General features: G+C 37.0%; 2 long non-coding RNA genes across 3 annotated transcripts; both read left to right on the top strand.

The window, feature by feature from the left end:
- The first annotated feature begins 1,744 nt into the window (after positions 1-1,744).
- Positions 1,745-3,810, top strand: LOC102555213 (uncharacterized). The gene is made up of 3 exons (XR_362564.5): positions 1,745-1,947; positions 2,036-2,150; positions 3,585-3,810. It is a non-coding gene; the product is annotated as an uncharacterized LOC102555213 (long non-coding RNA).
- Positions 3,811-22,922: 19,112 nt separating this feature from the next.
- Positions 22,923-64,577, top strand: LOC120099269 (uncharacterized). 2 transcript variants are annotated; one of them, XR_005498343.2, is made up of 6 exons: positions 22,923-23,040; positions 55,721-55,909; positions 57,653-57,788; positions 62,243-62,333; positions 63,588-63,670; positions 64,288-64,577. It is a non-coding gene; the product is annotated as an uncharacterized LOC120099269 (long non-coding RNA). The 2 variants fall into 2 exon arrangements; XR_005498344.2 differs by lacking the exon at positions 62,243-62,333.
- Positions 64,578-72,089: the final 7,512 nt, after the last annotated feature.

Raw genomic sequence — 72,089 nt, 5'->3', positions numbered from 1 at the left:
CATGCTATTATAGTGTACCAAAAAGGACTTACCTAGTAACACTGGTGTGCTTTCTTTGAAAGAGTTTCACTGTGTATTCATACTGGCCTGGATTTTTTAATTAATTTATATATTTTTATTTACGTTTCAAATGTTGTTCCCTTTCCTGGTTTCTCAGACATAAGCCCACTATCCTGCCCCCTCCCCTTCCCCTTCTTCTATAAGGTGTTTCCCTCCCAATCAATCACCCCTTCCTACCCCCCAACATTCCCCTACACTGGGGACTAACCTTGGCAGTAACAAGTGCTTCTCCTTCCACTGGCCGCCAACAAGGCAATCCTCTGCTACATATGAAGCTGGAGCAATGGGTCAGTCCATGTTTAGTCTTTGGATAGTGGTTAAGTCCCTTGGAGCTCTGTTTGGTTGGCATTGTTGTTCTTATGGGGTTTCAAGCCCCATTCAGCTCTTTCAATCCTTTCTCTAATTCCTGGAACATAGGTCCCTTTCTCAGTTGAGTGGTTTGATGCTAGCATTTGCCTCTGTATTTGACATGCTCTGGCTGTGTCTCTCAGGAGACATCTATATCTGGTTCCTTTCATCACGCACTTCTTAGCTTCATCAATCTTATCTAGTTTTGTGGGCTGTATGTGTATGGGCCACATGTGAGGTAGGTTCTGATTGGCCATTCCTCCAGTTTCTGCTCCAAAATTTGCCTCCATATCTCCTACTATGAATATTTTTGTTCCCCCATTTAAGAAGAAGTGAAGCATCTGCACTTGGGTCATCCTTCTCCTTGAGCTTCATGTGGTCTGTGGATTGTATCTTGGGTAATTCAAGCTTTTGGACTAATATTCACTTACCAGTGAGTGCATACCATGTGTGCTTTTCTGTGGTTGGGTTACCTCACTCAGCATGATATTTTCTAGTTCAATCCATTTGCCTATAAATTTCATGAAGTCATTTTTTGATAACTAAGTAGTACACCATTGTGTAGATATACATTTTCTGTATCCATTCTTCTGTTGAAAGGCATTTGCATTCTTTTCAGCTTCTGGCTATTATAAATAAGACTGCTATGAACATAGTGGAGCATGTGGTGTTGTATGTTGGAGCATCTTTTAGGTATATGCCCAGGAGTGGTATACCTGGGTCCTTAGGTAGCGCAATGTCCAATTTTCTGAGGAAACTCCAGACTGATTTCCAGAGTGGTTTTACCAGTTTGCAATTCCCACCAACAGTGGCCTGGAATTTGTAATACTGCTTTATCCTATCCCATAAGAGGGCCCTATTTTGTAGAGGCTGGAGAGAATAGGAACTCTGGAGGATCTAGAAGAGCTAGGTAAAACTGTCTATTTTCCAAATAAGGAGTTCCCTATACTTTAGTTGAAGGGAAGCAGATGAGGAGGATCGACAAAGTCAGACCAAGGAAATGAACAAGGAGGAGCAGATGATCAGTATACAGAAACTCTTGACTACAAAACTTCCTTCTGTTAGTTTACTGGTGCTTAAGTGGAACAATGGTGCAACAGTGGAGGAGTTGGTGAGCAGAGCTGGGAAAGTTTAAAATTTTGTCATATGCTGATGAACTAAAGAAATTTACTCTACAGAGAATGAAGGAAATTCAAGCATGATTGGCTTATTGGTTCTTATTGCTAGTCAATCATACTTTCAGCACTTCCCCTAAGGGGGTACTATGATGTCACAACCCAGAATTTGATCTTGTCATGAAGCACTCTCAAGACAAATTACAGTTCTCACTCTTGTTTCTTCCCAGGAAGATGAAATGGAGAAAGACTAAAAGCAAATGATAAAGGAAGCTTTTGCTGGGGATGATATCATCAAAGAGTTCCTAAAAGAGAAGAGAAAAACTATCCAGGCCAATAAGCCAAAGGACATGGATCCGACTTTGCCTGGCTGGGGATAGTGGGACAGCATGAACCTGAAGCCCGGAACCAAGAAAAGACACAGGTAGACGTGGGAAAATCCTGTAAAAAGAGCACAGTTCATCAGCTTTCCCTGAAGTGTGTCAACCTTTTGACTAAAATATTTCTTTCAGTATTTGGCTTTCAAGATTTCTTATTAAGGACCCTGAAGATCCTCCAAGAAAAGATAAGAATTTGCCCAATGTGCTTGTTAGTGAGAAGTACAACATTAACATTACAGCACACCAGGTAAGGTTTAGAGAGCTCTCTACTTGTCTGATCTCCATCGCTAGCTTCCCTTGAAAGAACTATTTTAGCATCAGTGGTGAGAGGGATGTGTGATGTTTACCTTCTTGATTGGCTTACTTTTGTATATTTAAGACAGGATGTGCTCCAGATGTCCTTGAACTCCAAATTCTCTGTGGTGGGCAGGACCCACACCTCCAATCACTAATTTCAGCACCCCTTTTTAGTATATGTGTCACCATACCTGACTGGGATGCCTGATGACCACCAACAGACCAAATTTGTCTTTTCCACTGAGAGTAGCAAAGCCAGGCAGGCTGTCCTTTTCTAACTACTGACCAGGTTTAGTCTGAAGAGAGTATCATTCCAGCAGTAAAGAAGCCCTCAAGTCACAGATTCAGGTTAAATTGCTTTAAATGAGTCTTGCCAAAGTAAAACTTAACCACTCTGCAGTAGGTTTGTACTTGTAGACAAGGTAACATTCAAACAGAGACCAGTAGGACTGAGCCATGTCTCAAGAAAAGTGATAAAAAATCAGTGTCTATGCACAAAAATGAGTGGATTTTAAGTAGAATCATTTGTTAATAAGCAAGGGATGAGTTAGCAAAGGTGGCAGCAAGTGGATCTCTGGTCTACATAATGAGATCTAGGACAGCCAGAACTATATAGTAAGGCCCTGTCTCAAAAAGTAATAATAATACTAGTAATCAAGGGATGTTTGCTTATAGCAGGACACTAAACCATAATGCTGGTCCCATAGATATCACACAGGAAATATCAGGCACTGTTGGGTACAGTCACATAAAGTGGAAAGGTTAGAAAATAGGCAGAAGATCCAAATAGAAATTGGGCTACTCTATGGCTGAACATGTGACCCAAGTGACATTGAACTCCATAACCTGTATGTTCCTTTACATCCTGATGTTTGTCCCTCGTGAGTATGATATTGACATGAATTATACTTGCCCAGGTAAAAGAGGAATCAACTATTTAATGAGTACAGAACAGAGATGAGGGATGCTACTGGAGCTCTGAATATTTTCTAACATGTAGAAGTATAAACGTCACTTTTATTTACTCACAAGAAGGGTAAAATGTGAGCTGTTACCCAAGCTTTATGGAAACATGACTTGGGCTTAACCCAGAATATTTTAATCAAGCTATCCCTAGGCATAGGACTGGAAGGGTCTAGCTTGCAAATAATCTAATCTTCTGTTAGCCCAGACCTTAAAGGCTTCAGCTTTCAGCCTCCGTCTGCTAACCTAGATCCAGAATGTTTAAGCCCCTGAGACTTATTGCAGAATAAATTCAATTATTCTAAAGTTTTCTGAACTCTGGCTGGTTGGTTCAACACAGCTTTTTTGGCTCAAACTTCTCTCAAACCTGACTAATTCAAATTGGCTTCTCTTTGGCTTCTGACTGAATTGCTCTGCTTAGAAAAACTCACGGAATTACAAACTGAACTGTACTGACAGCACTGAGTTCAGGAACTGAACAGAACTAAAGGAACTCAACTGAACTCAATTGATTCCTACAGAACTGCACTGAAAGCAACTGCATTCAACTGAAGGCAAGTTTACTTCTCTCACTGGACTGCTCTTAATAGTCTCTCTTGTCTATTCTCATGAGAATTGTGCATATGCTATCTCTGACTCATTCTGTAAAATCTATCTCTGTCACTCAATTATACATCATTGCTTGGGATTAAAGGTGTATACTAAGAACATGTCCATATTCCAGCCAGAGGGATTGAAGGTGTATATTCCATGAGATTGACTAAAGGTGTGTCAATCCAGATAGAGTATACAGACACAGAAGGTCTTTAGATGTGATGCTTTACCAGAGTAGCAATAATGCCATATTAAAATCCTTCTATTTGAAAGACTTTGGCTTCAGTTACTAGCACTACTTAAATGTGGATATGACCAATACCTATAATTTCAACACTCCAGAAGTAGAAAAAGGGAAAACAGAACTTCAAAGCCTCCTTTGGCTACACAATGTTCCAGCTTAGGATACGTGAGACTCTATTAAAACACACACACACACACACACACACACACACACACACACACACACACACACACACACGAGAGAGAGAGAGAGAGAGAGAGAGAGAGAGAGAGAGAGAGAGAGAGAGAGAGAAAATTTGGCTATATTCTATTTCATTTCAGTTGACAACCCAACCATTATAAAAAATTGCAACTGTGAGAATACATAATTTGGTTATTGGGCATAAAAGAGAGTTAAAAAGAGTGGGACAGGTGAGAAAGCTCATTGCATAAAGGGGATTGCATAAAGCATGACAGCCTGAGTTTTCTACTTGGGGACCCCAGGCTTGTATATTTGGATGTTTGGTCTCCATTTGCAATATTATTTAGAAAGGATTTTGTGGTATGGCTTTGCTGAAGGGAGGGTATCATTGGGAGTGGGCTTTGAGGTTTCAAATATCAATGTCAGGCACACTCTTTTTCTTCCTGCTGCCATATTCCCCTCCATGATGGTTATAGATTCACACTCTGAAAATGTAAGCAAACTCCAGATTAAATGCCTTATTTAATAATACATTTTACTCATAGTTTTTCTTGACAGCAATAGAACAACTAAGACACCTTGTTAATATGTTATTGCCAGCTCAAACTTTGAAATTGCATTCCAAGAATCTCTGTTCATATTCTAGCCCACAATTCGACTTCTTACTCCTCTCTCTCCAACAAAGTATTTACTGTAGATCTGTTTAGCCACGAACTCACTTTGAAACTGAGGATGCTTTGAATACCTACCTGCTCCTCCTATCTCCTCTTCCTGAGCACTTGAATTATAAATGTAAAACTAGTACCTTGTTTATGTAGTTCTGGGGATTGAACTCAGAGCAATGTGCATCCCAGATACTAACAAGTGAACTACATCTCCCCAGGTCCCCTGGCCTCTAACATCCCTTAATGAGCAAGATATTATTTGTTCCCATGAACAATGCGTGCCAAACTAAGAAGAGGAAACTTAAAACTGAACTCAGTTTTTCATGTCCTAAACAAAAACGCAGCCTGTTTCTTTCAGTACTAGCATGACCATCAGGTAGTACTCAGTTTCTTTTGAATGTTCCATTAATTTTCTACAAAGAATACCAACTGGAAATTTTTTCAGTTTTTCTGATTATGTTTAGTTTTTTAAATATCTAGCAATTGGGGCATTGTTTACAGATCAGAAGGTAGGACCCTGGTGGAGTGAACAAGGGGCATGAGCTTGCTTACACTGGTGTTTATTTGTGGAAATCACTTCCTTTGTCTACATACTTGTTGGTGCCAAGGGGGATGACTGATACTGTCTGCATGGGCTAAACAGCTCTGCTTGCTCAGATGCCTCAACGGGATAAAGTTGAGCAAGGGGACCTGGAAGCATCCAGGATTCAGAAGCATATCTTTAGCTTCCTAAAGACATCAAAATTAATGAAGTAAAAAAAAAGAATTAAGAAGTGGAGTAGGGAGAAAAGATGTCAAAATTCAGAGATATATAAATATTCCACATTAATGGGTTATAATTTTAAACAATGATCCAAATTAAATTCAAATCCTTTTGAAGTACTTCTTGTCTAGTATTTATATTTTTGTGAAAATTTACAAAATATTATGTATCTATTCTTTACCTACCAATTTACTTATCTGTCTGAGTTGTGGAAATTTAACCCTAGATAAGTAACACATAAATTCTACCATTTTGCTGCATCCCCAGATCTCCAAATATTTCTTGTGATTCAAAGGAAAGTAAATTCCTCAGAGTTAAGAATCCTAAGTTAAGGATCATAGGGCTGTGTACTTTTTATTTATTTACTCATTTGATAGTTTATTTGATTGTTTGTTCTTTTTTACATATATTTCTTTACTTACATTTGAAATGATATTCCCTTTCACAGTTTCCTAATCATAGGACTCCATTCCTTCCCCGTCCCCCATACGGAGGTTCCAACAAACCACCCCCTTTACAGCACCCCCTATATTCCCCTGCACTGGGGGTCCACCCTTGGCAGGAAAAGGGGCTTCCCCTTCCACTGGTGCCCCAACAAGTCTATTCTCTGCTACATATGCAGTTGAAGCCCTGGGTCGTTCCATGTATATAGTCTTTCAGTAATGGTTTAGTCCCTGGAACTCTAGTTGGTTGCCATTGTTCTTATGGGTTTGCAAGCTCCTTCAGCTCTTTCAATCCTTCCTCTAATTCAACCAAAGGGCATCCTGTTCTCAATTGAGTGGTTTGTTGCTAGCATTGACCTCTATATTGGACATGGTCTGGATGTGCCTCTCAGGAGAAATCTATATCCGTTCCCTTTCAGCATGCACTTTTTAGCTTCATCAATCTTATCTAATTTTGGTGGCTGTATATATATGGGCCACATGGGCCACATATGGGGCAGGCTCTGAATGGCCATTCCTTCAGTTGCTACTCTAAACTTTGCTTCCATATCCCCTCCTATGGATATTTTTCTCCATTAAAGAAGGAATGGGAGCATCCACATTTTGGTCACCTTCTTCCTGAGCTTCCTGTGGTCTATGGATTGCATCTTGGGTAATTTGAGCTTTTGCACTAGTATCCACTTAACAATGAGTACATACCAAGTGTCTTTTTCTGTGATTAGGTTACCCCACTCAGGATGATATTTCCTAGTTCATAACATTTGCCTATGTATTTCAAGAAGTCATTGTTTTTGATAGCTGAGTAGTACCCCATTGTGTAGATGTATCACATTGTTTTAATCTATTCATCTGTTGAAGGGCATCTGGGTTGGTTCCAGCTTCTTGCTATTATAAATATAGCTGCTAGGAACATAGTGGAACATGTGTCTTTGTTGTATGTTGGGGCATCTTTTGGGTATATGTCCAAGAGTGGTATAGCTGGATCCTCAAGTAGTTCAATGTCTAATTTTCTGAGGAACCTCCAGACTGATTTCCAGAATGGTTGTACCAGTCTGCAGTCTCACCAACAATGGAGGAGTGTTCCTCTTTCTCCACATCCTCACCAGCATCTGCTGTCACCAGAGTTTTTGATCTTAGCCGTTCTCACTGGTGTGAGGTAGAATCTCAAGGTTGTTTTGATTTGCATTTCCCTGATGACTAAGGATGTTGAAGATGTCTTTATGTGGTTTTGGCCATTCAATATTTCTCAGCTGAGAATTCGTTGCTTAGCTCTGTACCCTATTATTATAGGGTTATTTGACTCTCTGAAGTCTAACTTCTTGAGTTCTTTGTATGTTTTGGATATTATCAGTTGTAAGATTTATAAAGATCTTTTCCCAATCCGTTGGTTGCCGTTTTGTCATAATGACACCATATTTTGCCTTACAGAAACTTTACAGTTTAGAACATAAGCCATTGTTGTTTTGTTCAGGAAAATTTCCCCAGTGCCTATGTGTTCAAGACTCTTCACCATTTTTTCTTCTACTAGTGTGAGTGCATCTGGTTTGATGTGGAGGTCCTTGACCCACTTGGACTTTAACTTTGTACATGGTGATAAGAATGGATTGCTTTGCATTCTTCTACATGCTGACCTCCAGTTGAACCAGCACCAGTTGTTGAAAATGCTATCTTTCTTCCATTGGATAGTTTTAACACCTTTGTCAAAGATCAAGTGAACATAGTTGTTTGGATTAATTCTTGAGTCTTCAATTCTGTTCCACTCATTTATCTGCCTATCTTTCTACAAATAACATGCAGTTTTTATGGCTATTGCTCTGTTATACTGCTTGAAGTCAGGGATGGTGATTCCCGCAAAAGTTCTTACATTGCTGAGTATAGTTTTCGCTATCCTGGGTTTTTTGTTATTGCAAATGAAATTGCAAATTGTTCTTTCCATCTCTATAAAGAGTTGAGTAGAAATTTTGATTGGGATTGCACTGAATCTGTAGATTGTTTTTGGCAAAATGGCCATTTTTACTATATTAATCCTGTCAATCCATGAGCATGAGAGATCTTTCCATCTTCTGAGATCGTCCTCAATTTCTTTCTTCAGAGACTTGAAAGTCTTGTCATATGGATATTTCACTTGCTTGGTTAAAGTCACACCAAGATATTTCTTACTATTTGGGACTATTGTGAAGGGTGTCATTTCCCTATTTTCTTTCTCATCCTGTTTATCCTTTAAGTAGAGGAAGGCTAGTGGTTTATTTGAGTTACTTTTATACCCTGACACTTTGTTGAAGTTGTTTATCAGGTTAAGGTGTTCTCTGGTGGAACTTTTGGTGTCACTTGAGTATACTATCATATCATCTGCAAATAGTGATATTTTCATTTCTTCCCTTCCAAATTGTATCCCACTGACCTCCTTTTGTTTTCTAATTGCTATGGCTAGGAATTTGAGTACTATATTGAGAAAGTAGGGAGAGAGTGGCCAGTTTTGTCTAGTCCCTGATTTTAGTGGGATTGCTTCAAGTTTGTCTCCATTTAGTTTGATGTTAGCTACTGGTTTGCTGTATATTGCTTTTACTATGTACAGATATGGACCTTGAATTCCTGATCTTTCCAGGACTTTTATCATGAAGGGGTGCTGAATTTTGTCAAATGCTTTCTCAGCATCTAATCAAATGACCATGTGGTTCTTATCTTTGAGTTTGTTTATATAATGGATTGTGTTGATGGATTTCCGTATATTAAACCATCCCTGCATCCCTGGGATGAAGTCTACTTGATCATGGTGGATGATTGTTTTGATGTGTTCTTGGATTCAGTTTGCAAGAATTTTATTGAGTATTTTTCTATCAATATTATTAAGGGAAACTAGTCTGAAGCTCTCTTTCTTTGTTGGGTCTTTGTGTGGTTTCAGTGTAAGAGTCTTTGTGGCTTCATTGAAGGAATTTTATAGGACTCCATCCATTTCCATTTTGTGGAAAAGTATGGACAGTATTGGTATGAGCTCTTCTATGAAGGTCTGATAGAATTCTCCACTAAACCCATCTGGTCCTGGGCTCTTTACATTTGGGAGACTTTTAATAACTGCTTCAATTTCTTTATGAGTTATGGGGTTGTTTATATAGTTTATTTGTTCCTGATTTAACTTTGATATGTGGTATCTGTCTAGAAAATTGTCCATTTCCTCCAGATTTTCCAGTTTTGTTAAATATAGGCTTTTTTAGTAGGATCTATTAACTTTTCCTAGAAAAATGTACAAACATACAATATTCTATATCCAGTGTCAATTTCAGATGCATTTAGATTTCCTGAAATTATATCTATGACATCTCCAAGCTCCAATCCCCAATGTCATATGGAAATTTTTGTCAAACTAGTAGCCCTCCAAATCAGTTTCAAAGATCCTAGACTTCAAGATAGCTAGTCCCAAGCTATGTATATTCATTATAAAAGCAAAGATTTCAATGAACATTGACATATCTAATATTCCACAATGAAGTACTGGGTTATTTCTATTTATATAAATTTCAAACTAGGGTTAAGAACTTACATTTTATTAATCTTCAAACAACACAAGTAGTTTTGCACTGTTATTATGTCTATTTTATCAGCAAAGAAATAGTTATAATGAAGCAAATGTGGTCCTGGAAACACAATCTGTATATGGGAATGTGTCCACATATATTGTTTAAGGATAATAATCTTACTTCTTTAGTTCTCAGGGTCATATCATTACTTTAAAAATGCCAGACTACGAGACCCGGTGAGAGAGAGACCCAACCGCCTGGTCAGGTGGGCACTCCTGAGGCTGCAGAGCGGAAGAGACCACCAACACTGCTCACCCCTGCCCACATCCCTGGCCCAAGAGGAAACTGTATAAGGCCTCTGGGCTCCCGTGGGGGAGGGCCCAGGAGCGGCAGGACCCCTGCCAGAGACACTGCCGGACCCTGAAGGAAACAGACCGGAAAAACAGTTCTCTGCACCCAAATCCCGTGGGAGGGAGAGCTAAACCTTCAGAGAGGCAGACAAGCCTGGGAAACCAGAAGAGACTGCTCCCTGCACACACATCTCGGGCGCCAGAGGAAAAAGCCAAAGACCATCTGGAACCCTGGTGCACTGAAGCTCCCGGAAGGGGCGGCACAGGTCTTCCTGGTTGCTACCGCTACAGAGAGCCCCTGGGCAGCACCCCACGAGCGAACCTGAGCCTCGGGACCACAGATAAGACCAAATTTTCTGCTGCAAGAAAGCTGCCTGGTGAACTCAAGACACAGGCCCACAGGAACAGCTGAAGACCTGTAGAGAGGAAAAACTACACGCCCGAAAGCAGAACACTCTGTCCCCATAACTGACTGAAAGAGAGGAAAACAGGTCTACAGCACTCCTGACACACAGGCTTATAGGACAGTCTAGCCACTGTCAGAAATAGAAGAACAAAGTAACACTAGAGATAATCTGATGGCGAGAGGAAAGCGCAGGAACACAAGCAACAGAAACCAAGACTACATGCCATCATCGGAGCCCAATTCTCCCACCAAAACAAACATGGAATATCCAAACACATCAGAAAAGCAAGATCTAGTTTCAAAATCATATTTGATCATGATGCTGGAGGACTTCAAGAAAGACATGAACACACTTAGGGAAACACAGGAAAACATTAATAAACAAGTAGAAGCCTACAGAGAGGAATCGCAAAAATCCCTGAAAGAATTCCAGGAAAACACAATCAAACAGTTGAAGGAATTAAAAATGGAAATAGAAGCAATCAAGAAAGAACACATGGAAACAACCCTGGATATAGAAAACCAAAAGAAGAGACAAGGAGCTGTAGATACAAGCTTCACCAACAGAATACAAGAGATGGAAGAGAGAATCTCAGGAGCAGAAGATTCCATAGAAATCATTGACTCAACTGTCAAAGATAATGTAAAGCGGAAAAAGCTACTGGTCCAAAACATACAGGAAATCCAGGACTCAATGAGAAGATCAAACCTAAGGATAATAGGTATAGAAGAGAGTGAAGACTCCCAGCTCAAAGGACCAGTACATATCTTCAACAAAATCATAGAAGAAAACTTCCCTAACCTAAAAAAAGAGATACCCATAGACATACAAGAAGCCTACAGAACTCCAAATAGATTGGACCAGAAAAGAAACACCTCCCGTCACATAATTGTCAGAACACCAAACGCACAAAATAAAGAAAGAATATTAAAAGCAGTAAGGGATAAAGGTCAAGTAACATATAAAGGGAGACTTATCAGAATCACACCAGACTTCTCGCCAGAAACTATGAAGGCCAGAAGATCCTGGACTGATGTTATACAGACCCTAAGAGAACACAAATGCCAGCCCAGGTTACTGTATCCAGCAAAACTCTCAATTAACATAGATGGAGAAACCAAGGTATTCCATGACAAAACCAAATTTACACAATATCTTTCTACAAATCCAGCACTATAAAGGATAATAAATGGTAAAGCCCAACATAAGGAGGCAAGCTATACCCTAGAAGAAGCAAGAAACTAATCGTCTTGGCAACAAAACAAAGAGAATGAAAGCACACAAACATAACCTCACATCCAAATATGAATATAACGGGAAGCAATAATCACTATTCCTTAATATCTCTCAATATCAATGGCCTCAACTCCCCAATAAAAAGACATAGATTAACAAACTGGATACGCAACGAGGACCCTGCATTCTGCTGCCTACAGGAAACACACCTCAGAGACAAAGACAGACACTACCTCAGAGTGAAAGGCTGGAAAACAACTTTCCAAGCAAATGGTCAGAGGAAGCAAGCTGGAGTAGCCATTCTAATATCAAATAAAATCAATTTTCAATTAAAAATCATAAAAAAAGATAAGGAAGGACACTTCATATTCATAAAAGGAAAAATCAACCAAGATGAACTCTCAATCCTAAATATCTATGCCCCAAATACAAGTGCACCTACATACATAAAAGAAACCTTACTAAAGCTCAAAACACACATTGCACCTCACACAATAATAGTGGGAGATTTCAACACCCCCCTCTCATCAATGGACAGATCATGGAAACAGAAATTAAACCGTGATGTCGACAGACATGAGCCAAATGGACTTAACGGATATTTATAGAACATTCTATACTAAAGCAAAAGGATATACCTTCTTCTCAGCTCCTCATGGTACTTTCTCCAAAATTGACCATATAATTGGTCAAAAAACGGGCCTCAACAGGTACAGAAAGATAGAAATAATCCCATGCGTGCTATCGGACCACCAAGGCCTAAAACTGGTCTTCAATAACAATAAGGGAAGAATGCCCACATATACGTGGAAATTGACCAATGCTCTACTCAATGATAACCTGGTCAAGGAAGAAATAAAGAAAGAAATTAAAAACTTTTTAGAATTTAATGAAAATGAAGATACAACATACTCAAACTTATGGGACACAATTAAAGCTGTGCTAAGAGGAAAACTCATAGCGCTGAGTGCCTGCAGAAAGAAACAGGAAAGAGCATATGTCAGCAGCTTGACAGCACACCTAAAAGCTCTAGAACAAAAAGAAGCAAATACACCCAGGAGGAGTAGAAGGCAGGAAATAATCAAACTCAGAGCTGAAATCAACCAAGTAGAAACAAAAAGGACCATAGAAAGAATCAACAGAACCAAAAGTTGGTTCTTTGAGAAAATCAACAAGATAGATAAACCCTTAGCCAGACTAACGAGAGGACACAGAGAGTGCGTCCAAATTAACAAAATCAGAAATGAAAAGGGAGACATAACTACAGATTCGGAGGAAATTCAAAAAATCATCAAATCTTACATTAAAAACTATATTCAACAAAATTTGAAAATCTTCAGGAAATGGACAATTTCCTAGAGAGATACCAGGTATCGAAGTTAAATCAGGAACAGATAAACCAGTTAACAACCCCATAACTCCTAAGGAAATAGAAGCAGTCATTAAAGGTCTCCCAACCAAAAAGAGCCCAGGTCCAGACGGGTTTAGTGCAGAATTCTATCAAACCTTCATAGAAGACCTCATACCAATATTATCCAAACTATTCCACAAAATTGAAACAGATGGAGCCCTACCGAATTCCTTCTACGAAGCCACAATTACTCTTATACCTAAACCACACAAAGACACAACAAAGAAAGAGAACTTCAGACCAATTTCCCTTATGAATATCGATGCAAAAATACTCAATAAAATTCTGGCAAACCGAATTCAAGAGCACATCAAAACAATCATCCACCATGATCAAGTAGGCTTCATCCCAGGCATGCAGGGATGGTTTAATATACAGAAAACCATCAACGTGATCCATTATATAAACAAACTGAAAAAACAGAACCACATGATCATTTCATTAGATGCTGAGAAAGCATTTGACAAAATTCAACACCCCTTCATGATAAAAGTCCTGGAAAGAATAGGAATTCAGGGCCCATACCTAAACATAGTAAAAGCCATATACAGCAAACCAGTTGCTAACATTAAACTAAATGGAGAGAAACTTGAAGCAATCCCACTAAAATCAGGGACTAGACAAGGCTGCCCACTCTCTCCCTACTTATTCAATATAGTTCTTGAAGTTCTAGCCAGAGCAATCAGACAACAAAAGGAGATCAAGGGGATACAGATAGGAAAAGAAGAGGTCAAAATATCACTATTTGCAGATGACATGATAGTACATTTAAGTGATCCCAAAAGTTCCACCAGAGAACTACTAAAGCTGATAAACAACTTCAGCAAAGTGGCTGGGTATAAAATTAACTCAAATAAATCAGTTGCCTTCCTCTATACAAAAGAGAAACAAGCCGAGAAAGAAATTAGGGAAACGACACCCTTCATAATAGACCCAAATAATATAAAGTACCTCGGTGTGACTTTAACCAAGCAAGTAAAAGATCTGTACAATAAGAACTTCAAGACACTGAGGAAAGAAATTGAAGAAGACCTCAGAAGATGGAAAGACTCCCATGCTCATGGATTGGCAGGATTAATATAGTAAAAATGGCCATTTAACCAAAAGCAATCTACAGATTCAATGCAATCCCCATCAAAATACCAATCCAATTCTTCAAAGAGTTAGACAGAACAATTTGCAAATTCATCTGGAATAACAAAAAACCCAGGATAGATAAAAGTATCCTCAACAATAAAAGGACTTCAGGGGGAATCACTATCCCTGAACTCAAGCAGTATTACAGAGCAATAGTGATAAAAACTGCATGGTATTGGTACAGAGACAGACAGATAGACCAATGGAATAGAATTGAAAACCCAGAAATGGACCCACACACCTATGGTCACTTGATTTTTGACAAAGGAGCCAAAACCATCCATTGGAAAAAAGATAGCCTTTTCAGCAAATGGTGCTGGTTCAACTGGAGGGCAACATGTAGAAGAATGCAGATTGATCCATGCTTATCACCCTGTACAAAGCTTAAGTCCAAGTGGATCAAGGACCTCCACATCAAACCAGACACACTCAAACTAATAGAAGAAAAACTAGGGAAGCATCTGGAACACATGGGCACTGGAAAAAATTTCCTGAACAAAACACCAATGGCTTATGCTCTAAGATCAAGAATCGACAAATGGGATCTCATAAAACTGCAAAGCTTCTGTAAGGCAAAGGACACTGTGGTTAGGACAAAACGGCAACCAACAGATTGGGAAAAGATCTTTACCAATCCTACAACAGATAGAGGCCTTATATCCAAAATATACAAAGAACTCAAGAAGTTAGACCGCAGGGAAACAAATAACCCTATTAAAAAATGGGGTTCAGAGCTAAACAAAGAATTCACAGCTGAGGAATGCCGAATGGCTGAGAAACACCTAAAGAAATGTTCAACATCTTTAGTCATAAGGGAAATGCAAATCAAAACAACCCTGAGATTTCACCTCACACCAGTGCGATTGGCTAAGAACAAAAACTCAGGTGACAGCAGATGCTGGCGAGGATGTGGAGAAAGAGGAACACTCCTCCATTGTTGGTGGGGTTGCAGACTGGTAAAACCATTCTGGAAATCAGTCTGGAGGTTCCTCAGAAAATTGGACATTGAACTGCCTGAGGATCCAGCTATACCTCTCGTGGGCATATACCCAAAAGATGCCTCAACATATAAAAGAGACACGTGATCCACTATGTTCATCGCAGCCTTATTTATAATAGCCAGAAAATGGAAAGAACCCAGATGCCCTTCAACAGAGGAATGGATACAGAAAATGTGGTACATCTACACAATGGAATATTACTCAGCTATCAAAAACAACGAGTTTATGAAATTCGTAGGCAAATGTTTGGAACTGGAAAATATCATCCTGAGTGAGCTAACCCAATCACAGAAAGACATACATGGTATGCACTCATTGATAAGTGGCTATTAGCCCAAATGCTTGAATTACCCTAGATCCCTAGAACAAACGAAACTCAAGACGGATGATCAAAATGTGAATGCTTCACTCCTTCTTTAAATAAGGAAAAAGAATACCCTTGGCAGGGAAGGGAGAGGCAAAGATTAAAACAGAGACTGAAGGAACACCCATTCAGAGCCTGCCCCACATGTGGCCCATACATATACAGCCACCCAATTAGACAAGATGGATGAAGCAAAGACGTGCAGACCAACAGGAGCCGGATGTAGATCTCTCCTGAGAGACACAGCCAGAATACAGCAAATACAGAGGCGAATGCCAGCAGCAAACCACTGAACTGAGAATAGGTCCCCTATTGAAGGAATCAGAGAAAGAACTGGAAGAGCTTGAAGGGGCTCGAGACCCCAAAAGTACAACAATGCCAAGCAACCAGAGCTTCCAGCGACTAAGCCACTACCTAAAGACTATACATGGACTGACCCTGGACTCTGACCCCATAGGTAGCAATGAATATCCTAGTAAGAGCACCAGTGGAAGGGGAAGCCCTGGGTCCTGCTAAGACTGAACCCCCAGTGAACTAGTCTATGGGGGGAGGGCGGCAATGGGGGGAGGGTTGGGAGGGGAACACCCATAAGGAAGGGGAGGGGGGAGGGGGATGTTTGCCCGGAAACCGGGAAAGGGAATAACACTCGAAATGTATATAAGAAATACTCAAGTTAATAATAAAAATAAAGTGAAAAGGAAAAAAAAATAGAAGGGAAGGGGTTAGGTCTGAATATCAGAGGAATCAAAAAAAATTCCATTTAAAAATGAAAGTGTAAATGATAAATTGCATATGATACAACCTGAAAAGGTAGTTTTATGGTAAGAATCAACCGATTCATAAGGCAATTCAATCTTACTGTTATAATAGCTAATAAAAGTTATGTCTCAGTTTTAACAGATTCTCTAAAAAAAAAAAAAAAAGAGTGATGTCGACAGACTAAGAGAGTCATGAGCCAAATGGACTTAACGGATATTTATAGAACATTCTATCCTAAAGCAAAAGGATATACCTTCTTCTCAGCTCCTCATGGTACTTTCTCCAAAATTGACCATATAATTGGTCAAAAAATGGGCCTCAACAGGTACAGAAAGATAGAAATAATCCCATGCGTGCTATCGGACCACCACGGCCTAAAACTGGTCTTCAATAACAATAAGGGAAGAAACCCCACATATACGTGGAAATTGAAAAATGCTCTACTCAATGATAACCTGGTCAAGGAAAAAATAAAGAAAGAAATTAAAAACTTTTTAGAATTTAATGAAAATGAAGATACAACATACTCAAACTTATGGGACACAATGAAAGCTGTGCTAAGAGGAAAACTCATAGCGCTGAGTGCCTGCAGAAAGAAACAGGAAAGAGCATATGTCAGCAGCTTGACAGCACACCTAAAAGCTCTAGAACAAAAAGAAGCAAATACACCCAGGAGGAGTAGAAGGCAGGAAATAATCAAACTCAGAGCTGAAATCAACCAAGTAGAAACAAAAAGGACCATAGAAAGAATCAACAGAACCAAAAGTTGGTTCTTTGAGAAAATCAACAAGATAGATAAACCCTTAGCCAAACTAACGAGAGGACACAGAGAGTGCGTCCAAATTAACAAGATCAGAAATGAAAAGGGAGACATAACTACAGATTCAGAGGAAATTCAAGAAATCATCAGATCTTACTATAAAAAACTATATTCAACAAAACTTGAAAATCTTCAGGAAATGGACAATTTCCTAGACAGATACCAGGTGTTGAAGTTAAATCAGGAACAGATAAATCAGTTAAACAACCCCATAACTCCTAAGGAAATAGAAGCAGTCATTAAAGGTCTCCCAACCAAAAAGAGCCCAAGTCCAGACGGGTTTAGTGCAGAATTCTATCAAACCTTCATAGAAGACCTCATACCAATATTATCCAAACTATTCCACAAAATTGAAACAGATGGAGCCCTACCGAATTCCTTCTACGAAGCCACAATTACTCTTATACCTAAACCACACAAAGACACAACAAAGAAAGAGAACTTCAGACCAATGTCCCTTATGAATATCGACGCAAAAATACTCAATAAAATTCTGGCAAACCGAATTCAAGAGCACATCAAAACAATCATCCACCATGATCCAGTAGGCTTCATCCCAGGCATGCAGGGATGGTTTAATATACAGAAAACCATCAACGTGATCCATTATATAAACAAACTGAAAGAACAGAACCACATGATCATTTCATTAGATGCTGAGAAAGCATTTGACAAAATTCAACACCCCTTCATGATAAAAGTCCTGGAAAGAATAGGAATTCAGGGCCCATACCTAAACATAGTAAAAGCCATATACAGCAAACCAGTTGCTAACATTAAACTAAATGGAGAGAAACTTGAAGCAATCCCACTAAAATCAGGGACTAGACAAGGCTGCCCACTCTCTCCCTACTTATTCAATATAGTTCTTGAAGTTCTAGCCAGAGCAATCAGACAACAAAAGGAGATCAAGGGGATACAGATAGGAAAAGAAGAGGTCAAAATATCACTATTTGCAGATGACATGATAGTATATTAAAGTGATCCCAAAAGTTCCACCAGAGAACTACTAAAGCTGATAAACAACTTCAGCAAAGTGGCTGGGTATAAAATTAACTCAAATAAATCAGTTGCCTTCCTCTATACAAAAGAGAAACAAGCCGAGAAAGAAATTAGGGAAACGACATCCTTCATAATAGACCCAAATAATATAAAGTACCTCGGTGTGACTTTAACCAAGCAAGTAAAAGATCTGTACAATAAGAACTTCAAGACACTGAGGAAAGAAATTGAAGAAGACCTCAGAAGATGGAAAGATCTCCCATGCTCATGGATTGGCAGGATTAATATAGTAAAAATGGCCATTTAACCAAAAGCAATCTACAGATTCAATGCAATCCCCATCAAAATACCAATCCAATTCTTCAAAGAGTTAGACAGAACAATTTGCAAATTCATCTGGAATAACAAAAAACCCAGGATAGCTAAAGCTATCCTCAACAATAAAAGGACTTCAGGGGGAATCACTATCCCTGAACTCAAGCAGTATTACAGAGCAATAGTGATAAAAACTGCATGGTATTGGTACAGAGACAGACAGATAGACCAACGGAACAGAATTGAAGACCCAGAAATGAACCCACACACCTATGGTCACTTGATTTTTGACAAAGGAGCCAAAACCATCCAATGGAAAAAAGATAGCCTTTTCAGCAAATGGTGCTGGTTCAACTGGAGGGCAACATGTAGAAGAATGCAGATTGATCCATGCTTATCACCCTGTACAAAGCTTAGGTCCAAGTGGATCAAGGACCTCCACATCAAACCAGACACACTCAAACTAATAGAAGAAAAACTAGGGAAGCATCTGGAACACATGGGCACTAGAAAAAATTTCCTGAACAAAACACCAATGGCTTATGCTCTAAGATCAAGAATCGACAAATGGGATCTCATAAAACTGCAAAGCTTCTGTAAGGCAAAGGACACTGTGGTTAGGACAAAACGGCAACCAACAGATTGGGAAAAGATCTTTACCAATCCTACAACAGACAGAGGCCTTATATCCAAAATATACAAAGAACTCAAGAAGTTAGACCGCAGGGAAACAAATAACCCTATTAAAAAATGGGGTTCAGAGCTAAACAAAGAATTCACAGCTGAGGAATGCCGAATGGCTGAGAAACACCTAAAGAAATGTTCAACATCTTTAGTCATAAGGGAAATGCAAATCAAAACAACCCTGAGATTTCACCTCACACCAGTGAGAATGGCTAAGATCAAAAACTCAGGTGACAGCAGATGCTGGCGAGGATGTGGAGAAAGAGGAACACTCCTCCATTGTTGGTGGGATTGCAGACTGGTAAAACCATTCTGGAAATCAGTCTGGAGGTTCCTCAGAAAACTGGACATTGAACTGCCTGAGGATCCAGCTATACCTCTCTTGGGCATATACCCAAAAGATGCCTCAACATATAAAAGAGACACGTGCTCCACTATGTTCATCGCAGCCTTATTTATAATAGCCAGAAAATGGAAAGAACCCAGATGCCCTTCAACAGAGGAATGGATACAGAAAATGTGGTACATCTACACAATGGAATATTACTCAGCTATCAAAAACAACGAGTTTATGAAATTCGTAGGCAAATGTTTGGAACTGGAAAATATCATCCTGAGTGAGCTAACCCAATCACAGAAAGACATACATGGTATGCACTCATTGATAAGTGGCTATTAGCCCAAATGCTTGAATTACCCTAGATCCCTAGAACAAACGAAACTCAAGACGGATGATCAAAATGTGAATGCTTCACTCCTTCTTTAAATGAGGAAAAAGAATACCCTTGGCAGGGAAGGGAGAGGCAAAGATTAAAACAGAGACTGAAGGAACACCCATTCAGAGCCTGCCCCACATGTGGCCCATACATATACAGCCACCCAATTAGACAAGATGGATGAAGCAAAGACGTGCAGACCAACAGGAGCCGGATGTAGATCTCTCCTGAGAGACACAGCCAGAATACAGCAAATACAGAGGCGAATGCCAGCAGCAAACCACTGAACTGAGAATAGGTCCCCTATTGAAGGAATCAGAGAAAGAACTGGAAGAGCTTGAAGGGGCTCGAGACCCCAAAAGTACAACAATGCCAAGCAACCAGAGCTTCCAGCGACTAAGCCACTACCTAAAGACTATACATGGACTGACCCTGGACTCTGACCCCATAGGTAGCAATGAATATCCTAGTAAGAGCACCAGTGGAAGGGGAAGCCTTGGGTCCTGCTAAGACTGAACTAGTGAACTAGTCTATGGGGAGAGGGCGGCAATGGGGGGAGGGTTGGGAGGGGAACACCCATAAGGAAGGGGAGGGGGGAGGGGGATGTTTGCCCGGAAACCGGGAAAGGGAATAACACTCGAAATGTATATAAGAAATACTCAAGTTAATAAAAAAAAATGCCAGACTACTCTACTTTAAGCAGCAATAGATTATAGTGAAGATTTCGCAACCTATTGTAGAATAGTACTATGTAGATAAGCTTTGGAAAGTTGGCAAATATAACTCATTCTTTTAAATATCATTTTACACACAACAGAAACTTAAATGATTATGTTTTCATTTACTATTATATAAAGCAGTGCATTTTCAATATATTTTATGAATCCATTTTATTAAGTTTACTGAAATATATGTTTATTTCCTGCTTGAATACAAAATGTCACTTTATTTTTAATTAACAGGACCTTTTCATTCAAATATAATAGCAATAATTTCAATAGGGATAGAAAAGCAGTGAATATTCTACAGTGACTTTCATTGCTAATATATGCTATTTATTTGAATCACTTACAAAAATACTATACTGTTATCAATAAAAGAGGGTAGACATAAAAAGAAGCACTAGCTTCCTGTTATTGAATTAAATTTAATGTATCTGTAACAAATCTTAACTGAATATCATTATCTCTAAATAACACAATAATGAATGAACTGTGTGTTTATGTGTTTGTGCACTTGAACTTGTTATTTCATGTGCAAATATTTCTCTTTGTATGAATGGCATAGGTATGCATGTTCATGTAAATGTGCACATCTGTGAGGATGTAGGCATACATGTGCCTCTATAATTGAAGATCAAGAAAGCCACATATGCCTTCCGAAATTTCATCACTATCTTCTTTTTGAGATGAGTCTTCTTTTTGAGTCTTACTAAAATTGGAGCTTACAAAATTGTCTAGCCTGACTTTCAAGAACTTGATAAAACTCTTGTCTCTGCCACCCTAGTGCTGGTATTATATATACATGTCACCATGCTCAGCTTTTTCATTTTGAAACTGGAAATCAAAATTCGTGTCCTTGTGCTTACCTACCAAGCACTTTACTGATGGAGCCATCTTTTATGACCACAATTGTTTCAATTGTTAAATATATACTTTATTAACCTATTCTTTTACTACCTGTACTATTTTCCATGAGAAAAGAATTGCAATAATTTGCTGCTGGTTTCTGGTACTAGTTTGACAGTGATATAAGTGTGAATCCAACTATTCACAAATCAAATAAAAAATCTTATAACCCCAAAAATACATATAAAGTACACAATCCCACTGTAAGTCAAGTGATATGTGTGTGTGTCTCTGTCTGTATGTGTATATGCCTGTATGTACATGTCAAGGATTTTGTGTATGGTGTATGCACATATATACATATGGATATATGATTTATGCGATAGGCTCATGAAAGCTCAGAAATTTCATAGTCTGTACTCTGACACCTGGGACTGATAAGATATGTAGATAAGAGATTTTGAATGTATGTATGCCATGTAAGGAAATGTGTATATGTGTTTGTATATTTTTCAAATATAAATATGAAGAAAATATTTTATTAAAAGAAGTGAACCACAAATTTTAGTGTTTGAGAAGTGTTATGTTTACTGTCATATACAAACTGAACTATTAGGAACACCAATGGTACATTTACAATCTGTGTCTGAAGATCTGAGAAGCAGATTGTACTGAATCCTGGTGACATTGAGATGTAGGTACAGCTAATATTTCATTCAGTTTGATAACCCAGACATGAAAATTACTGAGGTCCAGATCAAAGACATTAAAACAGGAGGAATTTGAGCGTATTTAAGCAAGTGACAACCTTACTGCTCAAGTCAGACCTACAACAAATTGGATAAAGTACATTCGCACTAACAAGGAGGATTACTTGCTCTGCATAGGAGCGCAAATGTTAATATCCTCTGGAGATAATCTCAAAGGCATGCCTGGGATAATGTTTGAGTACATATCTGATTAACTCATGACCTAGTGAAGTTGGTATTTCATATTAACCCTGAAAACCAACTGTGCTTTTCAATGGTTGCCTATAAGCATCTCTACAAACCATGTTTTGTCTCCAAAGAAAACAGGAAAATCATATTCCACCTAAAATGTAAATCTGTTTTAGGTAGAATAATTATGCATAATTCCTCCAGAGTATAGGAGATAAAAATCCTTTTAAATTTTATGTGTTTATTTGAAATCAAGCTAAATTTAACTATGATGTAGAAATAAGAATGCAAAAACTGGAAAAAATATTTCAGTGGGTAAGAGCACAGGCAGCCAAGAGGGATGGATTTCAAATCTCAGCACCCAGTAGTTACGCACTATCATCTACAATTCCAGTCTCAGGGACTCTTATGCTCTGAAGCCCTCTTCTGACCTGATGGTATACAAAGAAATGCACAAAAATCATATGCACATAAAATAAGTTTTAAAACATCACATGATGCTCAAAATCATTGTTATATAATCAATATATGTACTATACATTTCAAATGAATTATAGAAAGAAGAAAATTATATACACAGACATGTTCTAAAATATACGAAGGAAATATTTATAAACTGGTAATCCTCTTTTCTATGTATTTTATATTGTAGTGATGTTGTCTTCCTGAAGAAACATATAAGCTACAGTTAGAGGTTTGTGTGTGGCTTTTCCCGTTAACAATAAGCAGGAAGTTTCCATCTCCTTTTGGCTTTTGGCCCAATGTGTAAGTTTTTAGTTCCTGGAAGGTAAATCATTTCTCCTTACATTTATGGGGTTTCTCTGATACGTTATACTGCAAGGAGCAGAGGGATTGGTGAAATCTACACTTTTTCTAGCCAAACAATAGTCTTTTTTACAATGTGCACCAAAACAAGGGATCCTATATGTCTAGTTCCTGACTCATACACAAAGACAGGAATTTATTTAAGTTACTACCATGATCATGGAGAGAGTATGAGGCCCAATCCCTGTTATAGAGAAAGCACATAGACAGTGTTTATGGATTTACTACAAATTACTAGGCATGATGCTATAAACAATATACAACTACAAAATAACTTAATGTTAATCATCTCATTTCCATAGTTCTTATAACTACTCTGTCAAGGAAACTTCAATATTTTAAATAAATATTAACTTCCACCGTGTACTTATTTAAAATTTATTTTTAATATTTTAATTGATAGAGAAAAAGCAACCTACCTCTAGAATACCATTTATAATTTCTGCCTTCTTCTATACTTTATATAATTTCTCTGTACTTAGTTGGTACAAGTGAATTGCCCTCTTTACTTGTTGAAGTGATTCCAACCTTCATTAATACATTAGTAGTGTTACCTGCATAAGCATTCTTTACTTTTCTAATGACCTTAAATTTCATTATATACATGTTAATCATTGCCCTAAAACATTCTAAATTGTAAATATACCCTTTCTTATTTATATTTCTTTATTTATATTACTATATTTATATTATGCAGTTCTCAAAATCAAGTGTACCAGAGAGGACTGAAATATCTTTGTTTCTTTAGTGGCACAAGTAGTCTATAAAGGATGCCACATAGCATTCTAATTCAATGAAATTGTTTCATTATTTCATGATCTTAGACCTTTAGGTCTGCATGAATAAGGGTGGAAGAGCAAGGGAAAATCATGTGGTCATTGGGTATAGCAGAGTGATTGTATTTTATTTCTGTTTCTTAATTCCTCGTACACTCATAGACATATGAAATGGTATTATATTCTATAAGATCATAATTTTATTAGATATTATTTAGAACATCCTAGAAAAAGTTATTTTAACCAAGTAAGAAGAAGAAAATTGCCTAATGCAAGAACTTAGTACTTAAAAGGGTATTGTTCCATTGACTCTATGACAAGGGGAGTGAAAAGTATGACGATACCAAAGAATTCATTGAATTTTGATCAATTGTAACACTTCTTTTATTGATTCCCTAATCAATAATATATGAAATGCAGAAACATATAATTCTCACAAGATAATTTTGGAAGAAAATTACATGCCTATGAGATGAAATTGTATAAAGAATAAGTTTATATTTCAGTAATTCCAAAGTACTCTAGCTTCCATAATAAAAAATCTCAAGGTAATAATGCTATCAAAAGTAGTGAGATAACTAACACAGAGGATGGTGTAATATTAATACAGTGTAATGTTTGTCTCTAGTACTTATAATGTATGTATCAAGAAATGCCACTAAGAAGTCACCATTGGTGAATTCACATCCATGTTGCTGACTGAGTCTTCCTTTGTTTCTATTTTTTATTGAATATTTTTATTTACATTTCAAATGTTTGTGGTTTTCCTACAATAATGCCTCTATTCCATGTCCCTAGCACTTCTTCTATGAGGGTGTTCCCACTCCACGAACACTCAACCTTCCTGGCTCTCTGCCCTGGTATTCCCCAACACTGGAGAGGTCCAGCCTTGGCCGGGCAAGGGCTTCTATTTCCATGGGTGCTTAACAAGGCCATTCTCTGCTACATATGCATCTAGAGCTATGGGTCTGATCTTGTGTACTCTTTGGAGGTTGTTTAGTCCTTGGGATCTCTGGTTGGTTTTGTCTTGCTTATGGGGTTGTAAATCCCTTCATCTTCCTCAGTCCTCTCTCTAGTTTCTCCAGTGGGGAATCCCATTCTGACTTCAATGAATGACTGCCTCTGTATTTGACATGCTCTGGCTGGGCCTCTCAGGAGATGGCTGTATCAGGTTCCTGTCAGCATGCACTTCTTGGCATCATCAATATTGTCTTCTTTTGGCAGCTGTATGAAAATGGGTGGCATCCCATGTCAGGCAGACACTGAATTACCATTCTTTCTGCCTCTATTCCAAATATTGTCTCCATATATCCCCCTATGAAAATTTGTATTCCCCTTTTCAGGAATAAAGCATCCTCACTTTGGTTGTTATTCTTCTTGGGCTTCATATGGTCTGCAGATTGCGTCTTGGGAAATTCAAGATTTTAGGCTATCCACTTATCAATGACAGCATACAAATGTGTTTTTTTGTTTGTTTGTTTGTTTGTTTGTCTGTTTGTTGTTTTTTTTTGTGATTGGGTTGCCTCACTCAGGATGATATTTTCTAGCCCCTTCTATTCGCCTATGCATTTCATGAAGTCATTGTTTTTGATAGCTTGGTAGTATTCCATAGCATAGATGTACCACATTTTCTATATCCTTTCCTCTGTTGAAGGACATCTGGGTTCTTTCCAGCTTCTGGCTATTATAAATAAGGCTGCTATGAAAATATTGGAGCACGCGTCTTTGTTATATATTGGAGCATCATTTGGATATACACCTAGGAGTGGTATAGCTAGGTCCTCAGGTAGTGTTATGTCCAATTTTCTGAGGATCCCTCAGACTGATTTCCAGAGTAGTTTTTCCAGATAGCAATTCCACCAACAGTGGAGGAGTGTTCCTCTTTCTTCACATCCTCATCAGCATCTCTTGGTCTGTAATCACCTGAGCTTTTGATCTTAGCCACTTTAACTGGTGTGAGGTAGAATCTCAGGGTTGTTTTGATATGCATTTCCCCAATTACTAAGGATGTCGAAAGTTTCTTTAGATACTTCTCAGACATTCAAATATTCCTCAGCTGAGAATTCTTTGTTTATCTCTGTACCCCATTTGTTAATAAGATATTTATCTCTCTGGAGTCTAACTTCTTGACTTCTTTGTATATATTGGATATTAGCTCTCCATCTGATGTAGGATTGTTAAAAATCTTTTCCCAATCTATTGTCTGTTGTTTTGTCCTAATGACATTGTCCTTTGCCTTACAGAAGCTTTGCAATTTGATGATGTCCCATTTCTTGATCTTAGAGCATAAGCCATTGTTCTGTTCAGGAAATTTTCTCCAGCGCCCATGTGTTTGAGGCTCTTCCCGATTTTTTCTTCTATTATTTTGAATTTATCTTTTTTTTTACAGTATACTAGTTTTTTTTTTTATTAACTTGAGTATTTCTTATTTACATTTCAAGTGTTATTCCCTTTCCCGATTTCCAGGCAAACATCCCCCTAATTCCTCCCCCTCCCCTTCTTTATGGGTGTTCCCCTCCCCATCCTCCGCCTATTGCCGCCCTTCCCCCAACAATCTAGTTCACTGGGGGTTCAGTCTTAGCAGGACCAAGGGATTCCCCTTCCACTGGTGATCTTACTAGAATATTCATTGCTACCTATGAGGTCAGAGTGCAGGTTCAGTCCATGTATAATCTTTAGGTAGTGGCTTAGTTCCTGGAAGCTCTGGTTGCTTGGCATTGTTGTTCATAAGGGGTCTCGAGCTCCTTCAAGCTCTTCCAGTTCTTTCTCTGATTCCTTCAACGGGGGTCCCGTTCTCAGTTCAGTGGTTTGCTGCTGGCATTCACCTCTGTATTTGCTGTATTCTGGCTGTGTCTCTCAGGAGTGATCTACATCTGGCTCCTGTCGGCCTGCACTTCTTTGCTTCATCCATATTGTCTAATTGGATGGCTGTATATGTATGGGCCACATGTGGGGCACTGGTTTTATGTGGAGGTCCTTGATCCACTTGGACTTAAGCTTTATACAGGGTGCTAATAATGGATTGATTTGCATTCCTCTACATGCTGACCTAGAGTTGAGCCAGCACCATTTGTTGAAAATGCAATCTTTTTTCCCACTGTATAGGTTTAGCGCCTTTATCAATGATCAAGTGACCAGAGGTATTTGGTTTCATTTCTGGGTCTTCAATTCTATACCACTGAGCTATCTGCCTGTCTCTTACCATACAGTTGTTATCACTATTGCTCTGTAATAAAGCTTGAGGTCAGTGATGGTGTTTCCCCCAAAAGTTCTTTTATTGTTGAGGATAGTTTTCACTATCCTGAGTTTGTTGTTATTCCTAACAAATTCGAAAATGGTTCTTATGCAAATCAAAACAACCCTGAGATTTCACCTCACACCAGTGAGAATGGCTAAGATCAAAAACTCAGGTGACAGCAAATGCTGGTGAGGATGCTGAGAAAGAGGAACACTCCTTCATTGTTGGTGGGGTTGCAAACTGGTACAACCATTCTGGAAATCAGTCTGGAGGTTCCTCAGAAAATTGGACATTGAACTGCCTGAGGATCCAGCTATACCTCTCTTGGGCATATACCCAAAAGATGCCCCAACATATAAAAAAGACACGTGCTCCACTACGTTCATCGCAGCCTTATTTATAATAGCCAGAAGCTGGAAAGAACCCAGATGCCCTTCAACAGAGGAATGGATACAAAAAATGTGGTATATCTACACAATGGAATATTACTCAGCTATCAAAAATAATGACTTTATGAAATTTGTAGGCAAATGTTTGGAACTGGAAAATATCATCCTGAGTGAGCTAACCCAATCACAGAAAGACATACATGGTATGCACTCATTGATAAGTGGCTATTAGCCCAAATGCTTGAATTACCCTAGATGCCTAGAACAAATGAAACTCAAGACGGATGATCAAAATGTGAATGCTTCACTCCTTCTTTAAAAGGGGAACAAGAATACCCTTGGCAGGGAAGAGAGAGGCAAAGATTAAAACATAGACTGAAGGAACACCCATTCAGAGCCTGCCCCACATTTGGCCCATACATATACAGCCACCCAATTAGACAAGATGGATGAAGCAAAGAAGTGCAGACCGACAGGAGCTGGATGTAGATCGCTCCTGAGAGACACAGCCAGAATACAGCAAATACAGAGGCGAATGCCAGCAGCAAACCACTGAACTGAGAATAGGACCCCCGTTGAAGGAATCAGAGAAAGAACTGGAAGAGCTTGAAGGGGCTCGAGACCCCATATGTACAACAATGCCAAGCAACCAGAGCTTCCAGGGACTAAGCCACTACCTAAAGACTATACATGGACTGACCCTGGACTCTGACCTCATAGGTAGCAATGAATATTCTAGTAAGATCACCAGTGGAAGGGGAAGCCCTTGGTCCTGCTAAGACTGAACCCCCAGTGAACTAGATTGTTGGGGGGAGGGCGGCAATGGGGCTAGGATGGGGAGGGGAACACCCATAAAGAAGGGGAGGGGGAGGGATTAGGGGGATGTTTGCCCGGAAACCGGGAAAGGGAATAACACTCGAAATGTATATAAGAAATACTCAAGTTAATAATAAAAAAAAAGAAAAGAAAAGAAAATTGTTCTTTCTAACTCTATGAAGCATCGGGTTTTAATTTTGATGGTAATTGCATTGAAACTGTAGGTTGCATTTGGCAAAATGGCCATTTTTACTATATTAATACTGCCATCTGTGAATATGAGAGATATTTCCAGCTTCTGAGATCTTCAATTTCTTTCTTCAGAAGCTAAAAATTGATTATAATGATATTATATTACCAATTATCTCCAACACCAGCATCTGAAATGTTTGCATGAAAATATGTTTATGTATATGTACATAATGTGTTAGTTTCAGTGTTATTTAGATTTGTTTTCTATAATTTTCAAGTAATCTCTTCTAATATTTCATAATTACCGAAAAGACAAAAGTTAACACACTTAAACTCAATATCTAAATTTAATAATTGTTGATTGCAATGGCTACATATATATACTTAAAAACATAACAACAAAGCACCTGAAGTACTTCAATCAATACCAGCAAGTTACCTAAGAGGCATATCTCGAAAGAATAAAAGAAAATGGCTAATGATTATATTTAATGATCTCAATATAGTTAGCCACAATGATAGTGCAAATTAAAGCTACATGAGACTATATTTTATACAAGTTTGAGTGGCTATTATCAAAAAAGAAAATAACAAACACTCATGATATTATACAGAATAATTGATCTTCACATACTACTGCATAGCATTTAAATTAGTTCAATTATTAGAGAAAATGAATGTGTATATGTGTCCCTTAAAAACTAAAAATAGGATCTCCCTGCACCCAAATCCCATGGAGAAGAGAGCAGACTACCCAGGAGTGCAGACATCCCGAGGCCGCAGGACAGACTGCCACCTCTGCACACCTTGGCCCACATCCCTGGTCCAAGGGGAAACTGCATGGTGCCTCTGGACACAGGCATATAGGAACAGACAGCCACCAGTACCCATGATTCTGGTCTGCTCCCAGGACCAATGTGATCAGGCCAGACAGGTCCCTGCACCCAAATCCTGTAGGGGAGAGAGCTGGAACCTCAGAAGTGTGGATACTCCTGAGAAGTCAGAGGAGAATGCTCTGCCCACAGTACAGACACAAGAGGGAATCACATAATGCCAACTGAGCTCGAGGGGTGCAAGGACCTACACAAGCAATCAGGGGCAGGACCCTTTGATTCCTGCCGGTGCCTAGAGCTGGATGACAGTCTCCAGGAGCAGCTCTACAGCTGAGAGCAGAGCACCTGTTCTCAAGAAAGGCTGAAAGAAAACAGGAAAACTGCTCTACAGGAGTCCTGACACAGAGGCCTGCAGCAGGGTCAAGTCACTCCCAGAAACAGCAAGATAAGCAAACACCAGAGACAACCCAATGGCTAGAGGCAAGCACAGGAACCTAAGCAACAGAAACCAAGACCACTTGGCATCATCAGAGCCCAGTACTCCCACCAAAGAAAATACTGGATATCCAAACACATCAGAAAAGCAAGATTTAGACTTGAAATCATATTTTTTGGTAATGATAGAGGACTTTAAGAAAGACATAAAGAACTCCCTTAGAGAAATGCAGGAAAGCACAAATAAACAGGTAGAAGCCCTGAGAGTGGAAACACGAAAATCCCTGAAAGAATTATAGGACAACACAACCAAACAGGTGAAGGAATTGAAAATGGAAATAAAAACAACAAAGAAAGCACAAAAAGAGACAACCCTGGACATAGAAGACCAAAGAAGAGAAAAGAAGCTGTAGATACAAGCATCATCAACAGAATACAAGAGATAGAAGAGATAATCTCAGGGGAAGAAGATACCATAGAAAACATCGACACAACTGTCAAGGTTAATGTAAAATGCAAAAACTCCAAGCCCAAAACTTGCAAGAAATCCAGGACATAATGAGGAGATAAAACCTAAAAGTAATAAGTATGGAAGAAATTGAAGTCTCCCAACTTAAGGGGCCAGTAAATATATTCAACAAAATTGTAGAAGAAAACTTCCCTAACCTAAAGAAAGAGATGCTCATAAGCGTAGAAGAAGCCTACAGAACTCTACATAGATTGGACCAGAAGAGAAATTCCTCCCGTCATATAATAATTAAAACACTGAATGCACAAAACAAAGAAAGAATATTAAAAGCAGTAAGGGAAAAAGGTTAAGTGACATTTAAAGGCAGAACTATAAGAATTACACCAGACTTCTCACCAGAGACTATGATAGCCAGAAGATCCCAGATAGATGTCATGCAGCCACGAAGAGAACACAAATGCCAGACCAAGTTACTGTATCCAGCAAAACTCTTAATTAACATAGATGGAGAAACCAAGATATTCCATGACAAAACCAAATTTACACAATATCTTTATACAAATTCAGCCCTACAAAGATAATAGATGAAAAGCACTGACACAAGGAGAGAAATTACACCATACAGAAAGCAATAATATAATTTCCTTGCAATGAACCAAAAGAGAGAAAAATAAACATAATTCCACCTCTACCAATGAAAATACCAGGAAGCAACAATCACTATTCCTTCATATCTCTCAACATCAATGGACTCAATTCCCCAAGAAAAAGGCATAGACTAACAGACTGGATATGTAAAGAGGACCCAGCATTTTGCTGCATGCAGGAAACACACCTCAGGGACAAAGAAAGACACTACCTCAGAGTAAATGACTGGAAAACAATTTTCCAAGCAAATGACCCAAAGAAACAATCTGGAGTTGCCATTATAATATCAAATAAAATTGACTTTCAACCAAAAGTCATTAAAAAAAAGATAAGGAAGGGCACTTCATATTCATCAAAGGAAAAATCCACCAAGATGAACTCTCAATCCTAAATATCTATGCTCCAAATGAAAGGGCATCTACATTCATAAAAGAAACCTTACTAAAGCTCAAAGCACACATTGCACCTCACACGATAATAGTAGAAGATTTCAATACCCCACTCTCATCACTTGAGAGATCATGGAAAGAGAAACTAACAGAAGTTATGAACCAAATGCATTTGAAAGACATTTATAGAACAATCCATCCTAAAACAAAAGGATATACCTTCTTCTCAGCACCTCATGGAAATTTCTCCAAAAATTGACCATATAATCGGTCACAAAACAGGCCTCAACAGATACAGGAAGATAGAGATAATCCCATGCATCCTATTAGATCACCACACACTAAGACTAGTCTTCAATAACAACAATAATGACAGAATGCCCACATATACATGGAAGTTGAACAATGCTCTACTCAATGATAACTTGGTGAAGGAAGAAATAAAGAAAGAAATTAAAGACTTCTTAGAATTTAATGAAAATGAAGATACAACATTCTCAAATTTATGGGACACAATGAAAGTGGTACTAAGAGGAAAAGTCATAGCTCTGAGTGCCTGCAAAAAGAAACAGGAGAGAGCATATGTCAGTAGCTTCACAGCACAATTAAAGCTCTAGAACAAACATTAATAAACCCAAGAGGAGTAGAAGTCAGGAAACAATCAAACTCAGAACTGAAATCAACCAAGTAGAAACAAAAAAGGACTATAAAAAAATCAACAAAAGCAGGAGCTGGTTCTTTGAGAAAATCAACAAGAGAGATAAAACCTTAGTCAGACTAATAAGAGGTCATAGAGAGTGTATCCAAATTAACAAAAGCAGAAATGAAAAGGGAGACATAACAACAGAATCTGAAGAAATTTAAAAAAAAATCATCAGATCCTACTACAAAACCCTATATTCAACAAAACTGAAAAATCTGGAGAAAATGCACAGTTTTCTAGACAGATACAAGGTACCAAAGTTAAATCAGGAAAAAATAAACCATCTAAACAATCCCATAACTCTTAAAGAAATAGAAGCATTTATTAAAAGTCTCACATCCAAAAAGAGCCCAGGTCCAGATGGGTTCAGTACAGAATTCTATCAGAACGTCATAGAAGACCTCATACCAATACTGTGCAAATTATTCCACAAAATAGAAACAGATGGATCACTACCAAATTCCTTCTATGAAGCCACAATTACTCGTATACCAAAACCACACAAAGACCCAAAAAAGAAAGAGAACTTCAGACCAATTTCCCTTATGAATATTGACACAAAAATACTCAATAAAATTCTTGTAAACCGAATCCAAGAACACATCAACATGATGATACATAATGATCAAGTAGGGTTCACTGCAGGGATGCAAGGATGGTATAATATATGAAAATCCATCAATGTAATCCACAATATAAACAAACTGAAAGATAAGAACCACTTGGTCATTTCATTAGATGCTGAGAAAGCATTTGACAAAATTCAACACCCCTTCATGATAAAAGTCCTGGAAAGATCAGGAATTCAAGGCCCATATCTAAACATACTAAAAGCAATATACAGCAAACCAGTAGCTAACATCAAACTAAATGGAGAGAAACTTGAAGCAATCCCACTAAAATTAGGGACTAGATAAAGCTGCCCATTCTCTACCTCCTCATTCAATATAGTACTTGAAGTCCTTGCCAGAGCAATCAGACAGTGAAAGGAGGTCAAAGTAATACAAATCGGAAGGGAAGAAATCAAAATATCACTATTTGCAGATGATATGATAGTATATTTAAGTGATCCCAAAAGTTCCACCAGAGAACTACTAAACCTGAAAAACACCTTCAGCAATGTGTCGGGGTATAAAATTAACCCAAATGACTCAGTAGCCTTCCTGAACTCAAAGGATAAAGAGGCTGAGAAAGAAATTAAGGAAATGACACCCTTCACAATAGTCCCAAATAACATAACATATCTTGTTATGACTTTAACCAAGCAAGTGAAAGATCTGTATGACAAGAACTTCAAATCTCAAAAGAAAGAAATTGAGGAAGATCTCAGAAGATGGAAAGATCTTCCATGCTCATGGATTGGCAGAATTAATAGTAAAACTGGCCATTTTGCCAAAAGCAATCTACAGATTCCATGCAATCCCAAACTTCCTACTCAATTCTTTATAGAGATAGAAAGAGCAATTTGCAAATTGATTTGGAATAACAAAAAACCTAAGATAGCGAAAAGAAATTCTGCTAGAATCACCATCCCTGACTTCAAGCAGTATAACAGAGCAATAGTCATAAAAACTGTATGGTATTGGTACAGACACAGGCAGGTAGATCAATGGAATATAATTGAAGACCCAGAAATGAACCCACACACATATAGACACTTGATCTTTGACAAAGGAGCTAAAAGAAGAATGGAAGAAATATAGCATTTTCAACAAATGGTACTGGTTTAACTGGATGTCATCATGGAGAAGAATACAAATCGATCATTCTTATCACCATGTACAAAGCTTAAGTCCAAGTGGATCAAGGACCTTCAGATCAAACCAGATATACTCAAACTAATAGGAGAACACTTAGGGAAGAGTCTTGAACACATGGGCACTGGGGAAAATTTCCTGAACAAAACATCAATGGCTTATGCTCTAAGATCAAGAATTGACAAATGGGACTTCATAAAACTGCAAAGCTTTTGTAAAGCAAAAGACACTGTCATTAGGACGAAACAGCAACCAACAGATTGGGAAAAGATCTTTACCAATCCTACATCTGATAGAGGTCTAATATACAAAATATACCAAGAACTCAGTAAGACCCCAGAGAGCCAAATCACACTATTAAAAAATAGGGTCCAGAGCTAAAAAAATTTCTCAGTTGAGGATTATCAAATGCCCAAAAAGCACCTAAAGAAATGTTCGACATCCTTAGTCATCAGGGAAATGCAAATCAAAACAACCCTGAGATTCTACCTCACACCAGTCAAATGGCTAAGATAAAAAACTCAGGTGACAGAAGATGCTGTTGAGCATGTATATAAAGAACAACACTCCTCCATTGTTGGTGGGATTGCAAACTGTTACAACCACTCTGGCAATTAGTCTGGAGGTTCCTGAGAAAATTGAACATTCCACTACCTGAGGACTCAGCTATACCTCTTCTGGGCATATACCCAAAAGATGCTCCAACATACAACAAAGACACGTGCTCCACTATGTTCATAGCAGCCTTATTTATAATAACCAGAAGCTGGAAAGAATCTAGACACCCTTCTGCAAAGGAATGGATTAAAAAAATATGATATAACTACACAATGGAGTACTACTCAGCTCTCAAAAACAATGACTTCTTGAAATTAATAGGCAAATGGAATGAACTAGAAAATATCATCCTGAGTGATATTATTCAATCAGAGAAAAACTCACTTGGTATGAACTCATTGATAAGTATGAACTCATTAGCCAAAAAGCTCAAATTACACGAGAAGCAATCTACAGACCACAGGAAGCTCAAGAAGAAGGATGACCAATATATAGATGCTCCCCCTCTTTCTTAAAAGGGAGAAAATATCCATAGGAGGGGATATGGAAGCAAAGGTTAGAGCAGCAACTCAAGAAATGTCCATTCAGAGCCTGACCCAAATGTGGCTCATATATATACAGCCACCAAAAGTAGATTTGATTGACAAAGCTCAAAAAATGCATGCTGAAAGGGACTGGATATAGAGCTTTCCTGAGAGACACATTCAGAGCATATCCAATACAGATGTCAATGCTAGCAGCAAACCACCAAACTGAGAATAGGTACCCCTTAGGGGGAATTAGAGGAAGTATTGAAAGAGCTGAAGGAGCTTGAAACCCCATAAAACCAACAATGCCAATCAACCAGAGCTTCTAGGGACTAAACCACTCCTGAAAGACTATACATGGACTGACCCAGGGCTCCATTGTTGGGGCACCAGTGGAAGGGAAAGCCCTTGGTCTTGCCTCAGTTGGACTCCCCCAGTGCAGGGGAATATGGGGCGGGCAATAAGGGGGATGTATAGGGGGAATACCCGTATGAGGGAGGGGATGTAATGGGGGCTTTTGGACAGGAAACCGGGAAGGGAAATAACCTTTGAAATGTAAGTAAGAAATATATCTAATAAAAAAATTAAAAAATTAAAAATAGAACTAAAATATTAATTATCTGCACAACTTCTAGGTATATATGCATGAAGAACATGAGACAAGGTCACAAAAGATGCATGTGACATTTTAATGTGTATGGCAGCACTATTCCAAATAGAGAAGCTGTGTAATCACAATAAGTATCAATCACCTGATTAATATGCAAATAAAATATATTATATATAGTCTGTATATACTGTTATATATTATTCATATTAAAATATTATATAGCAAAAATTGAATTAACATTTATAATTAGAAGGCATCATGCTAAACTAAATGAAATAGACTTAGAAATTCAGCTATCAAATTTTTTCTGTCATATACAAGAAAAGAGCAACAGATGTCTGAAAAAATCAGACAGAATTCTTGCAGATTATGAAGGAGATTGCAGGAAAACTATAGAGAGTTTATGAAATAGGAGAAAAGTCTATTGGCTTCAGTCATTGAACTTTATAGTATATGTGAATACCATAATGGTACACATTAAGTTCTGCAGTTATTTGATTGAAATCATGCTGATTTGATAGTAATTACAATAAAGCAAATTACAATATTAGCATAGTTTGCCTTTCAACATGAATATATTGTAAATCACTATACCATTTAAGTATAAAATTCTTCTGTTTAGTACTACTTTCCCAATATATTTTAAAATAGAATCCTGCTAAGATTGACACTTTCCAATTGGTAGTTCATCTCTTTAATCCCTTGAAATGTGAAATGATTCACTTGATCTCAATGAAATTCATTTTTCATAATTAGTTTAATGATATTATAACAAAGTTGTTATCTTATACGAAGAGCTACACCCTAGATTTAATCTGTTTGTGGTATATTTATCTGGCATCTTTATTCTCCCTGATTTGCATTAAAGTATGAACTGACAATTGGCTTAAATTACATGGTGTTATTATCTATTCTTTATAGTGATTCTTAATTAAATATTTTAATTAATAATTTGTATCTAATTTTTGAGTGAGCAATGTTATAAACAAGACCCAGGGTTTAATGAGAAAAACTGTTTCTTGAAAAATAACACATTTTCTCACTTACAAATATTGGACAGGGAAATTAACACCTTCAGATTTTTGAAGACAGTATGCTGAATGTCATTTATATGAATATGAGCTAAACTTATTTTCTTAAAAATATGTCTAACTTTTCTGAGACTATACTAATGGGTCCATGGTAATCGCTATTGCAGAGCATCTAAATTTGGTTCCCAGCACTTAGGTGACTCACAACCAACTATTAGTTCATTTCAGGGAATCTGACATCCCCTTTTAACTTCCAATGACCATAGGTATTCAGATATTACACATTCACATATGAAGGCAAACACACACACACACACACACACACACACACACACACAATGAAAGCATTTTTACAAAAAATATTAAATTTTGAAGTTTGTAAATATTTATATACTTTTATTTCAAATGTATTTTTTGCCTTCATGTGTTCTTACTATACTCAAATTTTTAAAATATTTTCACAAAAATATTGTGGAATATGAAATTTTCCTTGAATAAAACAAAGAAGTAAAAAATTAGAGAGAAATTTTGAGCTACAGTATTTAAATGATTTTTATCATTGGACATTGCCCTCTCTCAACTGAAGCATTATAGTGAATATAACTAAAACTAGCTCCTGAAAAATACTTCATAATATAATAACCTGTTTTAAATTATAACTTGTCTTTGTTCCACACGAATGCCATGACATTGGTGCCTCAGGGCATACACTACTATCATCTTACTCTCTTGGCATGTTCCTCAAACAGAATATTGTATAATGCTAGATTGAAGTACAAATTATCTCAAATTGTCTTCACACCTCATGTGACTAGAAGATATAAATTCTTATTAATTTTTCATTATTTAAACTTATACATAATGTAATTTTAAAATGTTATAGTATTTATTGAGATCCTTTATAGTAAATGCAGGTAGGCGTATTTCTTCTTTGTATGCTAAAGTGCATGCTACTTTTGGTATAGGAAACTCCCATGTAGGTACCTTTTTTATTTGTTTCTTTCACATGCCCTTCTCCAGAAATAATTGTAATTCATATGAAAACATTGTTTACTTAATTTAAAGAGGATAAATTTATATTCTCACTACTTTCTCTAATTAAAAAATAGATCTAATTAATATTTCAATAGAGACAAGGATACCAAGTTGTGTAAAAAAAATAGCTGAGTCCAGTACTATATAGGCATGAGCATAAAATTTCCTATGTGCTTTGTCTTATCTTACTTTAAAGATATGGACTAAAAGTAGTTTGATTACTATATTTGAAATATTTGAAATACATTCTTCGCCAAACATTTAAATGTGATGTAGGCCAAGATGATGTTGGCTATGATAGGGTTACATTTTTTTAAAGTCAAACTATTTAAGTAACTTAATAGATAGTTAATATGATATAGGCAGTAAGATTTACATCCATATGATCTATATGGGTAGAATGAGGTACAGTGATATTTCTGCTAACTTATAAAATTAGCTGTGAGATAATTAATATGTTTATGTTTATTCAAAAAGAAAGTCTCATGCAATAAGTATTAATATAATACAAGTCTATAACTTTACACTAGCACTCTTGTAAGAAAGTCTTATATATTTAAAATTTTGACCAGTTAAATGTTGCCTGAACTGTTAATAGCATTTTAATTTGTTGCATTATGGGGAAGGATTGTTCTACTGCATTTTACCCTCACTTTCATTTTTGTATAGCTTCTTAAGGACTTAATAGTCCATCTGGATCATTTGCTCTACAAGAGTTTAATATTATTTAGTAGTTCTGTCAGCTGTAGATTTTAATTTAAATATTTAGAAACGTCACATGATACCATATTGCTTAAGGGCCTTATTGTAATTGTTTTAAAGGCATTAACAAAACATGTCTCAATTTTCACTTTTATAAAATTTAAATGGAAACTAATTCATACACAATAATAATCAAACCCCTGCTGATATGTGTATCATTCAGATAGCTTGCTCTGCATGGAGCATCAAACATGAACAATTGAAAAAGTACACTTTTCTTTTGCCTTGTTCTTACTAAGTTACTGAATTATGCAGGTGATAGGCACCTATCTTACATTTTTCCCTAATAACCTACCCCGGAAATTAAAACACATGAAGTATTATACATTTTTGCAAATTTTTGGACAAAAATAAATACGAACACCTTTAAAAGTCGTATCACAAGTTATTTGCATGTAAATATTTTTACATAATGATGTATAACAACAAAATTCAGAATCAACATATGTGCTCAACAATAGAAGAGTGAATAAAGCAAAATACTATATTCAATTATAATTTTTAAGTCATTAGGAATAATGAAGGTATACATTTGATGGAAAATGTATGTGACATAATGTAACTACAGAAAATTAAGTATCTTCTGTTTTTTCATATTTGGGGTTGCTGGATGGTACATAAAATAGATATAAAACCATATTATATATATATATATATATATATATATATATATATATATATATATATATGAAAATGTTAAATTGTCTTGAGGGTTGACAAGAGGGTAGAAAGGCAAGAAAATAGAGGGGGATGGCAATATACAATATAAACTTATAATAAAAATTACAATGGTAATAAAAATTTTTACTTCAATTTCTAAGTAACTAATGATTTTCAAGGTGACACTATTTGCTTTGTGTGGCAGAAAAATAAATTAACCATATAATTAAATTTTAAATTTGATCATGTTATAGTAGAATTTTTTTGTTGTTAAATATGAAAGGTATGTTTAGTTAGGTTTCTTTAGAGGGAATGGAGTATTAAGAAAATGATTTTTTAGAATGATTTTAGATTATAATATTGGCTATTACAATTATGGAAGAGTAGAAGACTCATAATAGATCTTTTGGAAGGACACTAAGAGCATAACTTCATCCAAACCTCCACGGATACATATGTAGTATAACAGAATATAGTTACCAGTGCCAAAGTATGTCTTTCATTGTTTAGTGGATGCTTATTCATCCCCAAGGATTTTCCTCAAAAGCAATGTGCATATTTGCCTGGTTTTGTATTTTTCTATAGCTCGTTGAAATCTTCAGTGTAAATTTAATTTACCCTTTGTTCTCACAATATACTTTGCAAAATATCAGAACATTTGCTGCATTCACTATAACTTCTTTTTGCACCGAAATATTCTGAATTCCTGGAAGTTAAAAGATGGTGCTTGAGTCATATTTTATATTACCCAAAATTTACTGCATGTATTCAAAACATTTAAGAAGTTATGGTAATTTTTTCTTATGATGTATGTGTGTTAGGAATAAGCAGTTTTAAAAACAAATAATTTAATATAAGATTTCTTATAGGTGACTATGTTCCTATAAATAACCAAATATTATACAGATCAAGTGATATGATTTCTTAACTGAGAACTTTTGGACTTCCTTTCTTTTCTTGTGCATGGATGAAAAGGAATATGACAACTATGTAGCCATTTTGCCCATGACAGCCATTTTCACCTCTCCACAGGTCAATGTTGGGGGTTACACAATTATTGCAGCTGTTCATTCTGGTGTCCCAAGATGTAGCACTAGCCATGACTGCTTCTTGGAGCTTGGGATTGATTTGTCTTTAAAACTTTCTACCAGAAAAGATGGGAAATATTTCCTCCTGGGGTCCGATAAAGGGCAAGTTCTGAAGTGTAAAATACATAGTATGAACAAAATTCTTCATTTGTATGACAGTTTGCTATAGTTTTGAAATAGCCATTTCCTGATTGAATAAGTAGGGATGTCCTTTCAGTTGTTGAAGAGGTTGTCAGATACTCCCCTGTACTAACACACTATCTAGACTTTGGGCAAATATGTCTTTTTGCCTGTTAGAAAAGTAAACAGCTGGGGGAAGAAAGCTGGACTCTCAGAACTATGGACATTTCTGAGAGCTCAGAGGAGACAACTACTTCTGTTCTCATTAGTGGCCCAAGAGGAACCTGACTAGTGACATCTGGGCATAAGAATTTAGGAGCAGCCAGAGGCAGGACACTTTGAGTTTGTGCCTGCACCAAGATCTGAAAGCCTGTCAGCAGGAGTGTGGACACCACTGAGAGCAAAGGTAAGATGAATTCTTCTGCTCTGAGGGACCCACCTGTAGGCCTCAGGAAACACAAACCTAGGAACAGTCTGAGACAGTATCTTTCTGGTTTCTGCCTGTACCCAGAGTTGAACTGCTCCCACAGCTCTGTATCCAGATCTGGATATAAGGAAACAGGTCTACAGGAGTCCTGACACACAGGCTTACGTGTTTACAGAATGGTCAAGGCAATGTTAGAGACAGCAAGTCAAGCTAAGACCAGAGACAATCTGAAGGTGACAGGTCAGCCCAGAAACCTAGGTAACAGAAAACAAAACTACTTGGCATCATCAGAGCCCAGTTCTCTGTCTGAAGCAAATAATGGATCTACAAACACACCAGAAAAGCAAGATGTGGATTTAAAATCACATCTCATGATAATGATAGAGGACTTTAAGAAGGACACAAATAATTCCCTTGAAGAAGTACAGGAAAATACAGGTAAACAAATAGAAGAACTTATAGGGGAAGCACAAAAATTCCTTAAAGAATTATAGGAAAACACAAACAAACAGGTAAAAGAATTGTACAAAATCATATGGGAGTTAAAAATGGAAATAGAAACAATAAAGAAATCACAAAATGAGAGAACCCTGGAGTTAGAAAACATATGAAAGAGATCAGAGTCATAGACACAATTACCAACAGAATACTAGAAGGAGAAGAGAGAATCTCAGGGGCAGAAGACACCATAGAAAACATTGACACAACCATCAAAGAAAATGTAAAACACAAAAAGCTTCTAGCCCAAAACATCCAGGAAATCCAGGAAACAATGAGAACATCAAATATAAGGATAATAGGTATAGAAGAGAGTGAAAACTCCCAACATAAATGGCTATTAAATATCTTTAACAAAGTTAAAGAAGAAAACTTGCCTAACTTAATGAAAGAGATGCCCATAATCACAAAGGAAGCCTACAGAACTCCAAATAGATTGGACCAGAAAAGAAAGACCTCCTGTCACATAGTAGTCAAAACACCAAATGCACTAAACAAAGAAAGAATATTAAAAGCAGTTAGGGAAAAAGGTCCCGGACAGATGTCATGCAGACACTAAGAGAACACAAATGCCATCACAGGTTACTATATCTAGCAAAACTCTCAATTAACACAAATGGAGAAATCAAGATATTCCATGACTAAACCAAATTTACATAATATCTTTCCCGAAATCCAGCCCTACAAAAGATAATAGATGGAACCCTAACACCATAGAAAGAGCAGGAAAATAATCTCCTTCCAACAAAACCAAAAGAAGAGAGCCACAGATATATAATTGCAATTCTAACAACAAAAATAACAGAAAACAATAATCTCTATTCCTTAATATCTCTGAATATCAATGTACTCAATTTCCCAATAAAAGACATAGGCTAACACACTGGATATGAAAAGAGGACCCAGCATTTTGCTACATAAAGGATGTACACTTCAGTGACAAAGACAGACACTACCACAGAATAAAAGTCTGGAAAACAATTTGCCAAGCATATGGTCCAAAGAAACAAGTTGGAGTAGCCATTCTAATATTGAATAAAGTGAATTTCAACTATAATTTCAAAAAAATGATAACAAAGTAAACTTCATATTCATCAAAGGAAAAATCCACCAAGAAGAACTCTCAATCTAGAACATCTATGCTTTGGTTAAAGTCACACCAATATATTTTATATTATTTGGGACTATTATGAAGGGTGTCATTTCCCTAATTTCTTTCTCAGCTTGTTTCTCTTTTGTGTAGAGGAAGGCTACTGATTTATTTTAGTTAATTTTATACCCAGCCACTTTGCTGAAGTTGTTTATCAGGTTTAGTAGTTCTCTGGTGGAACTTTTGGGATCACTTAAATATACAATCATTTCATCTGCAAATAGTGATATTTTGACTTCTTCTTTTCCAATCTGTATCCCCTTGATCTCCTTCTGTTGTCTGAGTGCTGTGGCTAGAACTTCAAGAACTATATTGAATAAGTAGGGAGAGAGTAGGCAGCCTTGTCTAGTCCCTGACTTTAGTGGGATTGCTTCAAGTTTCTCTCCATTTAGTTTAATGTTAGCAACTGGTTTGCTGTATATGGCTTTTACTATGTTTAGGTATGGGCCTTGAATTCCTATTCTTTCCAGGACTTTTATCATGAAGGGGTGTTGAATTTTGTCAAATGCTTTCTCAGCATCTAATGAAATGATCATGTGGTTCTGTTCTTTCAGTTTGTTTATATAATGGATCACGTTGATGGTTTTCTGTATATTAAACCATTCCTGCATGCCTGGGATGACGCCTACTTGATCATGGTGGATGATTGTTTTGATGTGCTCTTGGATTCGGTTTGCCAGAATTTTATTGAGTATTTTTGCATCGATATTCATAAGGGAAATTGGTCTGAAGTTCCCTTTCTTTGTTGGGTCTTTATGTAGTTTAGGTATAAGAGTAATTTTTGGCTTCATAAAACGAATTTGGTGGAGCTCCATCTGTTTCAATTTTGTGGAATAGTTTGGATAGTATTGGTATGAAGTCTTCTATGATGGTCTGATAGAATTCTGCACTGAACCCATCTGGACTTGGGCTCTTTTTGGTTGGGAGACATTTTATGACTGCTTCGATTTCTTTAGGAGTTATCGGGTTGTTTAAATGGTTTATCTGTTCCTGATTTAACTTTGGTACCTGGTATCTGTCCAGGAAATTGTCCATTTCCTGCAGATTTTCAAGTTTTGTTGAATATAGGAATAAAGGCAGTTATTAAAAGTCTCCCAGCCAAATAAAAGCCCAGGACCAGAAGGGTTGAGTATGGAATTCTATCAGGCCTTCATAGAAGATCTAATACCAATACTGTCCAAAGGACTCCACAAAACAGAAACAGAAGGAACACTACCAACTTCCTTCTATGAAGACACAATTATGCTTATACCTAATCCACATAAAGACAAAACAAAGAAAGAGAAATTCATACCAATTTCCCTTATGAATATCGATCCAAAAATACTCAATAGAATTCTTGCAAACTGAATCTAAGGATACATCTAAATTATTATACATCACAATCAAGGAGGCTTCATCTCAGGCATGCAGGGATGTTTCAGTATATGGAAATCCATCAATGTAATCCACTATGTAACAAACTCAAAGGAAAAAAATCACATGAACATCATATTAGAGGCTGAGAAGACACTGGACAATATTCAACACCTCTTCATGTTAACAGTCTTGGAAAGATTAGGAATTCAAGGCCCATAATAAACATAGTAAAAGCAATATATAGAAATCCAGTAGCTTACATTAAACTAAATTTAGAGAAACTTAAAGCAATTCTACTAAAAGCAGGACTAGACAAGTCTGTCCACTCACTCCATAACTATTCAATATAGTAATCAAAGTCCTAGCCAGAGCAATCAGACAAAAAAAGGAGGTCAAAGAGATACCCATTGGAAAAGAAGAAGTCAAAGTACCACTATTTGCAGATAATCTGATAGTACATTTAAGTGACTCCAAAAGTTTCAACGGAGAATTCCTAAGTCTGATAAACATCTTCAGCAAAGTGGCTGGATATATAATTAACTCCAAAATCAGTAGCCTTACTCTACTCAAAAGATAAACAGGTTCATAATGAAATTACGGAAAGGAGTCCCTTCACAAATAACATAAAATACCTCATTGTGACTATAACCAAGCAAGTGAAAGATCTGAATGACATGAACTTCAAGTCTCTGAAGTAAGAAATTGAAGAAGATCTAAGAAGCTGGGAATATCTCCAATGATCACTGATTGGCAGGATTAATATACTAAAAATGGCCATTTTGCCTACAGCAGTGTACTGATTCAATGCAATATCCATCAAAATTCCAACTCAATTCTTCATAGAGTTAAAAAGAGCAATTTGCAAATTCGTCTGGAATAACAACAAACTCAGCATAGCAGAAAATATCCCCAATAATTAAAAAAAAAACTGCTGGGGGAAATCACCATCCCTGACCTCAAGCTGTATTACAGAGCAATAGTGAAAATAAAACAGCATTTGATTGGAACAGAATAGGGCAGGTAGATCATTGGAATAGAATTGAAGACCTAGAAATTAACCCACACACCTATTGCCACTTGATCTTTGACAAAGGAGCTAAAACCATACAGTGGAAAAAAGATTGCATTTTCAACAAATGTTGCTGGTTCAACTGGAAGTCAACATGTAGAAGAATGCAAATTGATCCATTTTATCACACTGTACAAAGCTTAACTATAAGTGGATAAAAGACCTCCACATAAAACCAGATTATACTCAAACTAATAGAAGAAAAAGTTGAGAAGAGCCTCAAACACTTGGGTACTGGGGAAAATTTCCTGAACAGAACACTAATGGTTGATATTCTAATATTTAAAATTGACAAATGGTCCCTATAAAGTTTCAAAGCTTCGTTAAGGCAAAAGACACTCTCGTGCTGACAAACTGCAATCAACATATTGGGAAAAGTTTTTATCAATCTTACATCTGATATAGGGCTAATGTCGAATTTATAAAATGAACTCAAGTGGTTGGTCTCCAGAGCAACAAATAACCCTATTAACAAGTGGGGTTCAGAGATAAACAAAGAATTCCCAGCTGAGGGCCATCAAATGACTGAGAAGTTTCTAAATAAAGGTTCAACATCCTTAATCATCTGGGAAATGTAAACCACAACATCCCTGAGATTCCACCTGAAACCAGTTAGAATGATTCAAAAACTCAGGTGACAACAGATGCTGTCAAGGATGTGGAGAAAGAGGAACACTCCTCCATTTTTGGAGGAATTGTAAGTTTGTGCAAACACTCTCAAAATCAGTATGGAGATTTCTCAGAAAATTCGATATAGTACTACCTGAGGACCCAGTTATACCACTCCTGGGAAGTACCCAAATGATGCTCCAACACATTACAAGGATATATGCTCCAATATGTTCATAGCAGCTTTATTTATAATAGCCAGATGCTGGAAAGAATTCAGATGCCCTTCCACAGAGAAATGGATACAGAAAATGTGGTACATCTATGCAATGGGGAAACACAGCTATCGAAAAAAATAATGAATTCATGAAATTCATAGTCAAGTGGATGGAACTAGACAATGTCATTCTGAAGGAGATAATCCAATAACAAAAAAAAAAAACATGGTATTCACTCACTGATAATTAGTGGATATTAGCTCAAAAGCTTGAATTACCCAAGATACAATCTACAGAACACATAACACTCAAGAAGGGTAACCAATGTGCAAATATTTCAGTCCTTCTTTAAAGGGGGGAATAAAAATATTCATCAGAGGAGATATGGAGACAAATTTGGAGCAGAAGCTGAAAGTATGATCACTCAGAGCCTGCCTCACCTGGGCATCCAGCCCATATAATTACAGTCACTAAACCTAGACAATATTGATTAAGCCAAGAAGTGCATTCTGACAGGAGCCTAATATAGTTGTCTCCTGAGAGGTTCAGCCAGAGCATGAAAAATACAGAGGCGAATGCTAGCAGCAAACCACTGAACTGAGAATGGGGTCCCCATTGGAGTAGTTAGAGAAGGGATTGAAGGAGTTGAAGGGGCTTGCAATCCCATAGAATCAACAATCCAAATCAACCAGAGCTCTGAGAAACTAAACCACTACCCAAAGAGTACACGTGGACAGACCCCATGGCTCCAGAGGCATATGTAGCAGAGAATGGCCTTGCTGAGGACCAATGGGAGGAGAAACCCTTGGTCTTGCCAAGGCTGAACTCCACATTGTAGGGGAATGTCAGGACAGGTAGGCAGAAAGAGGGTTTAGTTGAGAAAGGTAAACATTCTCATTGAAGAAGGGGGACAGTGGATGGTATAGGGGGGCTTATGTATGGGATACTGGGAAAGGGAATAACATTTGACTTGTAAGTAAAACGTATCCAATAAATAATGAAAAGGTAAACAGTTAAAATCCAAATAAAATTTATTCCTGCACAAGTGACAGCAGAATATTTAATAGGAGAAGTAGGATACTAGTGGGTGTGACAGCCAGCCACACATGATATGAAGTCAAGAGACTAGCAGCAAGAATCAAGTCAGTACACCTTGGGGGACAACATTATTGCAGAGAAGTGATGAATGGGGTAGTAGTAGTTGCTGACTCGTAACTTAAGTCAAGGCCTTGGAAGAGCAAGAAATGCCTATGGAGTTAAATATGTGATCTGATAAAGGAGAAAAGAAGTGGGAAGTACAGGGAAGGCAACAGTGGCAGAGAACTAAGATTAAGAAGGTTACAAAGCTATACTATGAAACTATGACCTGGCCAGCCAATCAGATGGTACAAGAAACCATGGGGCAAGATGTTATGCATGAGTGGAGGGTATAAAGGCATTCACTAAATCTACAAATACATGGGACTAGATGCTTTCAACTGACCTGACTTTGCTTAAGGGTCAAAGATTTCAGGCACCCTAGACTCAGAAACTGTGACATAGTTACTGTTGAGGGCTGAGAAATCCTCATAATTAGGCCAGTACAGAAGCTACAATGCAAGCCACTACCAAAAATTGTTGAATCAGAACATTCCAGGCCTACATAAGTGCTGAAATAATACAGAACTAGGGGTCTAAGCACCTAGTAACTTATGCAAAGATTATGAACTCAATATGTGTGCGAGGAATGAGTCAGCATATCCTGCCCATAATGGCCCATGCATGTGCAACATCTGTATCCACATTCTACAACCTTAAATAGGCCTGGCATACAGAGATAGATGACTATATAGCACATGACCTGGCCAACCAATCACATGGTACCAGCAACAAGGTGCTAGATGTCATGCACTAATGGGACATGGGTGGAGGGCATAAGGGCACTCCTCAATTCTGCAATAAATGAGTCTGCTTCTGCTTCTCACCTGACACACAGAAATCCCAGATTCTTTGCTGCAGCCTATTCCTAGCCTTCTAACCTCCTATTCCCATGAACCATCTCAAGGTGCTGAGGGCTAGGACAATAAATGTATTCTATAAGTTTCTTTCTCATCACTCTACTTTATGCACTGCTCTCAAATGCAAAGATGCTAAAGGTTACCCATATAAGAGCTTCAACTGTAGTAACAATATATTCAGTCTGGGTCCATCAAAAGGTTCTCTTGACAAATGAGTGATAATACCTCTCTATAAAAACATTGATGATGCATCTTCATGTTTGAAATTTGTTATCAAAATAATATTTTTCATTTATTACTTTATGGACTGACAAATTACAAGTATGAAGCTCTTTAAAAATGATCAAGTTTCAAAATTTAAATTAAGCTATTGTTTTGCCTACTTTATTATATTTTTAGATCTATAATGACCAAGCAAAAATAATATACTGCAATTATCAGCCATAGCTTCAGAGGTTTTCCATTTAACTCTAAACATTTAATTGTTTCTTGTCTTTCTAGACATGGTCTGTCACTAATGTTGAAAGACATGCCTAAGATAAAAATACATCAACTCTCTGACTTAAAAATACAAATAAACATAGGAAGGTTTACAAAACATCAAGTTGAATGCAGAAACATTTTATTGAATGTTTAATCAAAGCATATTGTTTAATCACTATGATACCTTTGTCCCATAAAGAAAGAACAAATCATTATTTAAAATACAAAGTAACAAATCTTATCATGATAGCAACAAACTACCTTTTTAAAAATCATCTTAAGTTTCCATATTCTAACAATTGGGTTATGGCTACTAAAAAGACTACCCCCAGTATCCAGACTAGACCTCCAAAGGAGGAATGGAGATACCAATTACCTACAATGCTTTTGATCCAAAATGGGCCTTGTCTAAAAGAAAGTCAGGTACAAAGATGGAGCTGAGATTGAAGGAATGGCTGACCAATGAACTGCCAATTTTGAGACCCATCCCATGGGCAGGCATCAATCCCTCACACTATCAATGGCACTATACTGTGCTTTCAGACATGAGCCTAGTATAGACGCCAGCAGCAAACTGAGACAGATGTAGGTACCCACAGACAAAGACTGGACAGAAGTCAGTGAACCTCATGGCAGAGTTAGAGAAAGGACTGAAAGTCCTGAATGGGATGGCAACTCCATAGAAATACCAAACATGTCAACTAACCTGGACCCTTGGGAGTTATCAGAGACTAAGCCACCAACAAAGGAGCAAACACCAGCTGGTCCAAGGACCTAGGCATATATTTAGTAGAGGGCTGCCCTGTTTGGCCTCAGTGGGAAAGGATGCAACTAATCCTCCACAGGTTTGATGCACTAGGTTGGGGGATATTGGAGGGTGCCCTCTCAAAGGTAAAGGGGAGGGGGGATCTGGGAAGGAACTGAACAGTATTTAGGATGCAAATCCATTAATTAATTAACTTTAATATATCACCATTTACAGTTACCAGACCTAAAGGACATATCTAGTATATTATTTCATGTCTTACTCTCCCAGAGTTATATGTACTTTTTTGTATGTTTTTTAAACACACAATTTAAATTAATGTGATAGACTGCAATTATATATTCACACACATTACATAAAAGAAGAGAGACTTGGGAGGGTCATGATACATCTGCTTGCTTCATGTTGCAACTCTCAGAGGCAAAGTTGAAAGTAGGAATGTATATTCCCTAGGGAAGAAAGCTGATGGGCAATGTTTCATTCTACTTCTCATGTTTAAGGACAGTGAAACCTTTAGCCCCTTAGTACAGGATTCTTAGCTTATTATTTTGTGAGAATGGCAAATGAAGAAAAATATTAAATCTGTCTGTGATAAGGAAGTCATGGGAAATACTTTGTTTTAAAAGATTATATAATTCGCAAATTATGATTTAAAACACAAAATAGAATATCAAAGAATGAATATGTGATACATAAAAATAACATCATTTTGGAGGAAGCCTTTAAGTTTTGTTCTTTGTCTCATCTTTCTAACTGAATTTGTCCATGAATATACGTCATTCCCATAAATATACAAGCAAGAACTGAGTAGGAGATATTTAGCTACTAAATATCTTGTTAAGAAAGTGTGGGTCAGGTCATTTTCTGCAGAGGCAGAAGATCCTAATTATTTTCTCGTCTTAAAACATTGCTTCACAGTTAAGGGTTAGTTTCTACTAGCAGATGAGAAAAGGACAAGTGATTGTGATACACAGAGTATGTGAAAGCAAACCAGTTATTATCAGAGAACTAACATAGTAGCATATGGCCCATGTACTATACTATAAAATAGGTGTTAATAGCAGTATTAAGAATAAGTTCAAAGCAAAAACATATAGTTGAAATTTAACTTATAACTTATTAATTATTTTTGGTTAAGTCATTTAACCATTTTAATGACTTATGTTTCCTGCCTGTAAAATTATAATAGTAATTTCCATTAGGCAGTATTTCATTTCTGCTTTCATTTATGAAGATATTTTTTAAATTTAATTTATTTTTTGCATTTTTCCTTTTTTATCGGACTTTTTTATTTACATTTTAAATATTATCTCCCTTTTCCATTTCCCCTACAGAAACACACTATCCTATCTCCCCCTTCTATGAGGATGCTCTCTCATCCACCCATCCACTCCATCCTACCTCCCTGCCCTTACATTCCCCTACACTGGGTCATCAAGTCTTCAAAGGATCAAGGACCTCTCCTCATACTGATGTCTGACAAGGGCATCCTCTGCTACATATGCTGCTGAAGCTATGGGTTGCACCATGGGTTAGTGGTATAGACTTCAGGAGCTCTAGAGTATCTGGTTGCTTGGTATTGTTGTTCTTCTTATGGGGCTGTAAACCCCATCTGCTCCTTCAGTTCTTTCTCTAACTCCTTTATTAAGGTCCCCATGCTCAGTCCAATGGTTAGCTGCAAGCATCTGCCTTTGTTTTTGTCAAGTTCTGGCAAACCCTCTCAGGTGTTAGCTATATCAGGTTCCTGTCAGCATGTACTTCTTGGAATCTGCAATAATGTCTGGGTTTGGTGTCTGTATATGGATCCCCGGCTATGGCAGTCTTTGGATGGACTTTCCTTCATTATTTGATCCAAAATTTGTCTCCATATTTCCTCCCTTGAATATTTTGTTTCCCCTTCTAAGAAGGACAGAAGCATTCACATGCTGGTCTTCCTTCTTCTGGAGCTACATGTTTTCTGTTATAGTTCAGATTTTATCACACTCCTGGTCCATCTCCTCCCCCATCTATATGAGGATATCACCACCTCCCCACCAGTCTCTTGAGGGTTAGGAACATCTCTGACTGAGCCCAGACCCTGCAGTCCTCTGCTTATATGTTTTGGGGGCCTCATATCAGTTGGTGTATGCCGATAGGTTGGTGGCCAAATGCCTGAGAGATCAAGGGGGTCCATGTATTCTATACTTTTTTGGCTAATACCTATTTATCAGTAAGTACATACCATGCATGTCTTTTTGAGTCCGAGTTGCCTCACTCAGAATATTTTCTAATTCTATCTAATTGCCTGCAAAACTTATTATATCCTCATTCTTAATAGCTATGTATATTCCATTGTGTACATGAAGCATTATTTCCATACCCATTCTTCTATTGTGGGACATCTGTGTTGTTCCTAGCTTCTGGCTATCACAATAAGGCTGCTATAAACATAGTAGAACATATGCTCCTGTGGCATGGTGTGGCTTCTTATGGGTTTATTCCTAAGAGTGGTATAGATGAGTCTTCAGGTAGTTCCATTTTTAATTTTCTGATGAATCACCAGATTGATTTCCAGAATGGTTGTACCAGTTTGCCATCCCACCAGTAACAGAGGGGTGTTCCTTCTTCTTCACATCTTTCCCAACATGTGCTGTCATCTGAGGTTTGGATCTTAGCCATCCTGACTGGTGTAAAGTGGAATCTCAAGGTCATTTTCATTTGCATTCTGTGATCACTGAGGACTTTGAACATTCCTTTAGGTGCTTCTCAGGTATTCAAAATTCCACTATTATGGATTCCCTGTTTAGTTCTATAGTCCATTTTTTTATTTGGTTGTTTGTTTTTTTGGTAGTTAGCTTCTTGGGTTCTTTCTTTATTTTGGATATTAGCCCTTTATCAGATATGGAATCAGTGGAGGTTTTTTTTTCCAATCTGTAGGCTGCCAATTTGACTTATTGACTATGTCCTTTGCCTTACAGAAGCTTTCCGGTTTCATGAGGTCCCATTTATCAATTCTTGATCTTAGAGCATGAGCCATTGGAATTCTGCTTAGGAAATGTCCCCCTGTGCCAATGAATTCAATGCTCTTTTGCACTTTCTCTTCAATTAGATTCAGTGTATCTGATTTTATGTTGAGGTCCTTGATCCACTTGGACTTGAGTTTTGTGCATAGTGACAAATATGGGTCTATTTTCATTTTTCTACATAGAGACAGCCAATTACACCACCACCATATTTAAAAGATGCTTTCCTTGTTTTGATTTATATTTTTTGGCTTTTTGACAAAGATCAGGTGTGCCTAAGTGTGTGGTTTGATTTCTGGGTCTTCAATTCTATTCCATTGATCAAGTTGTCTGTCTGTACCAATAGAATGCAGTTTTTATCTGTAATGTAGATTGAGGTCAGGAATGGCGATTCCCCCAGATTTCTTTTATTCTTAAGAATTGTTTTCTCTATTCTGGGTTTTTTTGCTTTTCTGGAAGAATTTGAGAATTGCTTTTTCTATGTCTTCGAAAATTTTTTTTGGAATTTCAATGGGTTTTGCTTTTGGTAAGATGGCTATTTATACTATGTGAATACTGTCAATCCATGAATGTGGGAGATATTTCCATTTTCTGAGATCTTCTTTGACTTATTTCTTGAGAGATAAGACATTATTATCTTACAGACCTTTCACTTGTTTGGTTACAGTTAGTCCAAGATATTTTATAATATTTGTGGCTATTGTGAAGCATGTTGCTTCCCTAATTTCATTCTCATCCTGTTTAGAATTTGCACAAATGACTAATACTGATTTGTTTGGATTGATTTTATATCTGGCCACTTTGCTAAAGTTGTTTATCAGCTGTAGAACCTCTCTGGTATAACTTTGGTGGTTGCATATGTATCCTATCATATCATTTGCAAATAGTGATATCTTTACTTCTTCTTTGCCAATTTGTATCCTCTTAATCTCTTTTTGTTGTCTTATAACTCTCCCTACAACTTTGAGTACTATATTGAATACATATGGGGATAGTGGATATACTTGTCTTGTCCCTGGTTTTAGTGGGATTACGTCAAGTATCTCTCCATGTAATTTGATACTGAGTTTTGTTTTGCACTAAATTGCTCTTATCATATTTAGATATGGGCCTTAAATTCCTGATCTTTCCAATACTTAATCATGGAGGGCTATTGTATTTTGTCAAATGCTTTTCAGCATCTAAGGAGACAATCATGTGAGTTTTTTCTCAGAAAGTGGATATAGAGTGGATTATGTTAATGAATTTTCCTGTATTGAACCAACATTGTGGACCTGGGATGAAGCCTAATTGATTGTGGTGAATGATAGTTTTTTTTTTTTTATGTTCTTGGATTTGGTTTGCAATAATTTTCCTGAGTAGTTTTGCAATGATATTTATAAGCAAAATTGGTCTGAAATTTTTTTTTTGGTTGGGTCCTTTTCTGGTTTAGGCATCATAATAACTGTGGCTTCGTATAATGCACTATGTAGTGTTCCTTCTGTTCCTATTTTATAAAACAGTTTGAGGAATAATGGTATTAGGTCTTCTTTGAATGTATGGTAGAATTCTGCATTAAAGCCATCTGGCCTTTTTTGGTTGGGAGGTTTTTAATGACTTCTTCTATTTTCTTAGGTGATATGGGACTGTTTATATTATTTATATGTTATTAACTTTGGTACCTGGTATCTCTGTAGAAAATCATCCGTTTCAATCCACATTTTCCAGTTTTGATGAGCATAGGCTCATCAAAATGTCCCCAGTTTCAGCTATGTCTTCCTTTTCATTCCTGATTTTGTTAATTTCAATACAGCCTCAGTGCCCTTTAGTTAGTTTGACTAGGGGGCTGTCTATCTTGTTGATTCTTTCAAAGAACCAGCTTTTGGTTGTGTTGATTCTTTGTATTGTTCTCTTTGTTTTGATTTGGTTGATTTTGGCCTGAGTTTGACTATTTCCTGTCATCTACTCCTCTTGGGTGAGTTTACTTCTTTTTTTTTCTAGATCTTTCAGGTGTGCTGTGAAGCTGTTATGTTCTCTCCAGTTAAGTATATGTTCTCTCCGGTTTCTTTTTGGAGGCACTCAGAGCTATGAATTTTCCTCTTAGAACTGTTTTCATTGTATCCTATAAATTTTGGTATGTTTTGCTTCATTTTCATTAAATTTTAAAAAGTGTTCAATTTCTTTCTTTATGTTTTTCTTGAGTAAGCTATCATTGAGTAGAGCATTGTTCAGCCTCCATGTGTACATAGGCTTTCTGATGTTTTTGTTGTTATTGAAGACCAGCCTTAGTCCATGGTGATCTGATAGAGTGCATAGGATTATTTCCATCTTCTTGTATATCTGTTTTGTGACCAATTATATGGTCAGTTTTGGAGAAGGTACCATGAGGTGCTGAGAAGGTTTATTCTTTTAATTAAGGGTGAAATATTCTGAAGATATCTGTTAAATCCATTTGGTTTGTAACCTCTATTAGTTTCCCTGTGTCTCTGTTTAGTTTCTGTTTCAGTGACCTGTCCATTGATGAGAGTGGTGTGTTGAAGTCAACTACTATTATTGTGTGAGATTCAATGTGTGTTTTCAGATTTAGTAAAATTTCTTTTATGAATGTGGGTACCCTTCCATTTGAGGCATAGATGCTCATAATTGAGACTTTCACTTATGGATTTTTCCTTTAATGAATATGAAGTGTCCTTTCTCATCTTGCTTGATTACTTTTGGATGAAAATCTATTTTATTGAATATTAGAATGTCAATTCCAGCTTGTTTCTTAGGAACAGAAGGTAAGTTTTAATTGTCCATTTGTTTTGTATTTTTATACATGTGGTAACTTTGTACATGAACATAAAGGGATGAGGGGACAACTTATTATTACCAGGTTTTTAATATTTCCTGGGGAAAACTGCCCATTTACTATCTCAACTCTTTTTTCTTTTGTCAAGTCCAGTGTCCATGCCAGATGGTAAACCTATGAGGACCCTACCACCAATATCAGTTTCATACATAATAGTTATTGAAAACACCTAGAAAAGCCAATGAGTATATTCACCCAAATGTGAATATTCATTGTATCACATGGAGAATGGAATGCTTACACCCAATTTTTCTTCTGTAATCAATTATATTCAATATTGATAATAATAACAGGAAATCCCATGCGGTTCCTCATGATACCTGAATATAGGCTGTTATTATTATGGTGACTAATTTGATGATTTAATAGGACTATATCACCTTACCTACTTCCTTTCCTCTCCATTAACTCCAGCTTTCTTTCCTCAAACCATTTCTACTATCTTCATTCTCAAACTGATAGTTTCTCCTTATTAGTACAACATACATAAATATTTTTGTATGCATATCCACCAACATAAAAAACCTGCTAATTCCAGTTTTATTATTTTTCATGGACATGATTTAAAGGTTGATATTGGTTTTTTTTTTAATATTCTGCATTTGACAACAAATAAGGGTCTCATCCCTGGTAGAAACTAATTCTCATTCATTAATTGTGTCTAGTTTATTCTCTGGTGGATAAATCCTGAGGGGATATTTTCCCTCCCACATTAAGATGTCCAGTATTGTTACCATTGTTTTATTCTTTATTAATCAGACATTTCTAGAATAGACCGTTTTACAGCAGACTGCCCCATATAGGACACAGTATTTGGGTAATCCAAAATGGACCTGAGATATAGATATTTTTCTGCAATCAATCTTCTCTGGTTCCAGAAAATATGATTCACGAAAATGAAACAAACAGTAAAACCCAGCTACGAACCTATCAACCATGACAATTACCAGCATAACAATATACACAAAAAGGTACACTCATGTGCTTAAGACAAACAACTGTTCTCTTATTGGTGTTAAGGCAACAGGAGGCAAATTGTGCCTGGTCCTGGAAACCTAGCCAGCTTTTCTAGACTCATGATGCCATAAACCTTAAGGGGAAGGAGTGTTTCTACCATCAGTTTGCTAAATCAAGTAAATCCTTTGTACATTCTAAATTTTATCCTTCAATCCTCAGAAGAATGTAGCTACTGCATCACCATCAAGGAAGTCTCTTTTTACAGCAAATGAAGATCATCAAAGATAACCACGTAGTACACAATTCAGTGATCAACAAATCATGGGAAAACCAGCCACAATGGATACATCCACATTACAGCTCCTCCTTCTGTGGCTCAGGAAACATCGAAGAAGAGGGACTAGAAAGGTTTGTAGTTTTTTTTAAATGTGTCTGATGAACATTTACGTATTCAAAAATGTCAATTTAATTTTATCCACTTGTTATATAAAAATAATGTAGTAGAACTTTGTTGCATTTCATTTTACCTTATTGTTTCACAGTGTTCTATTAGCTCCATGTAAATTTCTTAGGAGTACACAGTTTATTTTTCTATTGTTGAATAAACTACAGAGAAAATTGTGTATTCTTCAATAGAAAGCCTTGTTGCCACTATTGTAGATGTAAGTAGATCTGTGTTTCTTATGGGAATGAATACACTAAGATAATCTCCATGTATTAAAACTAAATTGTATGGATGTTTCAAAGGGGTAACACAATGAAATGCTATAACTATACTTAAGACTTATTAGAGAGCTTGTAGAGATAAGGCACTTAAACAGTATAGAACAACACATAATTATTGTATACCTTGTTTCTTCCCCCAAACTACAGACAGTAATAATCTTTTCCCACTAGAAAAATAGCATCAGCATTTTATAATCCAATACAAAGTTCCTAAAGTATTATTGTTGCTGTAACTTTAAAATAGCATTCATCAACATATAAAGCTTTTCCAAAATGTTTAAATTACTTTGGACAATTTTCAAAGTAAACATATAAAGAATTTCTCAAATCGAAGTGGTTTATACTTCCAGAAAATTGTCAGAAGAGAGAGAAAATGTAATTTTAGCCACGAAAATATTTTTAAAGTGCTCAAGTAATCACTTTCATAACAAAAAAGCATTTTAAACATTATGAATTAATTTATAGGACATTATACACTTTGTATAATAAAGTAGTCACCAACACTTATTAAAAGGTCTCTTGCTACCTGAGCCTATGTAGTCTTCAATTACATTGAGAAGTGATTCAGAAGAAATATCATTACAGATTTCCTAGCTTTAAGTACTTTAAATTTTGAGTTTAGAATAAAGCTCACTGAAAGAGGAATTGTCAACCATATAAGAAGCTCTATGTTCAAATATCAGCACTCAAAAAAAGTTTGAAAGCTCATTATGCAGCAAGAATATAATAATTAAAACATGTTACACAACCAAACAATGGGTTAGTGAGTAAGAAGTATATTCTTTGAACTTAAAATATTGCACAGTTATTGTTTTCAATGAAATAATCTTCAAAGTAACCAAGAAGAATATTAAATTTGACAGCCTTTGTTAAAAATGTGGCTTTCTGAGAGGGAAAGGACAATGATACACTTATGTATAAAACCACAAGCGTTGAAGAAGGAAAGTCATTAACAGACAAATAAACATAGTGCATCAGTATGGAATGAACCAAAGGATATAACTGAGTGAAACTTTAAGCTACAGAATTAGATTAAAATAAGTTTAAACAAAGAAACATAAACAGAACATTTAGAATTAGTGGCTGTTATGTGACAATATTTATGGAATGCATGATAGATAATATTCTACTCATATTAGACAGTCATCTGATCACAGACCAAAGAAAGTTTATCACCAAAGTTGAACTGGTGAACTAATTAAGTTGATTGGGGTTATGTTCTTGAATATGGATGTGGCCTTACTTACAGAAGCAAACATGGATGGCTATATCACCAAAACATGCAAGCAGGAAGCCTGGAACATATGAAACAGCTTGCAGTCAGCTCAAAGTGTATCTTCTCAGGATCTGCTATTCTGAGTGTCAGAGTAGGAAGTACTAGGACTCTGCTTTTTCCAGTAATTTTCTCTTGTCTCTTTCTTCTAGACAGCTTTGCTGATTCTCTTTCTTTCATGAGAACTTTAGCTTGTTTGAGAGTCTTATAAATGGGCCAGGTTACCTAAATATGTCTCTACGAAATGTCATGGAAATGGAGGAATCTAGTGCATCTCTACAGTTTCAGGTAATTCTTGAAGCCATTTCACCCTGTTTAATTCCTTGCTTTACAGAACTTTCATGCAGAATGTGATATTTCACCTCACTCTAGGACATCTGTGTCTTAATGAGCTTTACACCAAGATGAAAGATTTTATCTCATATGAAATTGCTTCACAGCATGTCTTAGGAAACAGTGTAGAATGATATACATAACCCAAAATTTTTGCAATAATTCACAATTATCTTGAAACTATGAAAAAAGACTCCATTTGTTGAGTAAACAATGAACTCTATTTCAAACAATGTCATTAATATATTTTGTACTTTTTATATTTATTCATTTTGTTTCTGCACATATACAGTATGATACAGGTCACTGTGTGGGTAACAGGGTAGCTTGCTATATATGTGTCTTTCCATGAACTCAGGTTTTCAGTCAAAGTTTCAAGTGCCCTTAAATGATAAGCCTTGTTGCTATCTTCTGTGGCTATTTTTCATTTACTTTTATTTTGTGTGAGTGTACATGCAGTGCATATTTTAAAACTCACAAATTTAGAGTGAGAAATATTTAATAAGAGTAAACTGGTATAATGAAATTATTTTTAACTTATTTTAAGTTATTTCATTTTGTATAGACAGTGATTATCACATAGAAGAATCCATTTTTCCTTCTATACATTTACATTTTCTAAACCTACTAAAACAGTAAGAGGAATATGAAATCATCAAACAACTCCATCACATATTAAAAACAGAATCTGTCTTGAATGATTCAGAGAAAACACTCCAGTGAAATTGTGATGCATAGGCAGGTGTAGATGTGAGATACTGTTTCTTTAACACTTTATCATTTTATGACATTTTAATTTCCCAGTGAGTATGATTAATACTACTTGGAAATAATTTATCACTAACACTAATTCAAATGGTAGATCATCTCGAAAAATCAGTTGGCAGTGAAACTGATACCCTGCTGATGTCCTACCAATTTAATGCATTAACATACACTCTCATTAATACCATGTTTATCCTTGTTGACAGGTATCACATTTTCTGGTTTTCAAAAGTCTGTCCCCTCTAGTTCAAAGATGTCTTGGTCTTTAGAAAAATAAATTACACTAAGGCAAGAGACTGATGCATACAAGCTTGTTCTTGTCTATGTGTTTAAAGCAATCAAAAGTTGAAGTATTCCTGTGGTGTTTATTCTGCTGTGGAAGGATTAATACAGTGAATCATGTCGTATGGCAATAAAAGAAGTCTTTTTCTTTGTTTTCATTTCCTAGTAAATTTGGCTTGAAGTTTCAGTGATAGTAAGTGTGGGTTATGTATACAAGCTGAAAACAGAAATCACTTGCCAAGAAATCCACACTGTGTACATGATTTGAATATGTCATATTGCTTAGCCTTAGAAAATAAATGTTTCTATTGGCTTCTACCCATAGTTTAGTCTTTACCCCATAAATCAATATATAGAGTAAAGTGATTTCTTACATAAGACAAAACACTGTTTATACTTACCATTCTTTCCAAAAATTGTTGGCTGTGCCTCATGCAGTGTGAACAGAAAGATATAGGCAATGATTTTATGACACAGAAAGGAAAAGAGCAAACAACAAAAATTTGAGAGTTCCCCCAGTTCCTCCTTTATATTGCATTTATTTGCAATGTTTCTTTTTATTCTGCAAAGTTCACAATCTATCCATAGCATGTTGACTCCATAGATAAAACCATAAAACATGCTCCGAAGATGTTGACTTTTAATCTGCAAATATTGCTAGATAATTAGTATTCAATATACAGTCAGTAGAAAGAGAGATTAGCGATGACTATCTTCCATTCTCATAGTAATGCCAACAGTATCTTGAAAGCGGACATTAAATGTTTTATATGTTCTTAATTATAGAGAAATTTTAATCCACTACCATAGATTCTCTGGCAAGGGACCATGTCCAAAGACCTTCTAGGACTATGTGATACTTCAGGAATTCAAACACACTGTATATTGCAGTATGATCTAGCTGGAATATAGACACACCCTAAGTCCCCACCTTTAATCCATAACAGTGAAAGCAAGGTTTGTTTGTTGAAGGATTCAGTCGTGTTTGAAAGTAATGTTTAATTGGGAAGCAGATAAAGCAATGAGTCAGAAAAATTTGACAGAATGGGTCAGAGATAGGGTATACCCAATTCTCATAAGAAAAGCAATGCAAATAAAGGCTATTTAAGAGCAGCACAGGCAATTGAGAGAAATTAGACATAGATGGCAGTATGCTTTGTGTGGGTGGGAGTTTGACCAAGACATTTTTACACACACAGGTTACAGAAAGAACAAGCTAAATGAAATTGAAGACAGAAGTAGCCAAAAACTGAGAAGGAGCAAGAAGATTAGAACATATTGCCAAAGTTAATATGGGGCCAAGCACAGAATTTCAGGAAGAAACCTAGAGAAGCTAGATTGATTCAGTCATTTTGGGAGATTTGATTGTAAGGAGACTAGAATGTTCCAGGCCTAGGCTTCCTGATAATTAGAATAGAGAAGGAATGCTTGGTTTGGGCTCTCATTGTCATCCTTTCATCTGTATAAACAAAAGGAATATGTATACCTAATTATGTAAGATATTTAATGGAAAATAAAAAGGCAAATACTTTAGTCTCTGATCTCTTCTTAGTTTCTGTAGATCTTCACAAGCCAACTAAACATGGTATAAAACTTGTGATAGAGTCAATGTCTTAGTATGAGATATAAAATGAATAGCCTTTTCATGATCAAGCTCTAATGTTCTTGTACGCATACAGTTACCAAATGCAATTGTCTATGCTCGGATAAATCAGCGCATGAAAGGTTCTGAGAAGGAAATCCAGCTATTGCCAGGTTGCATGTTGTTATTTTTTGACCTGAGATTTATTCAACACCACCTGAAGAGAATAGTAATTGGATTAGAATTCCCAGGGTGTTGCTTTAAATTTTCGACATAAGAACTGAGCTGATTAATATAAGTAGATGTAATGTAACTCCAAATGAAGTACATAGAAATACTAGGAAAACTAACCATCACCAGTACTGGATCTAACCTGTGGTTATCAGAAGGAAATATTTGATGGATGAGACCTAATAATTGATTAATTAGATAATGGTTATTTCAATGTAATACATTGTCCATACAGTCTCTGAAGATTTAACTAACGATGAAAATATTTTTCAACTGGTTGCTGGAATTGGACAAATACATCTTTTTTAATACGTGTAACTGGTCTTTCTCTTTCCATGCCCTCTAAAATGAAACATCTCTCTCTGTCTCTGTCTGTCTCTATGCATCTGTATATCTATTTATGTATCTATCTATCTATCTATCTATCTATCTATCTATCTATCTATCTATCTATCATCTCTCCACTCCATTTTTACCCCTGCACTTCTTTCAAAGTTTTTTTTTTAAGATTTATTCATTTATTATATATAAGTACACTGTAGCTATCTTCAGATACACCAGAAGAGGGCATCGGATCTCTTTACAAATGGTTGTGAGTCACCATGTGGTTGCTGGGAACTGAACTCAGGACCTCTGGAAGAGTAGTCGGGTGCTCTTAACCGCTGAGCCATCTCTCCAGCCCTCTTTCAAAGTTTTTAACTCTGAAATGTTCCTGTCCAAAGAATAAACAGCGACAAAAATAGAGCAGAGTCTGAAGGAAGGGCCATCGAGGGACTGCCCCACCTGGGGATCCTACCGGTCTGCAGACACCAAACCTGACACTATTGCCTTTGTCAATCGGTGCTTGCAGATGGGAACCTAGTGTAGCTGTTTCTGGGGAGGTTTTAACAGCATCAGACCAATGCAGATGCAGACCTTTGGAGCCAACCATCGGACTGAGCTCAGGGACCCCAGTAGGGGAGCTGGCAGAAGATCTGGAGGAACAGAGAGGAATTGCAACATCAACTGGCTGGACCACCCAGCTCCTAGGAACTAGACAATCAACCAAGTAGTGTACAGGGAGGGAACCATGGCTCCAGATACATATGTAGCAGAGGATGGTCTTGTCTGACATAGATGGGAGGGGAGGCCCTTGATCTTGTGGCAGTTTGATGCACCAGTGTAAGGAGATACTAGAGTGGTGGGGTGGGAAAAGGTAGGAAGGTGGGGGAGCACCCTCATAGAGATGAGGGGAGGGAGAAGAGGGCAGATGTGGAGGGGAAGTTTGTAGAGGGGTAATTGGGAAGTGGGATATCATTTGAGATGTAAACGAATAGAACAATTAATAAAATAGAAAAAAGAAAACTGAAAAAAATAAACAGGAATAATTCTGGGACAAAATTTTTGAATGTAGGTTGGTGTCCCTGTGCTGGATAGGAGGCCCCTGGGAACCCTGTTTGTCCCCTCAATGTAGTTTCTTTAGGTGCCCAGTGAGTGGCCCAACTTGCAATCCATTCAAAGGTGGGAACCAATCCCTGACACTATTACCGATTGTATGTTGTGCTTGCAGACAGGATACTAAAATGGCTGCCTTCTGAGAGATTCTACCACCAACTGACTGAGAGAGATGCACATATTCACAGCCAACCATTGGACTGAGGGTAGGGACAACTTTGGAAGAGATAGGGGAAAGATTAAAAGAGCCAAAGGAATAGCAATCCCATAGGAAGAACAACAATATCAACTAATCAAGGACCTCTCAGAGGTCCCAGAGACTAAGCCACCAACCAGAGCATAAACGCCTAGTCCAGAGCTCCCAGAGCATATATGACAGAGGACTACCATGTCTGCCCTCAGTGGGAGAGGCTGTGCCTAATCCTGTAGAGACTTGAAGCCCAAGGGAAGGGGGATGCACAGGTGGACAGGTGGTTGAGGTAGGGTCTCAGTGTATTCATTTGGTTAGATTGGAGTTTGTTCTGCATATCAGACTGGCTTTGAACACCTGACCTGTATCTAATGCCAGAATGCTGAAGGCATGGCTACTATGGTATAATTAAACTGATAGTTAAATAATAAAAGTTACCCAGTCCAACAACTCTTGAATAATGTGAAAGTTTGATTTTTCTTACCAGCTCTATCACCATTTATCAAGTATCCTTTCTTAACAGACTATGTGAAATAGGAATAATTTCTACTGTAAGTGATTATATATTGATATTCGGTGGGAAAGATATACATTTAGCTTAGTGTAGGAAACACAATAATCTATTCGTGATGTCTCTTTTTTAGTTCCTAAAACCTGAGAATTATGGAAAGAATAAAAATGTCTAGAGAGGTGCTGATGATAATGGCAAAAAGCTAACCAGAGAATTCTCAAAAAATGAAATACCAATGGCTGAGAAATACTTCAAATATTTTTAATATACTTTGCACTCAGGAAAATACAGATTAAAACTATTTTGAGATTATATATTATCCCACTCATAATGACTAAGGTTTTAAAAAACTCCAGCTGCATATGTAACGGAGGATGTCCTTGTTGGGCACCAATTGGAGGAGAAGCCCTTGGTCCTGCCAAAGCTGGTGCCCCCAGTATATGGGAATGTCAGGGCAGGGAGTTGAGAAGGGGAGGGTGGTTGCAGAGGGGTAACACCCTCATAGGAGAAGGGGGAGTGGAATGGATAGGGGGGTTATGGACAGGAAACTGAGAAAAGGGATAACATTTGAAATGTAAATTAAAATTATCCAATAAAAATAAATAAATAAGCATATACTCCAGGTAGCATAAACCAACATTGAATTCCATTTTATCAATTATATAATGAAAATAAGTAAGCTAATGACAATTCATGTTTACAAAGAAAAGAATGCATTTTCAAGGTGATGAGTTTGTTTTTCTACAAAATATATTTCAGATTTGCTTATAGAAAGTCCTCTTTGCTGTGAAACAAAACAAAACAAAAACTTACAACAAATCTTGGCATGGATTCAGGGAAAGGTGAGCGCTCATTCACTCTTGATGGGATTACAGACCATTTCAGTCACTGCAGACTCCTTGATAAAGTAAGAATTTATATGCCTACTACAGTAAAAATGTTCTGCATGTTCTGCTTGAAATAACAAAAATGATGGTTGAGACAAATGTTCTTACTATTATCACTTTATGACTGAGGAAATTGAGACTGTATTTGTGTGATACATCCAGTAACTTGCTAAACTGTGGTTTGCACTTGACCTCTACAATCAAAAAATAATACATTTTTAGTGACAGCTGACCTGCACTGATAGATAATAGCATAGCAACATACATTCTTGAAACATGTCTATCATAATGTTCACAGACAAAGGAAAATGATTGAAGACAATGTAGATATAAAGAAAGTAATGACATTTATAATATATTGTAATACAGAATACTTATTTTGATTTTAATAATAAATGTAGGTTAAAGAATAAAATGAATGCCACTGTGCACTAATCACATAACTTTAAAGAATATGTAATACACTTGTATCCGCAAGCGAGATATAAGTGACAATATACTCAAAATATTCCCTATTGTCAACTTTGCTTCTGTGTCCCCGGTAATCTTTGTTTTATTATCTCTCCTTACAGTTTGCCTTTTCACATAAATGGAATAAAATACATACAATTTTAAATACTGTGATGGTTTGCATATGCTTGGCCCAGGGAGTGGCACTATTAGAAGGGGTGACCTTGTTGGATGAAATGTTTCACTGCCCAGGGTAGGCTTGGAGACCTTCCTCCTAGATGCTGGAGGATGCTTAGTCTATTCCTGGCTTTCTTCAGCTGAAGATGTAGAACTCATCTCCTGCATCATGACTGCCTGGATGCTGCAATGCTGCCATGCTCCCACCGTGATAATAATGGACTTAACCTATAAGCCAGCCCCAATTAAATGTTGTCCTTTACAACTTACATTGGTTATGGTGTCTGTTCACAGCCAATAACTAACTAAGACAGAAGTTGGTACCAAGGACTGGGGTATTCCTGTGATAGGCTTGACCATGCTTTTGTTTGGAAGAATGTATATTTGGGGACTTTGGATTTGGAAAGCAGTGGAATGCTTTAAATGGGGCTTAATGAGCTACCTTAGTAGGAATGCAGAAGACTTTGTTACTGAGAGTAATTTGATCTGTTTGGACCTGGCCCAAGAGGGGTCAGTGAAGAATTTCAGTATGGGGCCTAAAGACTGTTTTTATGATATTGGGGGGGGGGATGTGGTTGCTTTTTGCCATTGTCCAAAGAGTGTGCCTGAGGTTAAGGTGAAGAGATTTAGATTAATTGCTTTGACAAAGTAAGTCTCAGAAATGTCCATCGTAGATTTTGTTTCCTGGTTAAGTCTCACGAAGAGCATTTTAATGAAAAAGGAAAATTGATAAAGGAAAAATGCAAAAGATATGGTTCAAGTATTAAAGGGATACCGGGAAATGAAATGGAGCTGAATCCTATGTTCAAGGATATTAAATTGAATTAAGGAAGTAATGACCTTGAGGCAAGATCCCACCCTGCTAAATTAGCTCCAGGCAACTTAGTATAGAACTTTAATCCCAGGAGACAGGAATACAGATCTCTAAATTCAAGGTCAGTGTACAGAGCAAGATGTAGCACAGCCAAGTTTAGGCAGTGAAGGAGGAAGCTAGTGAAGACAATGTAATAGAACAAGGGGGCCATGTTCCAGCTCCTGCAAGCAGCAGAACTCAGCAGCTTCAGCCATGTGTCTCTGGCTTTATATTCAAGAGGAGAAGGAGACTACTGGGACAATTGATTCTGGTCAGCTGGAGCTAAGAAAGAGATCAGCATCACAGAGGGGAAATCTTTTGGGAAGTGTTTGTTTTTTTTTTTTTTTTTTTTTTTTTTTTGAGAGCAGTGTTCCAGAGATACTAAGGTTGTATCTCATGCTGTGACTGGACTTGGTATGGTACTGGTTTTGAAGGCATGAAGGGGTCATGAAGGGGAGCTGAGGCTGGGCACTGTGAGAGTCTGTGGAAGGCCATTGGTGAAGGGGCACCCTCAGTTGCAATTGATAGCTTAGGACTGAAGGGGTCAGGCAAAGGAGTTGGGGCTTGGCACCATGAAGATAGCCTAGGAGAGGCTATTGGTAAAGCCTAGATGCAACGGAAGACCCCAGAGTATTGGAGACAACAGTTCCATGGGATGATCACCAAGAACAACAGCAACAGTGTGATGTGGATCAACCTGAAGTTAAACTGCTACAGAGGGCAGAGCTGGAGAAGTGAGGCCAGCTCTTTGGAGGATCCTAGACATTGTGTGGATCCTAGACATTGAAACAAGCTGTAACATTGAAGCTCCCTTGGAGACCCAAAGATGTTAAAGATGCTAGAGTCAGGGGCTATCTGTTAAGGAAAGCTGCTAATAGGGCATGGAAACAGCTCAGGAGAAAGAAATTATAGTCAACAAAGATGAAAAAGGAGGTGAAGATCTGAAGACCACTTTGACATCAGACATGGAGATGGCAGAGTTTGGAGTTTGCACAGGTGGTTGCCTGCCTTAATTGGGGATTGCAGTTAAGTGATTGGATGGATCTTTAGAGAGACTCTTTAGAAGAGACTTTGAACTTTGAACTTTTAGTATTGTTGATACTGCTATAGACTATGTGGACTTTGAAAGTTGAACTAAATGTACGTTTTTATTATGCTAAGCTTAGGTATGGCCTCCATAGACTCATGTGATTAAACAAGCCTGTGGAGGCCAGGTGGTGGAATGTGATGGTTTGCATATGCTTGGCCCAGGGAGTGGCACTATTAGAAGGTGTGGGCTTTTTGAAAGAAGTGTGTCATTGTGGGGGGTGGGCTTTGAAACCCTCCTACTAGCTGACTGAGGATGCTCAGTCTGTTCCTGGCTTCCTTCAGATGAAGATGTAGAACTCAGTTCCTCCTGCATCAAGCCTGCCTGGATGCTGCCTGCTCCAGCCTTGATGATAATGGACTGAAAAGACCTCCGGAGAGGACCTTTCCCTCAGGAGGAGACCCCCAAGCGCCCAATGACCGAGCCGAGGCCACTCGGATGCAATCAGCAAGAGGGTTTATTGGAAAACACAGGTACCTGCGGGCACACAGTCTCTTCGGAGGACTTGCGCGCCCAGCAGCTCCAGCATGGGGCTTTTATAGGGTTTGGGGAAGCAGAAGCGGGCGTACAGAAGCAGATGCATAGTTACGGGGATTGGTGGATTTAAACGAAGCATATAGACATGTTCACATATGATTGGTTATTTCACAAGATGAGGTAATAAGGTATAGCTACACACATTGGCAGGTTTGAATCATATTCGAATGAGGTTGTAACATGGTAAGAGTACGTGCGGGCTGGGACGTCCTGAATGTCGGGGGGGAGGGGGCTAGGGACTTATCCCTTCCTGCCAGATCCGGTACTCCTAGTCTGTTCTGTATTCCTTTCCTTTTATGGTCTGTTAGTTTTAACGGTGACTCGGCCCTAGGTATCTGGGCGTGCCTGGGCTTGTTCAAGCCTGTTGCAACTCTGAGTTAAGACTCATGGGGTGGGTCTTTCAGGACTGAACCTATGAATCTGAAAGGCAGCCCCAATGAAATGTTGTTTTTATAAAACTTACATTGGTCATGGTGTCTGTTCACAGCAATAAGACCCTAACTAAGACACATACATACTATGTTATAAGTTGAACATAGTGTAAATGGCATTCAAGATGCTTCTCTTTTACATTACACAATGATTGGGAAATGCACATAGTTTTAGCTTTTTATTGCTTTTTGTTAGTAGCAATTTATTAGATAAAAATACTACAACTTTTCTCATAAGTCACTTATTCCAAAATAATCAATTTATATTTTGTCATAAACATTTGCTGCATATAATTATTTTATTTACATAAAGACTGTCTAATTAAACATCTATAACCAATAGAAAAGTATACATATTTCTTTTATTATTTCAGAAGACATAATGAGATGAGAGCCATACCTTAATGTGTCACTATTTAGCTTGGACTGATCCCAGAGCATTTCTTTCTCTGGTCTAACTATCCCTATGCCTAGGCCTAGGCTTGGAAGCTTCTAGCCTCCAAATCTAATCTTTCAAGCTGACTGATTCTGATTGAATTGTTGTCTTTGGCCTCATATTAACTTTCAAAATATTTCCTAATCTTCATGTTTCTTCTCTAGCTCATTCTTTCTTCAACTTTTTGTAGCATATTTTCTTTCTGTCTCTGAAAACTGTCCTGGTAAAACTGCCCCACACACACACTGAACACCACATTTGTCTAACCTCTTCTCTGTCTCTGGACTCCTCCTAAGTAGCCTCTTTCTTCTGTGCTATTCTCATGAAAGTTAGGTTTAATCTAACCCTCATTCATTGTCAAATCTTTCTCTGATTCATCACTTTGTCTACCTTTCAATCTGATGTGAATTTCAAACAAGACTGCTTTCTTCTACAAACTAATCTTACTTTTATTGATAGAGACTAAAGTTTTGTATAAAACCATGTCAACATTCCAGCTAGACCATACTGTAATCCAGAGAATGTCTTCAATCCTGCCAGACCACATAGACTTAGGTCTTTGGGTGTGATCCCTTGTAAGAGGAGTGATGTTGAAGAATTATTTTTTTCCTAGAAAATAATACATGTCTATCACTTTTCAGCCTTTTATCTTATTCATAGTCTCCATTACGTCAATTAAAAAACTGCACACACTACCTGAAACCTACTTTTCCCTGTTTATGCATGCCATGAGCTATGATAGCTCTGTTGCACACATTCTGTTGTTCATTCTTCACATTCATGTCATTAAATACTTGTTTACATGCATGCTACACTGAAAGATATTGAGACACAAACAGATTACATAATCCTTACTACATAACATAACACAAACTTTGAGTGTGACTGTGCTTTGCTTTATCATGGAAGGTCTGATTCAAATACACAGGCTCTCAATCATATGACCTACATTCAGTACATTTTTATATGGATTGCTTTATGTTTATCATTTTATTTTCTTCTTTTTGTTGTCGATTCATGTTCATCATTTGTTTTTCTCTTGAAAGCATAGTATGTTTGGAGTTTATATAAATCTTTATATACCAAATATAATGTTGCCTTTTCTAATATTTTTTCAAGTAGTATTTCTAGCTTGTTTGCTTTCTTTTTACTTAGATCAAATAAATTTTATTACAAAAGTATTTAATTTAGGACAATCAAAACTGGTATAATACTTGAAATCTGCTTATCTATTTGAAGATAATTTAAATATTTATTCATATCTTATAACATCTTCATTTTAATATTTATTTGATTCATAATATATTTAATACATTTTTATTGAAAATTTCAATACCTTTTGGGTCTGTGTTACCTCACTTGGGATGACATTTTCTAGTTCCATCCATTTGCCTGCAAAACTCAGGATGCCCTTGTACTTCATTGTGTAAATGAACCACATATTCTCTATACATTCTTCTGTTCTGAGACATCTTGGTTGTTTTCAGCTTCTGTATATCACAAATAAGGCTGCTATGAACATAGTGGACCATGTGGCCCTGTGGCATGGTGCAGCATCTTTTGGGAAAGTACATATCTCAATAAAGGATATACATTATATTTTCTTCCTAAATATATACTCTTATTTTTTATTGCATATATATCAAATTGCCACAAATATCATTGCCTTAAACATATATAATTTTGTTCTCCAATCATTATAAAAGTCGAAAACCTGAATTGAGTATCATTAGGATAAAATCAAAAAGCAGAAACAGTCAGGAGTTTCTGCTAAAAGTTATAGTTGACAAGCTCTTCCCTTGTCTTTTAAAGTTTCTGGAAATGTTAACATTTCTTTTCTGCTCTCACCAGCCATCTTCAAAGCTACTAATAGATTATGCAGTCTTTCTTACATTCCTAAGCTTTTACCCTGACTCCTTTTCTACTTCACATTTCCACACTGAGAGACTGTTGGTATCATATTTGATCCTTCTTGCTAAGACAGGATAACCCAATTGAGGTCAATTAATGCAAAAACTTCATTAACCATTTCTGAGTAAGTCTAATATATGCATATTCAAGGATTAAGAAATACAATTTTCCTGAACTTCATTGAATGATTCTTCTTTGTGTATTTTCAGAAATCTATATGAAATAAGTATTTCCGCTGTAGATGATAGTTTTTTTAATCTATTGTATAGACAATTTCTTATGTATTGTATGGATATAACGCCTGTTAATTAAAGCTGATAGGCCTACAGCTGAGGAAGAAAATAGAGGTAAGATATCCAGTAGGCAGAATGGATTTCTGGAATAGAGCAAAGCAGGGGGTGTAATTAAACCCAGACATATAGAAAGACAATTCCTAAGGAACTAAGGATCAGGTAAACAACCACGTGGCCAAATGTAGAACAGAATAATGGGATTGTTATAAACAGGCCAACATGCATGCCTAGCTACATGGCCTAGGTATTTGTAAATACATTTGAATATTAGATTCGTTATTTCTGGAAGTTTGAGACTGGGAGACAAAATTAACAAAAACAAAAAAAACATGTGCTTACTGAAAACTACCAACTATAGTCTATTTTACTATGACAAATTTTAAGGTGAAAATAAGCATTTGATGTAAGTATGAACTGCATGCACTAAAATTAAACCATGATTAGGCAATTATTTAATGCACATAAGAATATACACATACATACATAAATATGGGTGTATCTTGAGTGAATGACTTTTTTAACAGTTTCAATTCATTATTAATTGTAATTTTAAAGAGATTCCAGATATATGAATTTTAAAATAAAAATGAAGAAACAATCCATTCAAGTAGAAAATTATACTCACAAATTTAAGCAAAAAGTCCTTACAATTTAATATATAGTTGCATACCAGGAATTCTTGAGCCTTGTAAAAATTATACCAATTAACAAAGCTGCTACTATCCAAGAAAGAATACTGAACTTTACACATCATTAGACTAACTCAGAGAAGCAATTACAAGTCTCTTATGGAGTGTTAGTTTAGCTATGTAGTATAGGCTGAATTGTTAATTAGCAAAACTCCTAAAGGGCAAATAATGGATTTTTAACTGTGGAAGTTTTATTTGGAACCATGTTTAAAAGTACTACATAGCTGCAATAATAGAATATTGATCTTTTGTGTGTATCAAAGATACTTAATAATGCCATTTAAATAGGAATTTTATTTTTTTAATTTTAAATGGAACTCTCTTAATATATAGTCATCTACAAAATAAAGAAAAATTTCACAGTATTTAATATTTATCAGAATGTATTAGTCAATTGCATCTGCTTTGACAATATCTGTATTTACTGTAGTCCATAAATACATGGAATTTAATGATAAGAATAGAGATGATTAAGGAGATGGAAATGCAATAATTATGTACACACTTTGAAAAGTATACACAGAAGAAATCAGCAGAGAGATGTAGAGAAGATTATTTTACCATTGCTAACAATTTCTTTTGTAGAACATGCATACAAAAAGGCCCACACATATAGACACACATGTACACACACACACACAAACACACACACACACACACACACACACACACAAACACACACAGCTGATCTACCTAGTGCTTTGGAAAGTTGTCAACATTTGCCCTCAGATCTATCTTTACAAAAGAATTTCAGTGGGATTTCATTATTTGAAGACAATATTCTTATTTGTATCTCTTATCTATGTCATGTCTGTTTACTCACACTTATCAAGAAGTTTATCAAAGCATACTGTTTATGTTTACTTAATGGACCAAAGTAATGAGATTTGCGTTTAACTGTGGATTCTAAGCTATTTGGCTCTTCATTAATCTAGACCATTTTGTTCTATAACTCTTCAGAGAAAATGTAAGACTCTCAGAGAGAATCTTCCCTCAGGAGGGAGATCCTCAAGCCCCAATGACCAGTCCAAGTCCACAGGCTGCAATCTGCAAAAGGATTTTTATTGATCAGGAAGCACAGGTATCTGTGGGCATCCCAGTCAATTCGGAAGACTGGTGTGCCTAGCAGAAATAGGGACGGGTTTTTATAGGGCACTGGGGAGCAGAAGCAGATGCATGGTTACAGGGATGTGATTGGTGGAGTAAATGAGGCATATGTGTACATTACCTATTTTGGCTATAATCATAACAGTGAGTTAGCAAAAAGTACATGGTGGTCGGGTCTCTCGGGGGGTCAGGGACTGTTTCTTTTTCCCTGCCAGGTGGCCCATGGAACAATGCCCATATTTTAGTCTAGTTTCTGCATTTTGTTTTCTTTTCTGGGCTATTTGGTCTAAACGTTGGGTCAGCTTGTCCCACAAGTCTTGGGACACATTTGAACTTCTTGAACTTTCTCATAAGGCTTATTTTAGTTCCAAGCCTGTGTATTAAAACTTATCTGTCATTTCTA

The sequence above is a fragment of the Rattus norvegicus genome, chromosome X (assembly GCF_036323735.1).
Source record: "Rattus norvegicus strain BN/NHsdMcwi chromosome X, GRCr8, whole genome shotgun sequence".
Classification (NCBI taxonomy): domain Eukaryota; kingdom Metazoa; phylum Chordata; class Mammalia; order Rodentia; family Muridae; genus Rattus; species Rattus norvegicus.
The sequence above is the reverse complement of the archived record's forward strand: the minus strand, read 5'-3'. Positions and strand labels throughout refer to the sequence as shown.